General features: G+C 33.1%; 1 protein-coding gene across 1 annotated transcript; it reads right to left on the bottom strand.

Moving 5' to 3' along the window:
* Positions 1 to 37,054: 37,054 nt before the first annotated feature.
* Positions 37,055 to 71,018, bottom strand: TRUB1 (TruB pseudouridine synthase family member 1). Its single transcript, XM_051981494.1, has 8 exons — positions 70,646 to 71,018; positions 65,743 to 65,841; positions 56,681 to 56,736; positions 46,665 to 46,746; positions 42,169 to 42,241; positions 40,463 to 40,602; positions 38,056 to 38,112; positions 37,055 to 37,432 (listed from the first exon to the last, which is right to left on the bottom strand). Exons 1-8 carry the CDS (start codon positions 70,959 to 70,961, stop codon positions 37,173 to 37,175), a joined length of 1,083 nt encoding a protein of 360 aa, XP_051837454.1. The 5' UTR covers positions 70,962 to 71,018; the 3' UTR covers positions 37,055 to 37,172.
* Positions 71,019 to 72,089: the final 1,071 nt, after the last annotated feature.

Genomic DNA, 72,089 nt, shown 5'->3' with positions numbered 1-72,089 from the left:
AGAGACAGACACAGAGAGATAAAGGAGAGAGAGAGGCAGAGGAAAAGACAGAGATAGAAAGGAAGGAACAAAGAAAGTTAGGAGAAGAAACATATAAGATGGAGAGAGACAGAGACAGAGACAGAAAGAATTAGATGGTTGCATGGATAGAGCTAGACAGATTTAAAAAAATGATAAAGCATTTAAATGTCCATTCTATGACTCTGGGGATAAAACAATAAACAAATAAATCAGTCCCTCCCCTCAAAGAACTTAATTTGGCAGATGGTAGGGTTCATGGAAAATAAATATAAAATATTTGAAAAGGTAGATTGAAGTCAGATTGCAGAGAGTTTGAAATGTCAAACTGAAAAGGTTGTATTTTGCTCTGGATGAATAGGATTCACAATGGAAATAGAAAGAGGAAGTTATTTCAGGAGTATATAATAGCATGGAAATATGAATGAGCCAGGGATGACTATAGAACAGGCTGACGTAGCTCCTGCTCTAAGGGTTGCAATTTCTTTGAACAGAGGATATAAAGAAAAAGATACAGCACTGTGTGAGAAACCCCACAGAACATGGAGCCAGGAAGTTTGGATTTAGAATCTGGTTCCAGTACTTGTTAGTTATGTGACCCTAATTCTCAATTTTCTCTACTCTAAAATGAGGATGATAAAATTCCCATTATTTATATGATAAAGTTGTTATTAAGGATGCTTCCTGTAAATTTTAGGAACCATAGAAATTTGAGTAATTAAAACCTGTGAAAAAAGACAGTTTGACATAATAGAAAAAAGGATGAATTTTGAATTAAAAAAACCTGGGTCCAAATCTGATCTAAGACATTTATTGACTGAGTTACCCTTTCTCAGCTCTAGTTTTCACATCTGTGTAAAATGGAGACAACATCCAAAAGAGATAATGCATGTAAAGCACTTTATAAGCCTTATTATATGGATTCAAGTCTTGCACATCCAAACTCTGTGACCATGGATAACTTAACCTCTTAGTGTTCCAGGCAAAGAACAGATTTGCTAATCTAAATTAAGAGAGTTTTCATACCAGTTTCTCTGAACTGCTTAAATAAAAGATCCAGAACAAAACAAAATAAAATCAAAAATGTGAAAAAGGGACAAGACTATATATCAATCAATAAGCATTTATTAAAGATATATTTTGTGCCAGGAAGTCTCAAGTGCTGGGGGGGAGGGGGGGCGGGGAATAGAAGACAAAAGCAAAAACAATCTCTGCCCTCAAGGAGCTTACATTCTGATATAAAATGTAGGAATAATTATAGATAAGATGGTTTATAATTGTAAGATTTAAATGAGATATTCTGTATGGTCTGTGAGATTGGAGATTCTTAGTAAGCTTCATATAGGACCACCTCTTCACAAAACTGAGAATGCCTACCCCCAAATAAACTGAGTAAGACAATGGAAATTGGTCAGCTGTTGTATGAATACAGAGAAAAATCCAGTCTCTCAACAACAACTTGTTATCATCTATCATTTCTGCTTGGAAAAAGCCCAATGATGATTCATACTTGAATGAGCCACCACTAGACACATTGTAGATGTTCATTACCAAAATAAACAAAAGAGTAGAAATCATGATTAGAGAATTTAGGAATTCACTCTCTCCATTGTCACTCCATGGTGTCTGAAATCTACAGGCAGCAAAGGGCTTAATTCTTGTGATCTCCTTCAACTCTATTCTTGATGGGATGTAGGCTCATCCTGAAGCTACAGCTTCTGCCAAAGGTCTGATAGCTAAAATATTAGGGTGCTGGCACCAATACAGTATATAAGAACAAGAGTCATTCCTCAATAAATGAATTGTCAGAGGATATGAACAGGAGAAAAGATAAGCTATTGGCAACCAAAGAAAAACTTCAAATCAGTAGCCATAAAGAGAACTTATGGTGTCCCTGTGTTAGAGAGAGAGAGAGAGAGAGAGAGAGAGAGAGACAAAGAGGGGGGAAAGGGGAAGAGAGGGAGAAAGGAAGGAAAAGACAGAAAGAGACAGAGAGAGAGAAAAGAAAAAGAAGAAGAAAAGATGAAGAAGAAAAGAAAAAGAAGAAAGAAGGAAAAGAAGGTAGAAGAAAGAAGAAAAAGAAGAAAGAAGAAGAAGAAGAGAAAGAAGAAGAAGATCTCATGTGAGATATATATATATATATATATATATATATATATATATATATATATATATATATATATATATTTTAATGTGGGACAGGGACTTAGGAGACCTGAATACAAACCCATCTTTGCCATTAACTAACTGTGTGATCTCAAGTGAAGTCCCTTCTAAGCTTTAATTTCCTTACAGTGAGGGAGATGGATTCATGTCTGTGGGTTCTCTCAGCATAAAAATTCAGTAGTTCCATGATTCTATAAATAGAGAATATGAGTTAAAGGTGAGAGGCACTGACTAGGAATAAGAAAACTGGGATGGCTTCCCAGAACATCATTTTTTTTTCCCACTTCCCCATGTGACCTTGGATAAGTCACTGGTATTCCTCAGATCCATGTGTCTTCATTGATATAATGAGGTTAATAATATCCTCTACCTATCTCCTAGGGATATTGTCAGAATTAATGAGATAATGTCTCCTGCTGCTAGTTCCTCCAAAGGAAGGCACTATTAAATATCAAGTAAAACATGACTGTTCACTGTGTCTTGCTTCTCAGATGCTAATTAGCAAGAAAGATAAAGTAGGTTATCTACTTTACATCCCTATCTTCTATTCTCTCCTCTTTTATCTTGTCCTTTACCTTCATATTTTGTTCTTACTAATTCCAATTATGAACAAGAAAATGAATAGATCTAAGATTTTTCTTTTAAATTATACAGAAGCACACATCCTTCAGGAGTATAATTAGTTATAAGAAAATGAAATTAATTTTTTTCATTCATTTTACAGAGTTCTTACTAGGGGGTCCAATAAAATGCCAACACCTTGAGGGCAAGGACTATTTGGGGTTTTTTAACACTGAATTCCCAGTACTTAGCATGGATAAAATGGCATCTGATCCCAGTAAACCAATAAGTTTTTACTAAGCATCAATTAGATCAGAGGTCCTTGAACTGATTTTGTGTGTGTGTGTGTGTGTGTGTGTGTGTGTCCATATACAGTTATCCTTCCACATCCTGACTTTCCCCATTGTGCTTCTGATATATCATGAGTTGGCATAAGAAAATAAATGGTAATTTTGGGGAGTTTTATAGAAGCAGCAGACAACATGCAAAGGCCAACAAGACCAGGAAGAGACTACAGGATTTGTGGGACCAGAAAAGCATCGGGGTCTTTGGAGAAACAAGTTTCAATAGTGTTAGAGGAGACTGCAAGGGTATGAAAAATAAATGGAATTCAAAGAACAAGAGGCAAGTCAGTGTGGAATACTCCTTAGAGAAATGTGGTCTTGAAAAGGAAAGAACTAAGGGAATAGTTTAGAGGATTACAGGATTCAAAGAAAGTTTCTTAATAGAAGAAACCAGAAAGCATGTTTGAGTACAGAAGAAAGAGTTCATGGAGAGAGAAAGAGTGGACCTTTTTAAAAAAATGATTGTCAAATTAAATGTTCTCAGTGATTAAAGCCACACTTTGTAAAGTTAAGAGACATATTTGATGAAATGTAAACATAAGGTTCATAATTGAACAATTATCAAGGCTGCAGCTTAAGATTTATCATGAAATATGCTTTACCTGAAAAAAATGCTGATGCTTAACCAATTAGTCGTTTGGCAGAAGGCTAAGCAGTGGTTTTTTCAGTGGGTACAGAAAGCAGAAATGTTTATTACATCACAACACTGTTATACCTTAATGCAACATTGGAGGAAAGGGCTGAAAATATTTATCTACTCTATTTTTTAAAAAATAGGCACTGTGGGGAGAGTGATAGGGCACCAACTTCAAATCCATAATGAGCAAAATTTAATACCTCCCCACCTCTGATATATCCTGGCTGTGTGACCCTAGCCCAGTTACTTGACCTCTAAATGCACTTTCTAAGATTTTAAATTGCAAGGATATATATCTCTATTGTTAGAGGATATTTTCTCACCTGTGAGTTTCCTATATCCTAAGTATATCCCCAGGTATTCCCTATACCTAATCATGGGTACAACCTATATATTGCAAGAAAACTGCTAAAATCCCCAGGAGCTGCAGAATATGATTTAAATATTTATCCCTCTTCGTAGGGCTTTATCACTCACAGCCTAACACCTGAGCATTTGGGGGGGAGGTATACAATGAAGAAATCACTGATTGTCTATGAATGAAGAGTTCTTAACTCTTGTGAATTTGTTTTTAGAAGTATTTTGATAACTACATTTCAATATAATTGGTTTTTTTGGTAATGCTACATAGTTTATTTTTTGCATCAAAAACATTGTTCCAAGAAATGTTCCATAGCCTTCAGCAAATTGACAGATGAGTCCAAGACAAAAAACCCCCAAAATGGTTAAAAACACCTGCTTTAAAAGAGAACCTGAATTAAAATCTTATCCCTAGTACTTACTGCCTGTGGGACCTCAGGCCTGACCCTTTACCTCCCTGAGCCTTGGTTTCCTCAACTGTAAAAAGAAGGATTTAGACTACATGGTCTCTTTTCCAGCGCTAATCTATGTACTCATAACCTTTAGAAGCAAGTGACTTTGGTATCAAAAGTACAAATAGATAGTTCTCTAGCTTACCAGATGTTTCCTCATTCTGACATATTATATCAGTGCTGACATATTGTACATTTATGTATTTGTATCAGGATTTGATCATTGCTTTCCTTATTGGGGAACTTAGATTTCAGCATTGCATGGAAAAAATCCAATTTGAAAGTGCTTTGAAGGAAATAAATACAAGTTCGATGCGTTGTTTTCCTAAGATACAACTAGCATTATTTTAGTATGGGAAGAATAGAAGTTATCACTTTAAACAGGTTTGAAGTTGGAAATGTCAACTGAGACATTATCTATCAATCTGCTGATTTCTGATGAATATTGGAAGTTCAAAGACTCCAATTGTGTCACAGACATAAATACCAATCTCCCAGCGACGGCTTCATAGGGCTCTATCTTGAGTGAGAACAAGATTACTGGTTCCTAAATATAAGCAATTGCTCTGTGAACTACTAGGGAACATGAAGATTAAATACAGTATTTGAAAGGAAGTAATTTAAGAGGTCAAATATATTAATTCTTCTTCTGAGATCTGTATCTTTTTTTTCTTGTATAATTCATGAAAAAGAAAATGTTTTTCAAAAAAGCAAAAATGCTTTGGAAAATTGGCCTATTTCTTAACATTTTTTACTGAAATAGTATCATGGATGGCTTCAGCAGGTGTTCTTGAAAGAAGATTTATATAATTTTAGGAATTTTCCCAATGAAAACCACATGAACAATAATGTGTGTGTTTCTGGCACACATAAATCAGACAGTTTTTGTGGATAATTGCAAGTACATAGACTTCAGTACATGAATTGACAAACTTGCCAAATTGAGAATTTAATTTCCTTGATTTGATCAAAATATCCTCTAGATTTTTAAGGGGAAAAGATGAAGCACTTGGAAAATTAAAATTTTCGCAAAGGAAAAATCTATGGCAATTATTAATTGTTGCTTTATGGCAACCCAAAGGTATTATGTCCAAACCAGCCCAATAGATTAACATATAATTAATAAGGAGGCATCAGGAATCACAGAATGGAGAGCTGAAAGGGAGTTCAGGGATCATCCAGATCAGGCACCTAATGGCAGATTAAAATGAAATTGGAAAATGTTTAACAAAACAAATACAATGGAACATATATGTAACACATGCATATGCTAATATATAGTTTTCTAAGTCACTACTTAATAGAGGGAGCCTTATGAATGGTTTGGTACCACCCCATGTTTATTTGAGTTTGAGAGCACTAATCTAGCCCAACCTTCTCATTTCACTGAAGGGGAAGCTGAAGCCCACATAGACAAAGTGACATGACTGAGGTTAGACAATTTTTAAGAGGCAGAAGCAGAATTTGAAACCAAGCCCTCTTACTCTAAATTCACTATCCTATGCCACATCGCATCTGGGAGTATAGATAATAAAGGAGTTTAGAGAAGGTGAAGTCAAAAATCAGCCAGGGTGAGTACATAGAAGAAAGCAGGTTAGATTCAGAGTGATATTCAATCAAAGGCACAAGAATTGTTTGATAAAATAAACAGTATCGATTATATACAATTTTAAAGCTTTTGCATGGACAAAATGAATGCAGCTACAATTAAAAGAAAAGCAGTTAATTGAGGAAAACCACCTTAGTAAATATACTTGACATTTTATTTATATTAGGAATTGATAGAAATGTTTAGGAGTGAGTAATTTCCTACTGAGTAAGTAGACAAAGCATGTATCAATTTTCAAAAGAAGAAATGAAAAATATCAATTACCATGTTAAAAAATATTCCAGATAACTAATAACAAAAGAAATGGAAATTTAGACAACTCAGACCCATTGGATATGCAATGATTAAAAAAGAAAAAGGAAAAAATTTTAAATGTTAGACATCTGTGGAAAGATAGGCACAGTGCTAATATGCTGTGTTAGTAGAGCTGTGACTTGGTCTAACTGCTATAGAAAACTCTTTAGAATTATATTAAAAATGTCATTAAACTGTGTATACTGTTAATCTAGTGATCCCACTGTTAGGCATATATATACCAAAGAGGTAAAAATATTGGGGAAGTTTTCATATATTTTAAAAATATTCATAAGTGCCTTTTATACTATCAAAGAACTAGAAGGAAAGTGAGTGACAATTGAAGGAAAATGGCTGATGGAAACATGATATTTGAATAAAATAAAATATTACTGAACCATAAGAAATGAAGAACTTGAACAATTCAGAGGCAAAGATTTGTATAAAGCAATGCAGTGTGAATATGCCATAACCAGTAGAACAATTTACAAAATGGCCATAATAATATAAAGGAAAATAACGCTGAATGACTTCAAAACTCTGATCAAATTCATGAGCAATCTTCAAACACACTTCAAAGACATTCAAACTAATAGAACTGTTACCTCTCTCTGTGCCCAGCTGCTAGGCATACACAAGGAATAGAAAAGATTGGCCAATAAGAATCTGAGGTTATTTGGGAAAACACATGAATTTGCACTCTTTCTTTTTTATCAGTACTCAAAAAAGGCTTTAAAAATCAAATGAAAAAGATTTGAGAAAAAAACTAAAAGAAAAAGGAGAGGAAGAAGAGGAGAAGAAGGAGGAGAAGAAGAAAGAAAAAGAGGAGGAGGAGGAGGAAGAAGAGGAGGAAGAGGAAGAGAAAGGAAATCAAGAATCTTAAGAAAGAAAATTACACCTTGAAAACTAGAATTGGGCAAGGGGAAGCCAGCAAAATTATGAGACCAAGAAATAAAAAGACAAAATATAAAGAATGAAAAAATGGAAAAGCATAGAAGACATCTCATAAAAATAAAACAACAGATCTGGAGAATAGCCCAAGAAGAGAAAACATAAAAATAATCAGGCTGTCTGAAAGCTACAAACAAAAAAGAATCTTAATACAATAATAAAAGAAATAATTAAAGAAAATTGTCCTGAAATGTTAGAACAAGAGGGGAAAGTAGAAATGGAAAAAAATTCACCAAACATCACCCAAAAGAGATCCTATAACAAAAACCTGAAGAAACATCATAATCAACTTCCACAATCCCCACAGCACAGAAAAAATATTACAAGCAACAAGAAAAGAAAAAATTTAAAATATGGTGGAGTCACACTTTGAATCACATAAGATCTTGGAACACAACATCCCAAAGACCAAAAGAACTAGCATTGTACCTACCTATAAAAGTTAAGCATAAACCTGAATGAAAAAAATAAAAATTCAATAAATTGCCAGGCTTTCAGGATTTTTGTTGCAAAAAAGACCTAAACTTAATAGAAATTTTGACAATAAGACCCAAGAGAAATATAAACATCAAAGACTAATTTCAAGTGACTTAATAAGTACACACTTTATATTTTACATGTGACAATACAAACTATGTACCTGAAATTGTCATTAGTAATTGGGTAATTCAAAAGAAATATTGGGGTAGAGCTTAGTATGATGTGATTCTAAAAAGTAAAATATGAGGAAAAGGGAAAAAGAGTAATTATGTTATATGAATGAGGTATGAGAGGAAGAACTGATACAGATAAATTAGATGAGGAATTAAGGCTAGTAGTTCTGGAATCCTAATCACATTGGAAATGGGTTAAAGAGGAAAAAAATTAAGCATATATAGGTATATGTATACATATTTATAACTATATTCACCACCATATATATGCATGCATATGTATAAAACTCTTCTAAATTTATAAAGAGATAAGAGGGGGTAGACATAGGATGAAGAGGGTTATAGAAAGATGTCTCAATTAATGGGGATGGAATAAGGTGTATAGATTAATAGGAATGAAATAAAGAGGGAGGAAAAGGACTGGTGAAAAAGACAAGCAAGGGATCCATGGCATGGGGTGGGAGAATAGGTTAAGTAATAGCGAGACAAACTAAAGAGTAGAAATAAAGCAGAGCAGTAATCAAGGATAGCAAATAAGAGACACACACAAACATAATAATAATGAACAGAAGTAGAATTTATTAGGAAAAAAAGCTGGGGCAGTAATCATTGATCTCAAAGTCAAAGCTAAAAATAGATTTAATCAAAAGAGAAAATAAGAAAACTACATTATATGTTAGACACATTAATCAATATTGTTTTTAACTATTTAAAATAATTATATAATGTAAGGTTGGAATATTAATGTGGTATAAGAAATGATGAGTTGGTAGATTTAGAAAAATATGGACTTATGAAGGATGATATTATCTACCTTCAGAGAAACAGAGATCAAATAAGCTTAATATGAAGTTAAATAGATATATTTGAATGTATGTATATCATGTCCATTTGAGAGCCTTGGAATTAAATCCTACCTGGAAATTGACCTTATGTGAGGCCATGTATAATCTGTATGATTATAGATATGTATTTATATTCATATATGTATATGTATGTGAATATACACACATATATCCACGCTTAATTGCAGCCTTTTTGGGGAAAATAGGGGAGAAGAAAGGGTGAAAAATAATAAAAGTAAAAAGTATACAGTAGAGAACAAAAGAAAACCTACAAAGAAACAAAGAAAAGAGGAATAGCTCTGAACACAATATCTAATTAGATAGGCTTTCCTGAAATGGAAATTTATTGCTTCATATCTAAAATCTTCTCATGTTCTTTCTATTTAAGTTTTAAATAAATAAATACATTTAAAATTTAAAAAGAAGAATTATGGAAGACACAGACATGCACAGGCATCTATTAAAGGGATATTCTGCCTGCAATGATAGGGTGAAAGGTGAAGGAACTCCAGCTATCAAAAACTCCAAAGGCTAGCTAATTATACTTGTGACATAACGTAACAGAGTACTGATATAGACTAAACGGAGAAAGGAATGAGTCCAGAAAAGGAATTACAGGGTGAAAGGACATTTGGTAAAAATCAAATTTTAAATAATTTCCAAGGAAGAACAATGAATAAGTTTAGAGACATAACCAGTAGACAATATTTAATAGGCTTTGAAAGAAGCCAGAAAAATCACCAGAATACAACCAATTTTTTCAATGATGTTTCCATTTGCTACTCCCTTTGCTAATATAGTAATGCAAGAAGAGAGAAATAGAAGCTTAAAAAATATTTCCAATCTCTGTAACACTAATAAAACATTTCTCAGAGTGGAAAGACACCCTCTGCTATGGGGTTCCCATCTTTGCCTCATATTTTGTAATCATGTGATTGCAGAAATCAATATACTTCTTATCAGCATTGCATAGCATCTCCCTAGAGTATGGTTGGAAAAATTCTTCTAATAAAGTTTTACAAGTTTGTGTGCTGAAAGAGATTTTTAAAAACCTGGAGATAAAAGTAAATAGATTAACAAGAAGAGAAAGAATAAAAAGTATTTTAAATATATCTATATAAAATGTATACTCTACAAGATATGTATTCTTGTTTCATGGAATTGTGTTTCCATTTTCTTTCTCCCTAAAGGATTATATAAGTTATTTTCACATGTTCTCTGGAAAGCATAAGATGAGGTTTTTCATTTAGGTTTTTCTGCCCAACTCTCCAATTTTGGAATACTTCCCCTGTATACAAAATACTTGACTTACAATGAAGAGCCTCGTTTATAAAGTGCTCTAAGGTTTTCGAAATACTTTATTCATAATGGCCAGATGAGGAAGGCAGTAAAAAGTATTATCATTCTCATTTTACAGATGAAGCAACTTTATCTTAGCAAGATTAAATGAGAAGATCACCATCACCAACTAGGAAGTTTCTAACATAGAACTCAAAGCCACACATTCTGATTTCAGTTCAAGTACATTATCCTAGTGCCACATTGCTCCATTATTATAATATAATTTCTAATAATTTCTTGTTGTTTTTCAATCATGTCTAACTCTTTGTGACCCCCATTTGGAGTTTTCTGGGCAGAGAAACTGGAATGGTTTTCCATTTCCTTCTCCAGCTTATTTTACTGATGAAAAAACTGAGGCAAACAGAGTAAAGTGATCTGCTCAGGGGCACACAACTAGTGTTCAAGGCCAGATTTGAACTCAGGAAAATGACAATTTTTCCTGATTCCAAATCTAGTACTCTACCCACTGCACCAAATAGCTACCACTAATTTCTAGTGATGCAAATATTCAATTAAAATTTGTAATAAGTTTCATAGCCTCTATGGATGATGATGAGCTGTCATGGATGATGAGCTGTCAATCCTGTGCCTTAGGCTAGAAATGTCCCTAAAGTTTCTGGAGACGGGTATATCAAAAAGATGAGGAAAAAAAAGCAAAGGACTACAGCAAAAACAATAGAGAGCATGCACAAAGTACCTTGGGGAAGATAGTAGATTTAAAAATGGAAAGGACCTTAGAGTCTACTGAGCCTACTCTCTTCATTTTATATATGAGAAAAAGAAGACTTGGGGAGATGAAATAACTTTTCTAGGATTACATTGTCAATTAATGTATCAGGTAGGATTTGAACACGTCTTCTTAATTTCAAATTCAGTCAAATGTCATGTACCCACTATACAGAGCAACCTCTATGAGAAAGGCAATATGATATCACTACAGAGGACAGTATCACTACTTCTTATTGGTAGTAATGGATGGAACCTTGGACCAAGGGTCAGGAAGACCTGAGTTTAAATCCACTCCTAGCCACTTACTAGTTGTGAGATTCTGGGCAAGTCACTAAATATCTGTTTGCCTCAGTTTCCTCAAATGCAAAATGGAGATAATAACAGAACCTACTTCACAGGGCTGTGTGAGAAAGAGACAATATATGTAAAGTACTTAGCACAGTTCGTGGCACATAACAATTACTATAGAAATAGTTATTCCCTTCCCTTTCCTTATGATCCAGTAACAGTTGCTTTTTTGTTTTTGTTTTTTCTTGAAATGAAATGATGAAATAAACTAGGCTTTGCCTAGCAGTAAAGCCAAAAAAACAGGAAGGATGACCAGAGCTGAAAAGCTAATTTCAGATTACCGATTACCCTTGATCAGAATCCATTTGCAAGCCTTATAGTTAAATCCTACCTGGGAATTGGCCTTATATGAGGCCATATATACTAACAGTATCCATGTAGTCATGCAGCCATAAATTGTTAACTGTAATACTAACTAATAAATAGCTTTGTTAAGACCAACACTAAGCAATACTTAACACCAATATCAAAGCAGGTATTTCTTGCTCTGATAAATAAGTTTAAGTATCTCAGTTGTTTCTGGGACTTCCAGGTTTATATAATATTTAGCTTTATTTCTTTTTTCTTCATTGGTCACAAATAAAGGACTATATACAGTCAAACCACGTTTGTATGGTCAGTTAGCACCATGTTGCCTGGCTCATGTCGGTAGAATCCAATGTAACAAAGGAAAAAGAGACAATTGCTATGGGACTCATTATTTATTGGTAGAAATTGCATGAAGGAAGGGGGAGAGGGAGTGACAGTAGGAGAACCAGCCTTCTTTAGTCTTCTTAGAGAGATCTGTCACTTTGGGTATTCCTGTTTTGAGTTTTGAAAAAGAAGGTGGAAGAAGCTAATCCTACTTCAGGTAGTTGATGGAAAAGACTATTGAAAGATAAAAAAGAAGCATACAGTCTCCATAACAATGCTGTGGCAGGTGTGGGGGGGACAAGGGAGGAAGGGCAACCTCTTAGGTAAGATCCAACCAGATTTCTTGGTTGAGTTGAGTTATCTTGTTCCCAAAAGGAGAGCTCTTTCACTCTCTTATATGGTATATATCTTCCTATGTATACTTTTTCTGATTTCAGTTTAGCTACTATTTGCATAAATTGGATTCCTTGCAACTTTTTATGTATGGAATTGGTATTAGGCAGGAAAGGGGTCAAACCTTGCATATAAAGCTCTGATCCTAAGTTCCTACTCCTTTTCCTAGAAGAAATAAAGTCTTACTTGGAGAAGGACTAGGGAAGAAAAAGCAAAAGATGTATCTATTCTGCCTTCCTTTATAGTTTCATTTTTTAAAAATACATTCTTATTTCTTCCCAGTAGAATTTAAGTCCTTGAAGGCAAGACTGGATAATTTTTAGCCTAACATGATGACACATGTAAGAAACACTCAATAAATACTTGCTGAATTGAAATGTTTATGCAATTAGGCATACGTTTTGGTGCCCTGGAAAAAAGTCCTGATTGTCCTACCCAGGTTACAACTTTGAGTGAAATCCAGGTCTTCTGATTCAAAATTCACTGTATTTTCCACTATATTTACTTGGAGGGGAGAGGTCAGAGAGAGTGGAAAGAAGATTCAATATTTTACCACATTCAAGATCAAAGCATACACATACAAAATGGCAAGACTCTCACTTTCCTGCCCTTTCTGGATTTCCTATCTGAATAACACTGCTGATGCCATAATGGGTATTTCAGAGAAGAAACTAGGTTGAAACAGTAACTGATATAGGGAAAGTGATTTATTGGAAAGGTTAAGACTCTTACTTTGCCTACTTGTTTAAGACAAGATAACCCCAATGTGACTATTATCATTTCCCCCCAGAAGAATGCTTTTGTCCAACTGCCTCAAGACAGATAACTCTGCCAACATCCCCAGATAGATCTCTACACTCGTAAGCTACAAAGCCACCTATATTGCAAGCACTGTGAATAATTGTACTGTCTTGATAGCATTTGCTCTCTCTCCCTTAGTTTAATCAATGTAGTCACAACAAAGGGGAAAGAAACAATTGAAGACGTTTGAACTTTAGAGATGACAGGAAGGAACTGATAACAGTATCAACAGAACCTGACAGGGTTCTAAGTTTAGCTTGCATCAGTACAGTCCTGGAATTTTCCATTGATGGGTTCTAACACAATCACTACTAATGGGTTCAACTACCTTCCTAGAGGGATACATATTATTCTAATACAAGTTCTGTAAAGAACATAGGAGATGAAGTTTTACATATTGGTTTTCTGCCCAACTTTCTAGTTTAATAATTCTAGTTCTCTCTTTGAATGTTCTGCTTACCCCCAACGAGCCCCATTTCCCGTCAGTATTGTAGTATGATTATTTTCCATCAATATTGCACAAAGGTGATTATAATTGCATAGCAGAGTAGGGCAACCTATAAAAGAACATCTTTTCTAAATATTTCAGGAATACCTTTTCTCACAGGGAAGAGAAATGACAGCTAGATTTAAATTCAGAACAAATTACTAGAAAGGACAAGAAAACAGTGGCAGCATCCCATGGCATGCAACAATGGAACCTGACTTTAATAACCGACATCCTTGGTGAATATTTCTGATTCTAGAATCAAAGCCACCAGCATTCCAAATTCCAGCTTTCCCCCAGAGGGTATCGATTTCGGAGTCCTAGAAAAGCTAAATTTAGTTGATTTATTAAGGGAGATGTTTAGCTTAGAGCAAAAATCTACTTCTAGCCACTGTAGGTTTGTTATTAGGTAAGGTTTATGCATATTATGAAGTCTCTATTGCCTTTTTTTCTGTTTCTAATATATCCCTTGATTTTCTACCAATCCTGGCAATTGTGTGCTGCATAATTCATTAGTATTTCTATTACAATGAAACAGAGCTGTGTTAGTACCTTAGAATAACCCCCAACAAAGAAGCTTCATACAAGAGCTACAGTGTATGTAGGAGAGAGCAGCCTTTGATGGTAGAGGTAAGCTTCACAGTTCATCCCCCACCTCATTAATTTCCCCATTTAACCATCATGCTGGTCTTATGGAGACAGTATTTCCATTTCTGTAGCTGGTTCATGCAGTGTACCATGGAATGGATTAAATAAGATAATCACTGATTTGTTATGAGCTTTCCCTATATGGCACACATCACAAAGGGATTTTTAATCCTATGGCCAGCTCTCTAAATGTAATACAAAACAGAGGGAGACCATTCACACAGACAGGACATTACAAGGCTCTGTCTCTATGAAACAATTGTGTTTCCCCACTGGGAAAAGACCTATAGTATAGATAAGAAAAGGAAATGGAATCAAACAATTTAAATAACACGGTTTTTTAAAAAAAGAAAGAAAGAACCAAAGTTAAAGGGCAAGACTCCTTACATTTAATTCAAATCCCACTTAAGTTTCTAAAAGAAAATAAAAATCTAGGTCAACTTTAAAAAATTATGAATCGAACTGCTATTTAGAGGTACATTAAAAACACTAAAAGCAAAGCATGCAGTGTTGGGGGAAAGTATATTAACATCTTCAATGCTGTCTCTAAATAAATTTTCATTCATAGGGGTCAGCAGCAAGAAACATTATGATTCAGAATTTCCTGGAGTGGTTTAAAAATTCAATGAAAATTCAGGACTTTGGGGTTTTAAAGTCATGTTTTCAAAGAAAAAAAATTAGATCTAACATAAAGAAAATCTAAAGGGATACTCCAAAATGGTTGTTTGAGGTTGTACTTTTTAAGCTTCTATACGCTTTAAATAATTCAAATCAGTGATTCTTATAAACCCTTAGCAACGCATAACCCAATGGGGGAAGCAATCTAATACTTTATGCATTTTGAGGATTCTATTAGAATAACGTTTAAGCTGGTTTTGCTTTTATTAATGCAAATGTATTCAAAGAAGACAGATTGGAATCTGTACCATTTAGCAATGATCAAAACTAGCATTTTTTTTAATGGGGACAGATGTCCAGGCTACTTACATTAAGGCATTTTTTACTGATATGTAGAAACTAATCCAAACAGATAAGACAAGCCTACCTTCCAAAAAGTGGGGGGCAAGATGAAAAGTAGCTATAAATAAGCAAGTAGCATAAGACTTTATTTCTTCATAGAATTGTACGAACTTAAAATACGAAGGAATCTTAAGGGTCATCTAGGCCAATATTCACCTGAGGCATACATCTACTCTGGAATATCTCTGCCACATATTTAGTCACCCTCTATTTCAACAAATCTAATAATAGAGAGTTCAATATTTCTTTAACTTCTAAAATTTTCTTCTTTTTTATTATGAGCATAATGAACATGAACATTTCAATGTAAGAAGAGCAGAAATAAGCATATGAAACAGAATTTGTTATGTGTACTTTTTTTAAAAAGAGCATATTAAATTTAACTCAGTAATAATAAAACTGCCCTGTTTTTGTTTCCTTGTCTTAACTGTCTCTTTTCTCTTTATTTTTAATGTCCCAGTGCCCGTCTTTTCTTTCTTTTCTTTTCTTTTTTGTACTACTATTGCTACTTACTCACTTATACTCCTTTATTCTCTTTCCCCAAGTAAAATCCTTCCCTTCTACCAAAAATTATAGTCAAGCAAAACAAATTCCCACATTGGTCATGTAATCTCATTCTATACCTCTAGTCGAGCACCTTTCTACCAAAATCACAAACAGTATTCTTCATTATGAATTTCTTAGAGCAATGACTGATCATTACATGTCCCAGATTTTTGTCTTTAGAACCTGGCTTCCTTTATGTTATTCTAATTTTTGTATAATTTTTTTTCTCCTGGTTCTGCTTACTTCATTGTATCAGATCATACAAGGCCTTCCAGATTTCTCTGAATCTATCCTTTTCATTATTTTATATATAGGTTATTTCCTTCTTTCTTTGACTTGATATGATGTGATCTGTTATCAGATAAATGTTATCTTTCTTTGACTTCTTTGGGATATATGAAAAGTGATACTGTTAAGTCAAAGTGTACACATAGTACCTCATTTTGTAAAGTTGTAAATTATATTCCAAAATAAATGGATCAGTTCATAAATCTGCTACTTTCTAAAACAGGTTGTTCTACTGTTAAGTAGAATTGTGGGAAAGAATATCTTTGATATTCTGATGGGTCTGACTCAGACTAACTGTTTAGCAAATGCTTGTTGATTTAGTGATTGATGACATAATCAACTTCTTTTTCTATTAAATTCTGGTCCATGACCTTATATTGAGTTCGAATTAGCTTTGTAATATCTTTCATCCACAGGTTTCAGATGGAAAAAGTTTTCAAAGTTTGACCTATGTTTATTCTTAGTTGTTTATTATTTCCTAAGAAACAGAATATTTATAGTCATTAAAGTTTCAATTATTCTCCAAATGCCCTTCCTTGGAAATTCAAGACAAGATAAATGTTTAATAAATGGTTACCTATCTTTTAAGATGGTTTAAAAGAAGTCTACTTACAGAATGAAGAATAGTTCAAATAATTTTTTAAAAATTTTATTGACATCTTGTTTTTTGTCTCACCTTCATGTCCATATGTAATATACTATTCCCTTTAGAGATGTTTCTAAGTTAGATTGGCTCAATTCGAAAGAAAAGCAATGGCTGAAGCAGTTACTATCTTACTCACAATTCTGACATAGTTATGACCGAGTTTGAATATTATAAGCACCAGAAGTATCATTTGATTATGGGACAAATATAATTTTTCTGATTACAGATTGAGCCCAGAAAGATAAAAGAGGATGAGGTGGAAGGACAAATTTTAGAACAATATCATCTAAACTAGAAAGTAGATTTGATGGATATTATTCTGGCTTTTGAGGAATAAATCTAGCTGAGCAGAAGAACAGTTTAAAAGTTAGGTTGAGATAGTATGCATTGTTAAGCAGTGAAAATCAGCTCAGCTTAGCAATAGAAGCATCTATTCAATACAGAAATTGCATTTATCAAGGAAATTTTATGGTCAGTTATTGAGCCAAAAAGACAATTTCTAAGTACAATTATGAGACCTTGAGCTTGTGGATTTTTCTCAATTGTGTTTTGTTGTTGTTGTTTGTTTTGCTGAGGCAATTGGGATTAAATGACTTGCCCAGGGTCACACAGCTAGGAAGTATTAAGTATCTGAGGCCAGACTTGAACTCAGGTCCTCCTGACTTCAGGGCTGGTGTTCTATCCACTGCACCACCTAGCTGCCCCTCAATCATGTTCCCTTTGTGTGTTAACAATCCTCAACAGATGCTGAATGAATGCACTGAAGACAGTGTAATCCAGATATATATGTGTGTGTGTGTGTATGTATATATGTACACACACACACATATATATATATGGATTGTGGTAGATTTTATTATTTATGCATTTGTTTTAATATATAGGTACCTGACATTATACTTACTTCTTTTGCTTTATTAATAAGTGATATTTTAAAGACATAAAAGCATTGTTATCATAAATTATATAAATAGAAATGCATCAGTGGGACATATATTCTCTCCCAACAAGGCTATTCTTAGGATTCCAGAGAATTTGAATGTAACCATGTATCACAGAATCCTTGTGAGAACGTAAACCTGCCAAAGTGAGAGTAGGATAAAGTGAATGAACCAGCCTAGAGAGTGAGTAAAGAGAGAAGGTTCCCATATGCCCCTGTGAGAGATGTGAGTTGCTACATAATGGCCATCCATGTATTACATAACATCTATACATCCACACACACATAACGCATGTATCATTGTAGCTGTTTAGTTGTTTCAATTCTTTGTGACCTTATTTGGCATTTCCTGGAACAGTTTGCCATTTCCCAGGAATGCCTGTATATATATAGGAATATGTGTATGTGTATGTGGGTATACATTGATATATAGATATGTCCCTCTTCTTTCTCTTCCCTAGAGAGCCATTCATAATATAACAAAGAAGAAGGAAGAAAAAAGAAAGCCTTTCCAGACTGGAAAGATTTACATAAACTGATATTAAGTGAAATGGGTAGAACCAAGAGAACACTGTATATACAGCAACAACAAGATTATGCGGTAATCAATTTTGATGGGCTTGGCTTTTTTTCAACAATAAAGTGATTCAGGACAATTCCAATAGATTTGTGGTAGAAAGAGCCATCTGTATATATGTATCCAGAGAGAGAACTATGGAAACTGAATGTGGATCAAAGCATAGTATTTTCACCTTTGTTTTTTTTTTCTTTTCATCATCTTTTTTCCCCTTTATATCTGATTTTTCTTGCACAATATGAGAAATATGGAAATATATTTAGAAGAATTGCACATGGCTAAGTTATATTGGATTGTTTGCCGTCTAGGGGAGGGAAAAAGAAGGGAGGAAGGGACTAAAAATTGGATTACAAGGTTTTGCAAAGGTGAATGTTGAAAACTATCTTTTCATGTATTTGGAAAAATAAGAAGTTATTATTTAAAAATTTTGACAATACATTAATTAAGCCTAATGGTGTAAATAGCACTCCACACCCATAGTCCTTCATCTTTGCAAAGAAGGAAGAGTAGACAAGTCCCTGCCACCTCATTTTCTTTGGGATCAAGTTTGATCATTCTAATTATACAGCATTAAGTTTCATTAGTTTTCAATTTATATTGTTGTGGTCATTGTATATACTATTTTCTTAGACCAGATGATATTTAAAGGTCTTCTCTAAGCTTACAAATGTAAACATTATTTTTCAACCTAACTATATAAATGTTCTCAGAGTCCTTATATATTCACCTTGGTCTTAAATATACACACACACAAAAAAAAAAAAAAAAAGAAAACCAAACAAAATGTCATCCAACCCAGCATTAATTGACCAAGGATAAGTTTGTTTTTGTTGTTTTTGTTTTTTTTTAGATAAAGAGCACTTAGACATTTGCTCACTGATCTGCACTATAGCCAGGGATGTGCTGGTAAAAGCTTAACAACTGGCTCTTTGTATATATATGATTCACTTTTTAACTTAATGTATATTATTAATATTTGCTCTGTTACTTTCTTAAGTCTAGACAATCAACAAATCATGACCCGATTTATAGTCTGCCAATTTCTGGGGTATGAATGCTCACACTGAAAATTTAACAATCAGCTTGTTGGCAAGCTAGCTTTCTCATATGTGGCTTCAGCCTACACTTCCCATGAAAAACAAGAAAACAGAATTATATAATTGCTAAATTTCACTAACACTGAATCCTTCTAACAGCATCAAACAAGACATCATGATTTTGGAAAACAATTGTTTCTAGCAGTCCTGCTTCTAAAAAGTTCCTCCTTCTCTATAGCAACCCTCTCATGGTCTTGTCATAATGGGAATTTTCCATGTTTGGCAGATAGTAGGAAGATACTCTGACTGTTCTTTTAGCCTGCTCTTCAAAGGCAAAACAAAGAAACTGAGATAAGGATCCCACTTTACCTTAACTGTCTTTCTTACCTAAATCATTACATGGTTTGTTACAACATACTAGTTTTGTCTAGTAGTCTGAAATGTAATAAGGAATGGGGTTTCCATAGCTTGCTTGGGGCAAGGGGAGGAGTATGAAAGGAAATTAAACTATAATCTAATAGATTTCTTTGTCAGAAAGTTGTTGGGTTTTTTTTTATATACTCAGCTTAAATTTTCATCCTATTACAGCTTATTATACTGCTTTGGACTATGCTGAATAATTAATCTCCCTCTTTAATGTTTACACATTCAAGATATTTGTAGACATTTAGCTTGTCTCTCCTTGGTCTTTGCTTAGCTAAGCTATACATATTTAATTCTTTTAATCTTCCCTTATAAATCAATTCCTTCAGCCTCTTAATCACATTGTTGCTATTCTTTGAACTTCCTCCAGTTGGTTTTTAAAAGCCTAAAAGAGATGTCCAAATCTGGATGCATTTTTCCAAGTACAGTCTCACCCAAATGAAACAGAACAGGAAAAGGTCACCATTTCTTTATCTTACATGTCCCAAACCATATGAGCCTTACTTTCTGCAATGTCATAATAAAAACAAACATCTTGCTTCCACTCTCATTCCTAGCTCTTTATAGGCATTTCAACTTTTGTTACTGCCTCCCACTGAACATCTGTGCTTCTGATCATTTTTTTCCAGATGTAAGATTGCATCTCATTTTTCTGTCTTGCTTATATTTCTAAATTACCCAGCATTCTTTATATAGTTCAGCTGTCCTTAAAAAGTATTTGCAGTACATTCCAATTCTGCTTCAAATACTGATTTCATTAACTTACTCATTAATCTATAGTTTGATTCACTGATAAAGGGAAGTGTGAAATCAAGCCAATCTTCCATTTGATTTCTGTACACAAAGCATACAATTAGATGCATTAATGATTTTCATTCTTAATCCTTTGTTTGTAGTCCATTCAAAGCTTTCCACTTCCTGCTGGATTCTTAGCCAAATATTTTAAATAAAAAAATTAGAAAGTGATAGAGATAGAGACAGAAACAGAGAAAGAAATAGATGGAGAGAGAAGGAGAGAGAGACAGAGACAGAGAGATAGAGAGAGAGATAAAGGGGGAAGAGAGATAAAAGGACGGAGAGGGAGGGAGGGAAGTGGAGAGGGAAAGTAATGATAGAGAGGATCCCATCTTAGAGCATGCACAAAATGTTTGGCCTGGCATCACATAGAAATTTGATGAGTCTGCTTCCTGAAATACAGGAGAATCCCTTTCAGAACACAAACAGGTATTCTCTAACTGCCTCCTTTCAACATACTGTATAGTGATGAAATGCTTTTTAATCGGCTGCTAAAACAGAATTAAATGTACATTTAAAAGGTCTGAACAAATAAAATTTCCTTTTCTTCCTTCTCCCTCTCCCTTTTCCTATTCACCTTATCTTCCCACTCAGCTGAATGAATACATGATACTGCTATTTCAGTTGTGTTCATTCATTCCTGATCATACATAAATGAATGTTGTTAATGAAACAAAGGTTACAACTTTATGAGATTCAAAATACTGGAAAAGCCATCAGATGTTTGGCGATTGAATAAGTCAAGAAAACAATGACAAATATTTACTGATCACTTACTATGTGCTAGACACTGTACTAAGTGTCGGGGATAAAAAATATTTTTTAAAAATTTAAAAAAAAGAACAGTTTCTGTCCTCAAAGAACTTATCTTCTAATAGGGGAAGATAACACATAAAAGAAAGCTACAAAGAAAGGAGAGGGAAGAAGACAGAGAAGATATCTGTACTGGGACAGGATGGTAAAGTCCAGAGAGTCAGAAGTACAATAACTTTACAAGTAGAGGAAGCAACTAAGCTGGTGAGAACTATGATGAGAAGAATGAAAAGTGAAATTAGTTTGACTCAGTCCTGCTGTGAATCAACCCTGTAGCTGAAAGTCTATGTACTTCTTACAAGCAACAGAGTGATGGAACCACTGGTTATACCCAACTAGAAGAGAACTTGGAGGGAATGTTTTCTAGCAACAACTTTGTTTGAATTCATTCTCCCCAGGAACTAAAATGGTAGAGGTGATTGTACTTGAGATGTTGTTATACTGATCTTGCTATACTTTCTCAGTATCATTTTAAAGAAGCTAATTGGTGTTAATTGGGAAGATTCTGACTTCTGTCATCCCATATTATCGTGTTATAGATTCATAAAAATGCCGATCTGAAAAGAGCTAAAAGAAATCACCCTAATGTACTTTTCATTTTCATTCACTTGAATCCTTAAACCATCACCAGAAATGAATCCCTTAGAAGAATTAAAAGGAAGGAAGGAAGGAAGGAAGGAAGGAAGGAAGGAAGGAAGGAAGGAAGGAAGGAAGGAAGGAAGGAAGGAAGGAAGGAAGGAAGGAAGGAAGGAAGAAGGAAGGAAGGAAGGAAGGAAGGAAGGAAGAAGGAAGGAAGGAAGGAAGGAAGGAAGGAAGGAAGAAGAAGGAAGGAAGGAAGGAAGAAGGAAGGAAGGAAGGAAGAAAAGAAGGAAGGAAGGAAGGAGAGAGGGAGGAAAGAGGGAGGGAGGGATTTGAAAAGTCTCTAGCAGCCATCTAGTCTAATATATATTCTAAGTAATCCTTACTGTAAGATACCTTACAAGTAGTCATCTACCTCTGCTTGAAGGCCTCCAATGTAGGGAGATGGAGAGGGAAGGAACCCCACCCCCAACTCTAAAGACAATCCATTCCATTCTGAGGCATCTCTAATTATTAAGAATTTTTTCTTGATTGCAAGCTTACGTTTTCTTCTTTGCAATTTGCACACATTATTCATGGTTTTGCCCTCTGGGGCCAAACAAACTAAATCTAATCCATTTTCCACATAATAGTTCTTCAAGTAATTAATCATAGCTTTCATGGCCCAAACATTCTTCTCCTCTCCAGACCAAATATCCCCAGTTTAAACTACTGAATCATACAATATGAACTCAAAGCCCTTTACCATTCTTATTTGTCTCCTCTGAAAACTTTCAGCAAATCATTGTCCTTGTACCCCAAACTTAAGGAAAGAGCTCCAGATAAGAGCAGAGAATAAAGAAATTATTTCATTCCTGGAAGCAATGTCTATCTTAATACTATCCAAAATCATATTACGGGCCTATCTACATTCTTGATCTGTACTTCGTCTTCTTTCTCAAATCATCCCCTTTACCAGCCCCAATGTCTCATAAGCCTTCAGTGTTTCCATAACTGCTGGCTGTTTCACTTATTGATGTTTATAAACATGTCCATATCTTCCATATCCTTAGGTGGGGAAAAAAAGAAAGCCCTCTCTTGATCCCACCATTTATCCCATATCTGTTTTTTCCTTTTATGGCTAAAATCCTTGAGAATGTCATCTACAATGAGTGCTTTCCCTTCTCTCTTTTAAAGTAACTTTATCATTCTAGCTCCTCTAACCTTATCATTCTGGTAAAACTGCTCTTTCTAAAGTTACGAGTGATTGATCCTATAACTGCCAAATCTAATAATTTTTTCTCAGTTCCCATTCTCTTGACTTCTCTGAAGGCTTTGGCAATCCTAAATATCTTATCTTTCTGGAATTTTGTGATTCTTTTCTCCTCTTCCTCTTCTTCCTCCTGTCTGCTCCTTTTCTTGTTCCCTTGCTAGACCTTTATCTAGCACACTTCTCCTAAATGTGGGTATTCTTTAAAGGCTTTTTCTGAATCCTCTCCTTTTTTTCCCCCATATCATCTTTTTTGTTGACCTCATTGCTCCATGCATTCAGTCACCATCTCTATGCAGATGCATCCCAGATCTACATATCCAGACCAAACTTCTTTCCTGAACTCCAATCTTGCATCTCCAGCTGCCTCTTGTACATTTTAAATGGGATGTGCTGGAAACATTTTAAGCCCAAAATTACATTCGAATAAGAGTCAACACAAATAGAAAAATAGCAGCCAGTTTGGAAATTAAGTTAAATTGACTCGGGAGGAAGGAGCTTAGCAATCCCTTTCAAGGAGCAATGACATTATTGATTTGAATGTGGTTCTAGAACTGAGGAACAAGGGGAGCTGGCAGATAGAAAAGAAAAGGGGACTAGTTTGGGGTGGAAAGTATGAGGCAAGGCAATTGCAAAAAAACAGTCAGGAAAGAAAGTGTAGGTTGGTTGGGAACAGCCTAGATATAGGATAAATATCAGATCAGCTGAGACACCAGTTAGGACAATGAAAATAGGAGTTCAAACATTCAGTACTCCGGGATATGGTCTCGTCTAGGCAGTAAAACAATGACTGGTGAGTCAAGCCCAGTAGTAGTTACATCTTGGGCTCCCCTGGGGTACTTGGCCCTTCCTCTTCCCCTACTTAATTGACTTTGACCACAGTGCTAGAATTTCTAGATACATCTCAGAAAAAGCCTTTTCTCCCCTCCCTTCAGATTTCTTCTAGAACTTTGTTTTCTACTCTCCAGTAAACTTCTTGGGTCATTTTTTCCTTTTCTTTTTTTAAAAAAAAAATATTTATTTAAAACTAAAGACAAAATAAGAAAAAAAATAGAAAAAGACAAAAAAGGGGAACAAAACCCCAGAACATTGTCGCGTACCCAGCAAAACATCCAGGAGAATTCAAAATATGTAACAATGAATTTCCCTTTCAAGAAAGCATATTTAATAATAGAAGAAATTATGTTCATAACTGCTTATCTTTTCTTTGCTTTTTTGTAGGTTTTTCTTTTGTTCTCTGCTGTGCACTCTTTATTCTTTTTTTTCCTTTCATTTCTCCCCTCACCTCCCCCAAGCAGGCTACAATTAAGCACAGACATACAGACACACACACATGTATATTCATACATACTTACACACATGCATATTATCTATATACATACCTACATGCATACATACACATGTATATATACACAAAAGACATTTGCATATATGTAAACATGCATCTAAAACAAAAAATATGGATAATATATAATGTAAGATTTCTCTCTTGAATTGAATCTTTGACTTCACTTGAGATCAATTATTTTTAAAATTTCTAATAAATTATACCCTGGAACCTTGTTTCAGTGTTTGTCTATCTCTTATGTCCTATCCCTGCTGACTTTTCTACTTTAATTCTATTCTTTAATTTGTCTTGTTATCACTTAATCACCCCCACTCATGGATCCCTCCCTTATCTTCTCTCTCTATCCTTTTCTTCCTTCTTTATCCCATTCCCATTCATCTATCCCTTTATCCCACTTTAAATATCTAAACACCCTTCTATATTCACCTTATCCTTTATTCCTTTCCCATTAATCTACATGCACTATCCCACTGTCATAAATCTACATCCCATCTTATCATATTCCCTTCCTCCTTATTTTGGAGGGTGCTATACTCTTCCTGTGCATGTGTGTGTGTGCTTTTATATATACATACATACATATATACATGTGTGTATACATACACATATATGTACATATACATACACACATATGTACATATATGTACATGTATTGGATTCCCTAGGTTTTCAGAACTACCAGCCCCAATGCTCTATGTCTCTTCTTTTTTTGCACCTCATTCATATGATATAATTACTATTTTTACCTTTTCCTAGACAGTTTTGTTTTTTAGACTCAGACCATAGTCAGACCCAATTATTGATGCCAATGTTAAACATATGGTACACATTTCCATGCAAAAAAATATAAAGAATTTGTCCATGTTGAGACTCTGGAAATTACTCTCTGATGTTGGCTCTTATATGTTGAATTTTCTATTAAGTTCAGATTGGATTGAGACAAAGTCATGAAAATTTGCAATTTCATCGAATATCCATTTTTTCCATTCAATATTATAGTTAGTTTTGCAGGATATATTTTTGGCCACAGGCCTAATTCTTTTGATCGCCCATATATATTATTTCAGGATATGCAGTCTTTTATTGTAGCTGTTGATAAACCCTATTCAGTTGTATAAGATTTTGTAACTCCAGAATATTTGAACTGGGTTTTTGTTTCTTTCTTTCTTGCAAAATTTTCTCTTGGATTTGGGGGTTTTGAAATTAGCCAATAATATTTCTCTATGTTTTTCCACATAGAATCACTTTGAGGTTGTGATTGATGAATTTTTTCTATTTCTATCATGTAATTTCTTTTTAATAGATGTTGTACTTGTCATCCCCCCTACTAGGCAGGATATTATGTCTTTCCTAAACTTTTACTAGTGCTTAGTGCAGTGCCATGAATAGAATAAGAATCTAATAAATGTTGGTTGATGTATTGTGTTATAGAGTGCACCTAAGGGATCTAACCATTGGAGATCAGAAGGAAACTGTTCTGCTTTTTTGAGAAAGCCATCCATTCAAACCAGGGATACTGAGCCAAGTAGTCTTCTTTTCTGACACTTTGTGTGTGTGTGTGTTTCAGGGAAGCTAACCCTGAACAGGGTTTAATAGCTAACATTCCACAAGAAATTGGCTAATTACAATATTACCCTAGCATAACACTAAAATTTTAAGTCTTCTAATTGTAGGTTACCACTGTATCAGTACTATTTGGCTGATTCATGGTATATTAATAAGACCTAAATTTGAGCTCTGACCTAAATACTTAGCTCCCTAAAAAAAACTTGAACAAGTACTTTTTAAACAGCTCTGAAACTCAATTTCCTAGCTGAAATAATAACAATTGGATTTTAACAGTGGAAAAAAATGGCTGTAGAGGCAAAGTCACTGGATTTGAATTCTCATTTTGCTCTTTATTACCTATATGATGTGGGTAAATCATATGGCTCCTTTGACCTCAGTTTTTCAAATCTGTAAGGGGGGGTAAACCAGAAAAAGTGTTGGATTTACGATCAAAGGACCTGATTCACAATCCATGTGACCTTAGGCTATTCAATTAACCTGTCTGACATCAATATTCTCACTGGTAACATAATCTCTAAGGTCCTTTCTAACACTAACTTTGTAGGTATCACTCTCAGGATTGTTCCACCTTTTCGCCAGGAACCTTATCCTTGCAAGAAAGTGCATCTTTTCCTTCTCCCTCTTTTTTATGTTTTGTCTTCATCTAGTAGAATGTAAGTTTCTTGAGGATAGGAATCATTCTGTTTTATTTTATTTGCATCCCCAGTGCTTAGCACAATGTCTAGAACTTAGTAAGTGTTTAATAAATGCTTTATTTATTTAAATCTGATGGTGCATAATGACATAATCTCTAAACTTCCTTTAGCTCTAAATTTTTTAAAAATTGATTATTGCAAATTATGACTTAATCTTCATTACTTTTAATTATAATTATTAATACTCTGAATCTTCCCTTTCCCTGGCCCTCTCAGATCATGTAAGTCACTACATTGTTAATTCTTCTTTAGAAAAGTTTCTTTTACTTTTCTCTTTCCATTGCTAGCCATATTCTTCTATTTTAGGGTCTCATCACCTCATGCAAAGACTATTTCCATTAATCTCCTGCATCTAGACACTCCTTACATCAATCTATCTGACATATAACTTCCAGATTATACTTTCTAAAAGATCACTATCCATCATTTTGCTTTTTGTTATTTAGTCATTTCATTTACGTCCAATTCTTCATGACCCCATTTAGGATTTTCTTGGCAAAAATATTGGAGTGGTTTGCCATTTTCTTCTCCAGCTTTCCCACTCACCTACCCACAGTTGAAGAATTAAGGCAGAGTTAAATGTCTTGCTCAGGCTCACACAACTAGTGTCTAAGCTCAGATTTGAATTCAGGAAAGGAAGTTTTCCTGACTCCAGGTCCATCACTATTTACCACAGCACCTAGCTGCCCTAATTATAGTGTGTAGGTATATAGAAGTCCCCAACTATATTGTAAGCAATTTGAAATCAGGACCCATTTAATTTTACTAGACCTAGAATGATTGGTACTTTGTAGGTATTTAATAACCATTTGATTGCAATTTCTGAACTTGAATTGCCATATCATAATCTGAATCTGAATATCTGAAGAAAACAACTATTTGTGCTATTCTCATGAGCTGTGAGAATTAGAAGATTTTCTGGGATCCAATCTTAACTCTACTATTATTTGCTCAGAAATTTTCTATTCTTGAATTTTCTTATCTAAAAACTGAATTTTTAAAAATAAGTTCTACATTAGCTTAGCAGCAGCATTTTCTTAGCCTGAAAAACTAAATATACTTGAATAATTCAACTGTACCAATTGTGTTTATCTACTATAACTATGCTTTTTAAATAAAATAGCCTTTACAAAAGGAGTTTTAGTTAGAAGATGGTAAGAGGCAGCTAGATGGTGCAGAAAATAGAGTTCAGAAATTAGAATTCAGAAGATCTGAGTGAATTTTCCATCAGACATTTGCTAGCTGTGTGATCCTGGGGTTGAATGCTCGGTTTTTCACTGTAAGTTTGGGATAATGATAACTCATACTTCACAGCAATGAGTAGATCAAGTGAATATATAGAAAGCTCTTTGCAAACCTTAAAATGATATATAAATGGTAACTTATTTTGACATTTGAATACTTGTTTTATATCCGTGAATGGTGTTTTCCAGTGGAATGCTTTTGATACAACTTTTTGTCAGGATACTTGGCACTTAGTGTAGACAAAGAGGGAGACAGAAAGGAAGAGTCGAATATGGCCGTGAACATGTGCTTTCCATTTCTGGGGCCATGGTGCAATTGGCAGGGATCTCTCCACTACTGCAAGGTATGACATTCAGGCAGAGCTTCATTCTCATCCTGCTGAGCCAGAGCAATCAATGATCAGTGCAGCATGAGGAGCCAGCAGACCCCAGGAGCTGTTGCCAGCTTCCCTAGCCACTTCTGGGAGAGACTGGGCTATTATTCCCTTTTCTTGCTGCAGTGGCAGACAAGCAAGTTTATAAGGAGGTGATAGAATTGCCTGCTCTCCACTCGCATGGATGCATATAACAGAGGTAGGGGGAGATCAGATTCTAGCCTAAGGGTGGATGAGATCATATTCGATTGAAATGAAAACATTATTGTTTGATACTTTTTGATATTACCACACTTTCCCTAATCTAATTAAACTGTGTCATTTTGTTATGAGATTTAAGATTATTTCAAAAGCTGAATCTAATCAGTTTCCAGTGAGTGGGTACTGAACCAAGAGAACCAACGCACAAATACATACCAATTACACAACCTCCTATATTAAAAAATCTTGAACTTGAAGAAAAAATAAAATGTCAACTTCAGCTATTTCAAATGGATATCTATAAGTTATTTGTTTTCAAATAATTTAACTCAGAAAATTAAAATGTGGTTTTCCAAATAGTTAGCAAGGCAAACTAAATCTGATAAAAATGACATCACTTTTTAAAAAGTAACTTCAGGGTTGAGCTATCCTCTTTATAATCATCTCAATGCATACATTATGTGATAACTTTGATAGACTTTGTTCTTCTAAGCAATACAATGACCTAAGACACTTCCAAAAAACTTATTATGGAAAATGTTAACTACATCTAGAGAAAGAACTTTGGAGTCTAAATGCAGATCAAAGCATAATATTTTCACTTTTTCTTTTTTGTGATTTTTTCCTTTTGTTCTGATTCTTCTTTCATAACATGTCTAATGTAGAAATGTTTATATGATTGTACTATATAACCTGTATCAGATTGCTTGCCATCTTGGAGAAGGAGGGAGAGAGGGAAGGAGAGGAAAAAATTTGGAACTCAAAATCTTATATAAGTGAATGTTGAAAACTATCTTTACATGCAACTGGAAAAAATAAAATAAAAAGTAGAAAAGAATAATTTCAGCACATAAAACACTTAACTAACTGTAATGTTCTTCTGAAATAGTTGTTCAGTTGTATCTGATTCTTCATGATTCCATATGGCACTTTCTTGACAAAGTTACTGCAATGATTTGTCATTTCCTTCCCCAGCACATTTTACAAATACAGAAACTGAGACAGAGTTAAATAATTTGCCCAGGGTCTCACAGCTAGTATCTTAGGCCAGATTTGAAGGGAAAGAAGAGTCCTCCTGACTGGCCTGGCACTCTTATCCACTGCACCATCTAACTGCCCTGTTAACGACTACAAAACAAAACAAGAGGCACAGTATGCCTGAAATAAAGTACTTTCTGCTTTGCAGTTACTCATTTGTTATTATTGCTCCCTCTGGCTCAAAAGGCATGCTTATCTGAATAGAAAATTCAAAACTAGACACTAAATTTTCACTAATTCAGACAAACAAGAGTAATATGAATCAGTGAAAAAAATCTAAATTGGAAAACAAATGTTAAAGAAATAAGTGTATTGATTTATGCAGATTAACTAAAACTGGGTGAACAAACCATTGTCCAGGACAAAATCCTTAGAAACTAGCTAATAGGTCAGAATGATTTGTCATTGACAAAATAGTATATAAATGGGTTTTTCTTTAGTTTTTAACAAGGGTTACTCCCTTAGGCATTTTAAATACTCTCCCTCCAAGTCTCATGGCACAGATATCTATATATGTGCACAAGCAAATTTTTGATTCTGGGATCATAGATCTAAAGACATTACTCAGGGAGGAATAGTTGTCTTTAAATATTTGAAAACTATCCCGAGAGAATGATTAGACGTGGCCTCAGAATGCAGAACATTGAGCTGAGGTTGCAAGAAACAAACTTAGGCTTGATGTCAAGAAAAGATTTCTAACAATTAAAGCTTCCCAAAGATGGAATGGGATGCTTCAAGAGGTGGTAGGTGCTCCATTGTAGTTACAGCAGCATTGTGTAGTGACCAACTAAGAATGCCTTAGCTCTTTTCAGAAATATAAAGATCCAAGACCTTCCAAAGAATGCAAGATGGAAAATGCTATCCATATCCAGAGAGAGAATTCATGGAATCTGGAGATCAAAGCATTGTATATTGTTTTGTTTTATTTTGTTTTTAATGATTTTTCTTTTACATGACTAATATGGAAATGACTTACATAATTGAACATATATCTTTTAATAAATTGTTTACTGTTTTAGGGAAGGGGATGGATGAGAGAGGAAGAAAATTTTGGACCTCAAAACTTTTTTTTAAGTGAATGTTAACTATCTTTACATGTAACTGAAAAATGTTTTAAAACTTTAAAAAATTTTAATTTTAAATTTACATTTAACTTTAATATTAGTTTAAATAAAATTTTAAATTTTTTAAATTTATATTTAATTTTAATATTAGTTTAAATAAAATTTTAATTTTTTTTTAAAAGGTGATGAGTCCATTTAGTCTTCATGAAGAGTCTATATATTTTGTATGGGGGCTGGGGTTCTTTTTATGTGTGGCTAAATTGTGGGTAAATTGGATGGCTGCTCTGATCTTTTCTATGTAATTCTGATTTCACCTATATTTAAATGCTTTCTTATAAATATATACAGCAAGATATGGCTATAGATAAATCAAGGAAAAATTTTCACATTAGTAATTAATGACTATTGATTATCAGTCAATGACATCAACTTAGAATATAAATAAAAGCTTCATCAAACGGTGCATACCCTTTAATCCAAGGGGTGTTAATACTGGGCTTATATCCCAAAGAGATTTTAAAGAAGGGAAAGGGACCTGTATGTGCAAGAATGTTTGTGGCAACCCTCTTTGTAGTGGCCAGAAACTGGAAACTGAGTAGATGCCCATCAATTGGAAAATGGCTGAATAAATTGTGGTATATGAATGTTATGGAATATTAATGCTCTGTAAATGTGATGACCGCATTATTATCCTGGATACTTTAGAATCAGCCGGAGTCAGGATAAGCAAAAGTCCTTGATTTTTATTCTTTATCGAAGGGGAGAAGAGAGCTGGTGGACACAGGAATCTCCTCTTTCTTCTCCCACCCAGAGCTACTTCGCTAGTCCTACTCCACTCTCTAAATCTTTCACTCAATCTCTCCATATGCCAACAGATGAAGCTGCACAGAGTAGTGGGCAGGGCCATTCTTTCTCCAAGCATATACCAATATTGTCCAATTGGTAATTAGCCTTAAGTACTCAGACCTCAGTGCATCAACTCAGTTTCAGCTCTTACATATAAGAAATGACCAGCAGGATGATTTCAGAAAGGACTGGAGAGACTTTCATGAACTGATGCTGAGTGAAATGAGCAGGACCAGGAGATTATTATATACTTCAACAACAATACTATATGATGATCAATTCTGATGGACCTGGCTATCTGCAGCAATGAGATGAAACAAATCATTTCCAATAGAGCAGTAACGAACTGAACCAGCTACACCCAGGGAAAGAACTCTGGGAGATGACTATGAACCACTACATAGAATTCCCAATCCCTGTTTTTGTCTGCCTGCATCTTTTATTTCCTTCACAGACTAATTGTACACTATTTCAAAGTCCGACTCTTTTTATCCAGCAAAATAACCATTTGGACATGTATACATATATTGTATTTAACTTATGCCTTAACATATTTAACATGTATTGGTCAACCTGCCATCTGGGGGAAGGAGGGAAAAAGTTGGAACAAAAGGATTTGCAACTGTCAATGCTGAAAAATTACCTATGCATATATCTTGTAAATAAAAAGGTTAATTTAAAAAAAGGCAATATGAAAACTAAATAAATAAAAGCTTCATTTATTAAATTGGCTCCAGTGAAACAAGGTCACATAGGATAGTGAGTTCCCTAAGAAACAACCAATAGATGTTTGAATTTGGTCAAAATTTACTCTATATAAATTTTAAATGTCTTTATAAAATGCTGAAAATATAATCATAAATTGGGCTGGGCTATGCTAATTAGTGAAAAGGACATTCAAGTTAAGAAAATCTTTATCCTAAATAAACCCAAAGCTATTGCCCACAGATGAGGAAAGTACATAGATATGCAAAGGCGTGGGGTGAAAGAAAACTATTTCATGCAATGCGTATAAGAATTACTTATTAGATCTGGAATTTAGGAGTTCCAAAGCCAAATTTCCTTAACTTTTCCTTATGTTCAATTCAACAAGTATTCATCGAGCATCTCATATGTTTAAGGCATTATGGTAGGTACCAGAAATGTAAAAACAAAATGAAAACCAACTATAGGAGGGAATTCAACAGGCAATGACTGGGCATTTTTTTCCATTCTTTTCCTTCATCTTGAGAAGTAGTTTAGGTGGATTAATGAACTTGGTGCCTTTCTAGGAGATTTTTATAATAGATAAGGACAAGACTGATGTAAATTATCCATTTGATATAAAATACTAACCATCTATCAATTCTGATGGACATGGCTTTCTTCAAGATTTAGATGATTCGGACCAGTGTCACTTGTGAAACTCTCTATTATTTGCTTGCATTTTGTTTTTTCTCAGTTTTTCGTTTCCTTCCTTCTTGATCCGATTTTTCTTGTTCAACTTGATGGCTGCCTATGTGAATATGTATACACATAGTGGATCTGGCATATATTTTGGCATATTTGGCATGTATTGAACAGCCTCCCCGTGGGGGAGATGAGAGGAGGGGGAAAATTTGCCATGGAGGGTTATGCAGGAGTCAGTATTAATATTATAAATTACCCATGCATACGCTTTGTGAATAAAATCTTTAGTAAATTATATATATGTGTGTGTGTATATATATATATATATATACATATTATATATATATATATAAACCATCTTTCTGTGAATCTTTAGTAAATTATATATATATATATATATTAACCATCTTTCTGTGATATTCAATAACCCAAATGGAGACACACTTAACTTGATCTTGTTATAAAAACTTTGCCTAGTTTGGATATAATCAGTAACAGTAAAACTTTAACCAGCTTTCTCTTAAAATAATTTTATGTATTCTCTAATGAGGGTTAAAGGCAAGGACAATTACATTTTTGTTTCTCTATCCCCAGCATTTTACATATAGCGGATATTAAATGTTAAATTAAGTTTTAAATCAGGAGAGTGCAAATTATTAAAGTTTTACTGTACAATCAATATGAAACATCCTAAGTAGAAATTCTTTGGCATCATTTTTGATAATTTTCAAAACAAGATGAAACAAACTCTTTAGGAAGAACAAAAATGAAAAATGCAAAATAAAATGATAGATTTTTTCCTTAAGGAACATATTTTGAAAAACCTTGTATTAGAAATATTTTTGTTGGCCACAGAGATCCTAAGACAATGTCCTTTTAAGACTTCAGAATCTCCTCAATGGTTGGAAAAAGAAGAAAAAACCCCTTTGAAAAGTCTATCAGTTCTATGCACAATATGAAAATACATGGAATGAAAATCATAAGTGGATTTAGTACCTGGTTGAGTGGACCCAAAAGTGAATCTATATAAATTCAGAAGATTTCTAGTAGTATTCACCTTTAACAGTACCTTTAGACAAAGGCAAGCATAGGGTGCTTATCAAATATGTGGATAGCATAAAGCTGGAAGAATATTTAACAATTCAAATTTGGGATCCCCAAACACTGACAAGCTGGGACATTAATCCAAACCTATTCCTAAAATGAAATTTAGTTGGGAGAAAGACTTGGTTAAAAAAAAAAAAATAATGTCTAATTTGTGAAAAAGGAGTGGAATGCTTTGGTGGACTATAAACTCAATATGAACCAACTGTAATTTGGAAACCAGAAAAGCTAAAACTACCATTTTCCAGATATGAACACAAGAACCCAGATCGCTTTAACTATGTGGTTATGGACTATAGATTAGTTTAAGGATATCAAAAAAATATAGCAACAAAAAAGATAAAGAAAGACTTTAAGATTTGAAATTGCATTGATTTAAGGAACTGAGAATATAGTGACAATCTGGAGAAGATTGGTAATAGGAAAGACAAAATGTAGAAGTAGATACATAATAGTTGTCTTCAAGTATTTGAAGGACTTTAATTTTAAAGCAGACTTCAGTTTATATAATAATGAATGGATAGAGTTGCAGGAGGAGATTAAGTTAATTAATTTAGAAAAACCTTCTTAGTAAAAAAAGTTGTCTAAAAACGGAATGCTGAATGGCCAAGCAAGTGAATGTCCAGAATGTAGTCCTACTCACAACATGGTGACTAACTTCTGATACACTTTTCCAACTTTAAGAGTTTATGGATTTAAGATAAATATAGGGCGGGATTTAAGATAAATACTGGTGCAGTGAATAGAGCACCAGCCCTGAAGTCAGTTCAAACTGACACTTAACACTTCCTAGCAAGTCATTGGATCCCAAATGCCTCAGAAAAAAAAAAAAAAAAAAAAGGAAAATACAAAAAGACTCCTCTCCCATATTTGCTCAGTATAAATTTAAAATCTTTTCTTAAAAGCAAAGGAGAAGATTGGAAAGAATGTAGATGAACACACATAATTGAAATACATACATGAGACTCTGGAACTACTGAGTTAGTTTGTTGACTTTGGCAAATTGGCCAAATAAAACAATTGTCACTTTGTACATTGGAATTTGTAAAACAGAAATGCCCAATTACCCATTACCTCAATATTAGGGAAACAAAATTTGAACTGTTAGTCACTACATGAATTGATACTATAATGTTAATATATACTACTAGTTTTCACAAGTTGTAGGCTATTAAATTTGGTTTAAATTCAAATTACAAATTTTTAATTTGAAGTTCAAAAATTATTTTGCTATTACAATTAAAACATCATTAAAAACCATTCTTTATCATCCCGGTTGTGACAATAAGAGGTATAAAGACTTCTCATTAACTCTGTTCCATGCAATGATTAATCAAGATTCCAGAGAACCAATAAGGAATGCTATCCACTTCCTGACAAAAAGGAATTAAGACAAAATATGTAGAATGAAACACATTTTTTAACACAGCCAACATAAGAATTTTCTTTGAATATGCATACTTGTTAAAAAGAATATGTTTGTTTCCCCAGTAGACAGTGGGGAGAGAAAAGAATGCTTTATTGGAAAAAATTTTTGAAAACCTAAGTAAACATGTGTTCATTTTTTAACTCTTATATATGCCGATACAGCCTACCAAAACATTAATGCCTATTTTATAGTAGATATTAGATTAACTATAATTTGTTTCATATTTTTTAATGTGGAATCATATTTTAAAGGATAAAACAACTTAAAATAATTATTTCAAGAAATTTTTAATGGTCTTGCTTTTGAACTATAAGAATGTGAAGAAAGATTATATTAAAGGCAGAATAATACATTGTTTTCCTATAAAGTAAAACATGAAGCCTCTAGCACCTATAAACTTGAATGTTTGTTAGTGACTATACTTTCTAAATTATGCAATTGAAATGGTACAGAGTTGGAGATTTTCAACACCCTAACAAAACAAAGCAAACCCAACCAAAAAAAAAGAAGGCACAAAATAATCAAGGCTTATTATTTAGAATAAAATCTACCTAGAAATGTAATGAAGCATTTTGGTCAAAATCAATAAATAACACTTGAGACAATCATTGAAGTAAACAAGTTTAAAAAAAAAAAAGCCACAGGTAAAGATAAAGTGGCTTTTTTAAAGAAAAAGATGAATAGCAATAAATAAACAATAAATAATCTTCCCTACTCCTGCCCCCAATTAAAGGAAAATATGACAGTCATGTCACATTAGGTAACATTAAGTCAAAAGTCTATTGTATCATTGATCCAACTACTAACACAAAAGTTCCTTTGCTGCCTACCAATTAATAAGCTTTAATTGCTTTATCCTTTATTTTCATGGAATAATCATCTGAGTTGATAAATATAAAAAGTAGATTATTGATTTTAATCCTATTAATATGGGCAGTAGGTAATTATCATTAGAGCCCATTTATAGATATTTATTGCATCTGGTTGGTCCCTAGCCTGAAAATAAAAAATATATGCTTATTGGTAGATTATAAATCTTATCCAAACAATATTTCTTTATAATGATTAATTTCCCAAAATTACTTTCAGAAGAAGCAAATGAATTACACAAAAGACCATTTTCAAGCTCTGTTTAAAAAAAAAACTTGGCATGATATTGTCTTCAGCGAATTATCAACAAAATTTCTCTGGGTGGTCCAATAAATAAAATTATATACAGTTTCGAATTTCTGAATTTCAGAAAATAAAGTACAATACCAATTTTGTTCTCATTAGATTAGAAAATGCATTTAACTTATTTACTGACGTAGATAACTGATGAGTGACTAAATTCAGAAAATTAAGTTTTCTGAAATTTTGATTTAAAGTTTTTATTGCCAATATGGTAACACAAAAACAGATACAGAAAACAATTTAGATTACTGACAAACCCATTTATAATGCAATGTATCAGATGAAGAGCATGTTGTAGAAATAAGAAATTATGGACTTTTTCTCCATGCAGAGAGAGAAAGAGAGAGAGAGAGAGAGAGAGAGAGAGAGAGAGAGAGAGAGAGAGAGAGAGAAGAGAGAAAAAGAGAGAGAGCGCAGAGAATTTTCTTTCTTTTTTTTTAAACAATGCAGCTTGTCATTTTGCACATAAAAGATTATAAATTCAACCAGGAAAACATAACAATCCCAGTCCAATCTTAGGATGTTCCAATCACTCCATCTTTTTCCTTAACCTGACTTATTGTTTTGTCTTCAGAGCTCACAGCTTGTACTTTGGAATCTTCAGTTTTTAATTTTTTAACAGAAGGTTCTACTGAGAGAAGAGGCATGCAATGCTCTAGGGATTGTGCTATTCCATCAATTGTCCATTTGTCTTCACGAAGGGCATGTTCCTCTAGTGTAAATGGCCCCTGTTTAGTTCGGGTCAGTTCTTGCACAGTGGCACAGGAAGAGAGTTCTACAGCAGGAAAAAAGAGGGAAAACAATCCATAAGACAGGTTTCTTATTTCACATTTTATATTGTTTTATATAAGATCAAGATTTAAGTCTCATTTATACATATCTCATTTAAAAATAAAAAATGAATAATCCAGAAGAATAAATTGCAACAAAATCACTTGGGATTAAAAAATAAATAACATTTTCTTTTTTTTTCCTTCCTTACTAGAGAAAGCCAGAATATAAATATTATTTCTGCTTGTCCAAGAGATTTATTTTCAACCTTTTTAAAATGGAACAAATTTTAAAGGAAATATATATGGATAGGTTTTTTTCCTCTTGAATCCTAACAGTAGTCAGGTATACTTACTTCATACTTTAAAAAAAAAAAAACTGCCCTTATATTTTCCATTTCCTTCTTTACTTTTCCATCCATTTTTTTTATCTTTTCCTTATCTTATCACAAACATTTCATCACTGCCTCTGATGTTCAGAAATTGCAGACCATAAACGTAATAGTACTGTGATGGAAGCGAGTAAGGGAGTCCAGAACATAGGGTGGTACTCAGATGTAGAAAAACAAAATGGTAAATATATATAATATAATTGCCCAAATAGTAATTTTTTTTCACCCATCCTTACCTTTGCCAATGTCACTGACCAAGCTTCTGATATAAAAACCTCCTCCACATTCAACATCTGGAATGTTAACAGTGACATGGTAAATTGCAAACTCCCCATGAAATCTACTTTACATAGAAATGATGCCTCTAAACAAATGTAAAAATGCACTATGCAAACAATCAAGTGATGAAATATTTATGGGATACAAGATAAATTATTCATTCTGAAGCATATGTGTGTGAGAGATTGCAAAGTCAGAGTACTGAAAAAGCAAACAGAAGCAACCCAATGAACACATTTTAAATTAACTAGCAAAACATGGCATTTCAATAAATATTGCAGCCTAATTCATTTCAAAGGTTTCAAAGGTTAAATATCTCACTTTGCAATGCTGAAAAGTAGACATTTTTAATGTAAATATTTTCAGACTTATAGACTCCAAAAAGGTCAAGTCTTTCTCCAAATGAACACAGTTGTGTTCTGTACAACACATTATATAGCTAAAGATATGATATTTTAAGTTTCTTCTGGTGATTGGTTGATAACTAACAAGTAATCATAAAATAACCAGGGAGACCATGCAAATCAAGCATATGCCAAAACTTTTTTTTTCTTAACTCCAAGGGCTTCATAAGTTGAAAAGAAGGTTATAGATCAATCTGTACCTCAATATAGAGTTCACAAATTATCCTTACAAACTTCATCTATCAAAAGAATAAATCTTGTAAGTAGTCCCTACATTTCAAATAGAAAAGATTATTTTTTTCCCTCTAGTTTTACCTTACAATATTTCAGTCATGTGGAAGTAAATCAAAACAAAGTGATGTTAATATTTTTATTTTATAACAAATTGATAGTATGTTTTGAAGGCATAAAGGGTCATTTATTTCCATATAATCATTAACCTGTATTATTATTATTATTATATTAATATAATATTATTATATTAAACAAGCCTAGGATCAAAAATGATTCTCAAGACCAAAGAAAGGAAATAGAATTCTAATATACATTTGTACTCAGTATGGTTATATCCTTTATACTATAAAAATCTTTAAAATCTAAGTACAAATTTTCTTATGTTCAAAAATCAGTAATTCTCAAAGATAACATGTCTTTCTTCAGCCAAACAGCTATTACTTTTCTATGGAATAATTAAAAAAAAAAAAAAAAGAAAGAAAGAAAGGTTCATCTTTGTGTTTCTTATCTATTTATTAAATAAGTTAAGATCAGAGCTTCTTGAACTCAGGTCCTCCCGACTCCAAGGATGGTACTCTATCTACTATGCCATCTGGCTGCCCCTAGGATCCAAGCTTCTTAAAGATAAAAGAAATTTCTAATTGTTAAATACAATACCCTGTAGGCCCACAAATTATATAATAATGCTAACAGGAAAAGAAAATAACATTTAGAAACAAAAGTCAGTTGGGAGAATATTTTTAAGGCACCTTCTCTAATATGCCCTGTGAACCAACTTAATAAAAATTAAAGAGGTCCTTGAGACTAACTAAATCCCTGTCTCTTTGAAAATCAAATATGTTTCAAGTTTCATACATCAATCTCACAGTAAACAGGAAGATTATGAAATGTGCATAAATTTCTCTGAAAAAAGATAAACATTATCCATCCTCTTTCCACAAAATCTAAGGTTTAGATTATGTAAATTTTATAAATTATTATTTTTCAGGGAGAGGCAAACATGGTAAGGAAAAACTAAAAAAAAATTTCATAAGCTAAATATAAATCTGTTTATGTTTCTAAGGAGACATACTCCTTTCTATTTATTTTCAGACTACCAAGAATCTTCAATTATTTTAGGACACAACAGAAAAAGAAATTATCTTCATTCTGATGATTCACCACATTGAATCTTAAATTCAGAACAGTAAAAAAGATGTTCAAGGTCAATTAATCCAATCCTCTTATTTCCCTGATGAGAAAATTCAGCCCAGAGAGGTGGCCATAGTCACATGGGCAGAATATGGCAGAGTCAGGATTTAAACCCAGTTTTTCAGACTCCAAAACCAGCAAAAATACCATACTGTTCTCAGAAAGCCCTTTTCACCAAAATTATGTCAAACCAATTAATTCTAATACCATATAGAGCTAAATGGGTACCAACAGAAAGAAAAGGTTATAAAATAAAAAATATTATTATTTAAAAACAAGATCATGACCAATAATTCCAACTTTATACATTTAGGTACAATTTAGAAAAATACTTGTAAGTTTCTACATAATTGTGGCTTCCTCTTAAACTATATCAAGAGAGCAAAGAAATTAGAAAATTTCTGCCTAGTAAAAACCTGTCTAATGATACACAAAGATCTTCATTGTTATTTCATGGTCATTCTGAATTACATCTAAAGAATATAATAAAATGCATGAAAACTGAATCACTAGCATTTTAAACGTCCTTCCTTACCTAATGTAAATAAAGGTGGCTGGAATTTTTGAAGGGAGAGGCTATATACTGTGACTGGTCTGGCAGGTTTTGCCTCTACTACTTCACCTTTCTTCATCAAAGTTGAAAGTCTCTGTCCATCTTTCTTTAAAGCAGAATAGCTAGCAAAGGTTGAAAAAAATCTCATCAAACATTAATGTAGTACACAAATAACCATTGCCCTGAATTAAATCCATCATTAAATGAAGCAATTCATTCTACCCTGCCAAACTTAGATTTCACTTTTGATAAAATGGATTAATATTTTTTACGTCACAATGGTATTCAGAGATCAATGAGATTTCCTTAAATATCTTTGAATCTAATATATCTTATACTGGTATTTAGTGAGCAATGGTGCTACTTCCAATTTTCAGTTAATTCCTGGTGGATTCGGTTCAGTTCTCTGCAGTCCCTGGAATCACTACCCCAAACTTCAGAATTCTGCAGAATGAAATGAAGGAGAATGGGGTGGACTAGAGTGAAAGATCGAGGTAAAATTTTCAGGGAACCATGACCAAATGCTACTAAAATAATGATGTGATTATTTATGATTTCTCATTTTAATTTTCGTATGAAAGACGTTTTCATGTTTTAAAAGCTCTGGCTGAATGTTACTAAAAAACAATAAATGGCCCATTTGGGAAATCTCTGTGAAGAAGCTTTATGATCAGAACAGGAAAGTCTTGAAGCAACTACTATAAAGAAAATATTAAAGGCAGCCTTATGTAAATTTTTAAAAATAAATATTTAATTCTAAATTAGGGCCCCAAGTATAATCTATGCTGTCTGTTAAAGCCATTTATATTTCAGCCAATTTTAACTGTTTTAAGTCAAACTGTGGCTCCAAATATTATAAGATGTTATAGTTTTCTTTCCCTTCAAATAAGAGAAATTAATTTACTTTCTGCTCATTTTAGGAATAAACCCTGTTTGGGTACATTTTTATTTTGTTACTTATGAACATCTTTGAATGGACCAAATGAAATAAAATACTGTAAGTTATAAGTGAATTTAATATTTAAAAGCCATTTAAAATACTTTTCACAGGGATTCAATTGTCATCCTGAACTTTAGCCAATACAAAAATGAGTAATAAACAGAAATGTTTGTAAACATAATTAATCAATTCATTGTCCCCATACTTAGAGGCTATATTTAACAAATATGGCAATATATATCCTAGTCTTTTTTGTTTTAGCAATATGTGAGAATGCAAGCTGCTAGATCTGGAAAGCATATTCCATAATCTGTTATTCAGTCACTCTAGGGAACATCAGGCTCTCAAATGCCTCCAATACATATTCCTGCATCAGTCCAGATTAGACAAGATAGCAACCTCTAGGGCAGTTGTTGCTGAATAAATGATCTAATATTTTAAAAAAGGCTTAGGTGATGGTAAATAATGTAAATATAATTTCAAAGCTTAATATTTGTTCACATAACATACTACTGTAGATACCTGGGCCTGGATAACAGACCATTTCCTGTAGTCTCTATGACATGATAGCATTTCTTAGAGATTATCAGAATGTTCACAGCAGCCCATCTAAATTAATATAGTATGTATCGGATCATTTACTGTGATATTTAATGTATGCTTTGCTGATACTATGTTACAGTACAAAACAAGTGATTTTTTTATTATGGAAAGCTTGAAAAGTTTAGTATTATTAATATTAACTTACAGAGGGGGTACTTGCATTATATTTCCTGTAAATTTCTGGAGAATACCTTCAATATCTTCTTGTTTTATCTGATCTGCCAAATGTGAAAGAAAACAATTATTTATATTCTATACATGACAAAAAGAAATGTCATTTTAATAACACTGATACAACTCTAAAAATGCATTCACTTTAAAATTAAAGCTGCACCAAGATGTACACTTTACTAATATCTTAATTCTATAAATATGAAACAGCAAAATAAATCTTGCTGTGAGAAATAGGAAGAAAAAGGTACATCTTTTTTTTAAAAAGAGAAAAAGACTAAAATTTTTTTAACGGATCAAATTTCTCTTGTCCTTTCCATGAAAAAAAAAAAATGGGTTAATGACCTTCTATGTATTTAGTCAATATTTACGAAAGAGTTTAGAAGATATGGAAAAAAAAATCCTACAATTTGTCCTTCAGTGATTAGTATCTCGGAAAACATGGCATCAAAAACTGTTAAGGGCTATTTGTTACCTGTCAGATTCAGAAAATTATTAAAATGGCATAAATTTTTTTTGTTAGATTTAGTTTTCTTTAAATGAACAAGTAGCTTTGGTCTTCCTTCATCCTAATTTTTACCTCACCACCTCCAAACTGACTTAAACAAAAAATATCCGGTAGGCAACCAAGAAGAGAAATATTTTTGACATTGAAAAAAAGAACATATAATTTCTAAAATCTTTGATATATTTGTTTTTAGTTCTTTTAAGTTCTATTCTTTTCCAAATAAATACTACACACATTATATTTCTGTAACTAAAGAGCTACAAAGTTAAGATTTCATAACTGCTGAGATTGGGGATTTTGAATTAGTTCCCAAATGTTGATTAGCAATCTAAATCATAGAAATACTATGTAATTTGTAGGCACAATCAGCACCATTATGTTTATAATACTTCCACTAGTCTCCTTTCCTTCTTTTCTTTTACCTTTTGGGGAATAATTTTTATTCCAGTATAGATTTGTGCTAAGAGATTTTATATGGCAAATAACAAAGAAAAGTCCTATGATTTATTTCTATTTAAGTTATACATAACCTTTTATCATACCAAGGACTTTCCAGACTGATAAAATCAAAAATGGAAAAAGAAAAACAAGATATCCCATGCTCAAACTTTTAATATTAATATAATAAGTCTTTAAGAGGGGGAGGTGGTAAAGGGAGAGAGGAAGAAAAATTTGAACACAAAGTTTAATAAAAATGAATGTTGAAAACTATCTTTACATATATTTGAAAACAAAATACTGAAAAATAAAATGTTTAAAAAGATGAAAAAAAATTAACATAGCAAGAAAAAGATTAATCTTAATTTGACCTCATCATTGAAAACTTGATAAGACTGGGTAATTAAAGTCTACTGAATTCAAAAAGGAACAGGAAAAACGCAAAGTATAGAATCTATGAAGATCAAGTACTTAAATGCTTCAGAAAAGTTCTATGTCTATAATACCTACTACTGGAGAAGACCAAGAATGATAGATCACTTGAATTTGGGAGTTCTGAATTGTAGTAGACCTAAAACCAATTGGGTGTGCACACTAAGTCTAGACCAATTATCCTGGGATAATAAAGCCATCAGGCTACCTGGGATAATAAAGCCATCAGGCTACCTAGGCTGGGCAAACCAAGCAAACTTCTAAAACTAGAACAGGTTAAATCTTCCATATTGATCAGTATCTGTACTGAACTCATAAGTGGCCACTGTACTTCCAGCCTAAGCAAGATAGGGTGACCCAATCTCTAAATAATTAAAATTTTAAAAGACGATATTTTTGAGTGGAAGCCCATCACTTGAGAAATGGCTCAATAAGTTATGGTGTATGAATGTAATGGAATATTACTGTTCTATAAGAAATGATCAGCAGGGTGATTTCAGAAAGGTCGGAAGAACCTTACATGAACTATTGCTAAGTAAAATGAGAATAAGAGAACACAGTACACAGCAACAGGAAGATTTTATGATGATCAACTGTGATGGATGTGGCTGTTTACAAGAATGAGGTGATATAGGACAATTCCAATAAGCTTGTGATGGAGAGATCCATCTGCATCCAGAACTATGGGTACTGAATGTGTAACATAATAGAATGTTCACCTTTTTTGTTGTTTGCTTGTTTGCTTTTACTTTCTCACTTTTTTCCTTTTTGTCTGATTTTTCTTGTGCAGGCAGCATGATAAATGTGGAAATATGTTTTAAAAACTGCACGTTTAACCTATATTGGATTATATGCTATCTAGATAAAAGGGGGTAGGGGGAAGGAGAGAGAGGAAAACTTGGGACACTAGGTTTTGCAAGGGTGAATGTCTAAAAATATTTTTGCATGTATTTTGAAAATAAAAAGCTATTATTAAAAAAATTACAAAAAAAGGAATAGTTTATTATCATCATAAAATGACAACTTTTACTCAAAATAAACTTTTATTTAGCAGCCTTTATTCTGAATTTTTTAAGTGTTTTCTCTTCATTCCAATTCTTCTGACTCTCATGAGAATTTATTCCATGACGAAATTTCATCGCCATTGCAACATCAAATCATAATTACTATTGCTACCTTAGTTACACCAAGTAAATATTTCTAAAACAGATAACAAATGCTTACCAAAATATCCAGCACCTATTTAAAGTAGTATCATTAATATGATAATGCTACAATGATTGATAGAGCAGTCAAGACCACAAGGAAAAAAATGTATGTTGGAGGTCGGTATGGCAAAACCTTTACATGTGAAACATAAAATTGTAAAATAATCCAATTAAAGGGAGCTCTGAAGTACCTTATTATATCAGAAATCTTTTGATAAGTTCAGAAACCTTCAATGTTGCATTAATCCCCATATTATTGGGCTTGTATTCAAAGTCTTGCATGCCCCACTACCATTTAATAGAGACTATGTTACATAAATACAAATTACAGTAAAGAAAAAAATAATTTTGCAGATAGGGACAGGTGAATTAAAAATTCTTGTTAACCAAGAGTTAATTTTAAAACAAAATCTTTTCTGTCTGAATCCTTGGGAAAATCTTTTGAATAAATATCAGTGTTATTACAGCCAAAGAAAAGCATAGTAGTGGCTATAGTGCTTTAGGATTATATTAATGAATATTTGCATACCAACTCTCACTACAGTACTACAGATGTATATGAAAGAGATGAGCTAAATATATTTACACAGCATTCATTCCTCCTACTTTAAAAAAAATTTTTTTAATTGGATTTCAATTATTCAGAACATTAGCATATTTTCAAAATATATGTATAAAAATAACTTTTTAAATACTTAAATTGCAATATAATTCAAAAGCTTTGCTTTAAAAGTCAGTCTAAGAAGATATAAGTACATTGTAATGTATGATCAAACTGATCATACAGAACAAAACTACAGAGCTTAAGTTCTAATAGCTAAAAAGGCAAATGAGTTCAAGCAGTTACCTAAATTCTCTCCTATTGGGACAATGGTATAACTCAACACAAGAACACAGTTAAGATAGATAAGCATTCAACTCCTGCAATTGAGTCAACTGGGAAAAATATCAACCACTGGCAAGAGTTTAAAAAAAAAAAAAAAAAAAAAAACCCGAAACCCTACAAATAATTCACACTTTGTGACAGGATAATGGGGGTGAACTTACTGTATAAACCTACTGTTGTTATAAATAGAATGAGCACTGTGAAGGTTGCTAGGAGACCATTTCATTTATCTTTTTTTAAAGAATAATGAAAAAAAGGATGGTAGATAAATTAAGATGGGCCCCAATTTGTTCTGTTTTACTTCCAAATGAAATTATTCTTTCTCTGCCATGTTTACATGTTCAAAAAACAGGGATAAGAATTTGTTTTAAAACAATGACCTTACATACAAAAACTAATGGGCTCTCTTATTTAAGTAGTACAAAGTGGTCTACAAAGGAGAGATTGTAAGGTGGACCAAAAAAACTCTTAAATGTTCAAAATTGTAACTACAAAAGGATTTGGGCAGGAAGTTGGAATGAAGGAAGAAAGGAAATTAGGGGAGTAATTTGGAAATGATCTCCCTCAGGATTTGTTTCAAATGAAGCAATTTCAGTGAAAAATGTTAATGAATGTAATCCAAAACATGTGTTCATTCACAAAATTATTAAGGGCATAAATTTATTACTAAGAATAGCTGAAGTTTACATTAGTACAAGGTTTACAAAGATCTTTAGGTGCTATTTCATTTAATTATTGAATACAAAGCACTGAGTTAAGCATTAAAAAAAATAAAAATACATGTTTCTCTATTCAAGAAACTAGCAATCTAATATGTAACATCCACAAATCTACTAATTTTGAACTTTTTTAGTTTATGTAAATTGTTTGGAAAATTGAAATCATCTGTTAAGACTGATTTAAAATTAAAACAGAGCTTAGTCTCCCTTTGTCTTCTATCTGTTAAAATTAAAACAATTTACTTTAATTTTGTAAGTAAAATATAGTTTACTTCTTACCGTAAGGTTTTTCTTCTGTAATTTTCCCTGTTGAATCCAATGTATCAGTAGCTTTCCCCAATTCTCCAGTAGCAATATACTTCTAGAGAAAGAAGAAATAAGCAAACCATAAAAGGACAAGTACTGATGAACATATGTCAAAGTTCACACAAAATTTTATTTCAGTTTAAACTAATAGGACTGACCTGGTACAAAATCAAGGGAATAATGTCCACATAATTGTTTTTTTGAGAAATAACAGTATTGTCAATAAAAAGCTATAGTAATAAAAATTAAATTAAAAATAAAGTAGATGGGGGGGGAATAACAGTATCTAGAAATATTTCTGAAAATTTTCTGATCCTTAACACTATAAAAGCTGAGTACTTTTAAAATTAAGATCTAAAAATGCACAAAGAAATATAGAATGCAAAAATAATATAATAACTTTTAAAATCATTTTCTGATGTTTACTTATGGCAAGGAGCCAGCCTTGAACTGTATTCTTGTATATTCTTGAACACTATATACCAAGAAAATGCATTATAATTAATTAAGCATTTAATAATTGCAAAACCCTATGTCAGGCATAAAAACAAAACTGGCCCTGTCTCTAAAGAATTCACTAACCTTTCTAAGGAGAAATCACATGTACATCGTTAAGTAAAGATAAATTTTTAGGGGGAAGGTCTGGATCTGTAATTTCAATAGTCTAGGTAAGTCCTAGTGTAAAAAAACAAGCATATTGGTCTCTCTCTTTAAATTGTAGTGTTGTCAAGTTGACTGGGGAAACTGAAAGGTTAACTTGCCCATAACACCACAGTTAATCTCTCACAAGCAAGCTTTGAATGAACCTCAGCCTTTCTTACTTGAAGGTCAACCGTCTGGCTCTACTCTGCCAAGCTTCCTCTTGAATGAAAACTATATGCAGAGTAATTTGAGGAATGAGATTGAGGGGAAAAAAAGTAACAACTGGAGTGAATAGGATAAAATCTTTTATAGCAAGTGGCATAAAAAACAGAAAGATCCTACTCAGCAGGAAAAACTTTTTTGAGTATAGTTCTAATGACAAACTAATATACAGCTTTCATATAAAAATCTAGTTATCTTAACAGGGACTAGAGAGTGATATCTATCACGTGATACACCTTTTTTACCATGATAATTCATTAAATTATTTACAATGTGTGAGTTAGCATCTTCATTGATGAGGAAATGCCCACAGTGACAGTCATGGATAATTTGCAGTATTGTAGAATTTTTTTAAAATATTCCAAAAACTAATTCACTAATCCTAGTGGGAGGTATTAAAAGACTTAGCTGAAAACATGAATAAAAAACTAAAACTACACAGAAAAGCAATTTTAATTCATGAACTTTATAGATGATGTGGTTGTTCAGTCATTTTCAGTCACTTCTGACTCACTGTGACTCCACATGAATTTTTTTTAGAGACATGGAATGGCTTGCCATTTCCTTCCCCAGTTCATTTTACAGATGAGGAAACTGAGACAAATCAGATTAAATGACTTGTCCAACATCACACAGCTGGTGATATAAGTCTGGAGTCAGATATGAATTCAGGAAAGTGAGTCTTCCTAATTCCAGGCCTAGCACTCTATCCACTGCTATATATTCTTTTTAAAAAAAGCATATTTTCAGATTTTGAAGAGCTGAGTCTGTGCTCCAACTCTACTAAATTTCATTTTTATCAGAATAACTATGTTACTGTCAATGAAAAATTAGCTTATTCTTAGTCCATTACTAACCAAAGATACTGCTTATCATTCCAGAATAACCATGAAAATTTTTTCATTCATTCTTTTACTTGCATCTATCTGAAACAGGTTTTGTTTAGTTCACTGAAAGCAATTTAAAAAAAAAGCCTAATGAAAATAGTTTTATTTTTAAAAAGGAAGAATTGTATTTCTCAAAAATACCTCATTAATATCACTATGATAGCAAATGTATACCAACAGAAGACAATGAAAAAATGAAAAGAAAATTCCTGTGTGTGTGTATGTATGCACGCATGTGCCCTTGATCTTCAGATATAATTTCATCCAAATCTTTGAGATAATGAAACCAAGTTTCCTGAAAATTTTTTCCCAAAGTCACTCATATAGTAAATATACAAGCTGAGATTTGAGCCCTGGTATTCTGACTCCAAGTTCAGTAATTATTCTGTTGGAATAAAAATGTCTACTCTTTATATAAGAAAATGTTTGCCCCTTTTGACAGTGTCACTAATTTCATCTAATTTAATTAAAATTCATCAAATAATACTACATATGCAAGGCACTTTGTTTGCAGAGTACACATTACAGAATAGCTCAAGATTTTCTTTTGTGCACACCATGCAGAAAGATTTAATTAATGGTGTAATTTTTAAAAGGCAATGCCAGTAACAAAAGTAAGCTGTGAGTAACTTTCCTTATTCATGTCCATTTTCTGCTATGATTATGTTATATTATCTCCTATTATATAGACTACCAATTCAAAGAACATGTACAACAAAATTATTTCTATATTATATATGTCTCAAGTTAACAGTTATCAGAATGGTTGCTTTGATTAGAATGAATGGCTAAGAACAAAAGCTTCCATATCTTATCTCTCCTTACTAGAGCTACATGAAAACAAGGAGCATGTCTGATTCATCTATCTTTCCCCCACTTAGTGTTAAACAGTCTCACATATGGTAAACAATGAATGGACAAATGTAAAAATAAGTCCATGCTGAGTAGGTCCTAACTTGGTAACAATTTCTTTAAGTATATAAGATAAATAACAATATGACTTCTTTTATTCTCCCTGTAATTAGCCAGAGACATTTTACTTAGCAAATCTCAATACTTTTTAGAGGGAAAAAATTCATCAGCATCTGACTTACTGTAGACTCTCATCTCATTTTCCCTGTTGCCTATCATCCATTTGACAATTATATGGTATTATTTATTACTATCTATTTTAGTTGTACTAGCACTACCTTTGGAATAAAAAAACCTGGATTCAAAGCCTATTACTTCCTATCTGTGTGACCTTAAGCAACTCAACTAACCTAACCTCAGTTTCTTAATATGCAAGATGAAGGGGATGAATTTGAATTAGATACAAAGTGTTTAACAGTCTACATAAAATTAGAGGCATGATAAAAGGTTCTAATTTATAATGGAAATTCAGCCTCCTGTGATGAAGGACAAAGTTACAAAGACAATTTTCTAGACTAGCCATATTTCTATATAATAGTTGATATTTATATAGACTTGGAGGTTTGCAATAATTATATTTATTTATACATGTATAGATCTCACATATATACAAACATATGTATATATGTATCTCATTTGATCTTCATAATAATATTCCAAAGTATACTATTAATAAACCCAAATTATAGATGAAGAAACTAAGACTTAGGTTAAGCAATTTGTGTGGGATTCACAAAATTAAATGTCTAAGGTAGTATTTGAACTCTAGTTTTCCTGCTTCTAAGTCCAATACTACCTATTGTTGTTCTACTTCTCCATATTTAAATCACAATGATCATCAGTTGATCAGATATCAAATTTAATTGTTTTATATTTATTGAATGTGGAGATAAAAAATGAGTCTCAGAAGGGTTAGAAGAAACTTCAGTGGCCATATAATCCAACCCATAACTGAAAAAGAATAGGTACTGTAACATACCAATAATTATTCAGTCACCCTCTGTCTGAATTGTGGTGACACAACTAACCTTCAAAGGCAGTCCACTCCACTTTTGAATACTTTTAACTCTTAGGAAAATATTCTGACATTAAATCTAAATTTTTATTTTTTTTTTATGTCTACCCACTGCTGCTACTTCTGCCTTGCAGAGCAGTCCTCCTGTTGCCCCCACCCCAAAAAAAAGAGTAATTCTTTTTCTAACAGATAGTTCTCTAACAATACCTGAAGACAGCTATCAAGTCCCATCCTGATTTCTCCTTAATTCCCAAGTCTTTTCTTCTCAAGCTGAACATTCCTAGTTACTTCAATTACTTCTCATATGGCCAGACTACAGACCCTTTTGGCAATCTGGTACCTTCCTCTGGAGGCACTCCATCCCAATAATGACTTCCCTAAAAACTACTACCCAGAACTGAGCACAATATCTAGACCAGACCCGAGTACAGACAAGCTAATAAGATCTTTATTACCTCTCAAAACAAAGTGCAATCTTCTTCTGGATAAGTCACATCATTAGGTCATTTCCCCCTATATCTATCTTAAATCTGCCTCTTGGCAACTTTTACTTACTGAACCCAGTTCTTCCTTCAGAAATTAGTCAGAACAATTCCAACCTCTCTTTCACATGACAACCTTTCAAATATTTGAATTCAGTTATATCCTCCTAAGTTTTTTCTTCTCAAAATTAAATATTCTGTTCCTTCAACCAAAACACTTGATCATCCTGGTTATCCTCCTTTAGTTGCTTCCCAATTTGACAATTTATGGAGAGAAAATGTTTATTCTCCAAGTCCTAGAAATGGGAATATGAATTTAATTAATGTTTTAATTATAACAAAAACCCACCCTAATAAACTAATCTGGAGGATTTGTTATAACAGAATTTTTAACTAGTACAATGTTGAAACTTTCTACTTTGACATTTATGGCAATAAGAACCTCCACTTGAATCATTCAAATGTTCTCTTAATTCCACTGTATATATTAAGAAAACATTATTGTCAAAAAATATCCTCATGTTTTCAACAGGAAAAAAAAAGTGAAATATATTACAGAAAAGAGGCACAATCATTCCTTTTCCCCTTGGCTGACAGTGAGAACCTCCTCTTGAACCATTCAAATGTTCTCTGAATCCCATTGCAAATATTAAGAAAACAGAATTGTCAAAAATTATCCTCATGTCTTCAGGAAAAAAAAAAAGAAATGAAATATACTACAGAAAAGAGGTACAATCGTGTGTCCTCCACCTCCTCCCATAGACATTCTTTCCAAAAAAAGAAAATGTAGTAAATTCCCAGTTGATAAACAAAGAATATGAACAGGTAATTTTCAAAGAAAAGATATTCAAGCTATCAACAGCCATGCGAAAAAATCCTTCCAATCATTAATAACTGATAGGAGTCATTTAAATTTTAATTAATTAATTGACAGCATTTATCTATTATCTACAAATTAAAACAACACTGAGATTTAACATCATTTCCATCACATTGTCAAAAATGACCAAAAAAGGAAATGATAAATGTTACCGAGACTTTGATTGATGTAGTATGTTGAAATTCTTGGTCCAACATTGGTCTGGCCATTTGGAAAAGCAATTTGGAATTAAAGAGTGCCAAAGTCATTAAACTCTGCATTCTCTTTGACCCAGTCGTTCTAGCACTAGGTCTGAGATTAAAAAAAGAAAAGAATCCTTATGCAGAAATTTATAGCAGCTTTTTGTAGAATCAAAAAGATAAACATTAAGGGGATGGTGGTCAACAACTAGGAAATGGCTGAACTAATTATGACATATAATAATAATGCAATATTATCATACGATAAGAAAAAGACAGTTTCAGAGAAGACGTATAAATCATTAAAGCTAATTTTCTAGAACCAGCATATATATATATATACATATATATATATATATATGCTGGGGAATGATGGTTCCCTTTGAAAAGAAACTAGTTTTTAAAGGACTTTTGCTATTTAAGATACATTTGTAGAATTTCTTAGACTAGTAGAAAAACTCTAAATTTCAATAATCATTAAGCCCTTAATATGTGCAAGGTACTATGCTAGGAACTGGGAATACACAGCAATCCATGACCTCAAGGAGAGTATATTAGGATGGAAGCAGAGTAGAAATGGTAGGAATATAGATATAAAATAAAATACATAAAAATACATACATACATAAAAAGAAATTTCAAGAGTGAATGAGGTCTCAAAATTTGGAGGAAGAGAGATGATCAATGAAGTCATGTAGATGGCAGCTGGACTATGCTTTAGGCAGAGGACAGGAGGGGGGGGTATACTACATACTGCTCTATTATCTTTTTGAATTAGGAATACAAAGAAGAAAAGCATCTTCTCTTACCCTGAAAATATTTAAAACTGAATGGGGGCTGAAGGGAATGTAAAAAGCAGGCAAATAATTATGATCCTCACAAAAATATTTCAAGGAAGGGTAAATGGCCAAGAAATTTAAAGTGCTGAATGAGACTATAAGTCGAGAAGGCAGGAAGAAATGTTGAAGAAAATATTTCAATCTGAAACACAAAGCTATGCAATTTTGTCAAATTATCCATGCATGTGTTTTGAAAATAAAAAGAAAGAAAATATTTCATAGAGAAGGAAATGTTTAAACTGAGACAAATAAAGAGTATTATAAAGAGGGCTAATTGTTGTCAACGACAGTTTATAGTAACGTATACAGCTATTTATCACTGTGTTCTTTATCTCTATTAGCTTCAGGTTGTTCTGTTACTCTTACAATTTCCATTTCCTGAAGCTAAGACAGAAGGGACAACAAAGGGCAGCAAATTTTTCTCACCTTATCTAGGATTGGCACTCCTAAATGTCATGCATGTTTTTATGGGCTTTTTTTTTTTTTGTTATAATATATAATTTTATGTAGGTGAAGAATTCCCAATGGGGATCAAAATCTCCCTCCAAAGCAGTGATAATCAGAGTACTCTTCACTTTCAGAACTACTCAGGGAACTGAGAAATTAAGGACAGGTCTTGAATTAAGGTTTCCTGACCCCCAATGCTGATCTTCTAGTCACTATACCACTAAGTCTTTAACAGAACTTTTTGTGACATAAAAAGTAATGCCACATGAAGAGAAGAGGCTGGAGGTCTTACACCAGAATTATATACTATATAATTCTTCATTATGACTCTTAATCCCAAAACCTATAGAGACAGCCTATCTTCTAGTCCTAAAACTCATGAATTAAAACTCTAAGAATCCTGTCCCAGGTCAAGACCCACATCTAAATTCAGTGTAGTGTTTTAGCACCATTAACAATACCAAATAATTTAACATCTATATTAGGCAAATAAGGTTTAGAGTTTAAAAAAAAAAATCTACTACTCTAAAATTCAATTTCATTAACTAGTCATTTGTCACTTTTACCTAGAATTGTTTTAATTTTTTTTAAATTGTATTTGCTAACCAGGGGTCCTCAAACTTTTTAAATAGGGGGCCAGTTCACTGTCCCTCAGACTGTTGGAGGGTCGGACTATAGTAAAAATAAACACTTTGTTTTGTGGGCCTTTAAATAAAGAAACTTCATAGCCCTGGGTGAGGGGGATAATCATCCTCAGCTGCCGTATCTGGCCCGTGGGCCGTAGTTTGAGGACCCCTATACTAAACAAACACAAAATTACCCAGAAATAGTTAAATCACGTGCCTAGCGTAGTTCTTAATGTTTGTTGGATACCAGAAGAATGACTTTATTAATCCAAATGATTCATGCCCATTTATTGAGGACAGATAACCCAATTACCAATTTTTCATTTGCCTTTACTTTGTGTTATTATACAGAAGTAATGTTCTGAATTCTTAGGAACCCTCAACAAATTAGAGATCTCTCATAGTAGAAAACTTTAAATCTCTCTCTAATATAATGTAAGTTTGTTGAAGTTTTATGGCAGATGCTTTATAAATGCTTGTTGAATTGAAGTAAATATGGCTCCTTCTAAAATTTTCATTTATATTCAAGAAATACAAACTTGGGAAAAATATTAATAAATACTTTTAGTTCACAGCATAGCTAAATTGTCCTTTGTCCTTTATTTGGTTGCATATATTACAAGTGTATTTTACACATACTTCTGGCAAAACCTAGAGGTCTGCACATTTGAGGCTTATTTCTAATTCTTTCAAGTCAATCTTAGACTAGGTCAAAATATAAGGGTACTTATTTTGGAAAGTCTGCATTTATGAAATTATTCTCTTTAAGTAAATTCAGGAGATATATATTATATGTGTATAACCACTGACAAAAAAGTGATATCCAAGTAAAAAGCTAAAAGAAAACAAAAAACACCACCAACAACAAAACCAACTTTTAAAAAATTTCTTTGGAGAGAGAAGTAAAAGATTAAACTTAACTGATTTTTAATTTAACAAAAACAATGGCAAATATTTAATGAACATCTACTTGGTGGAGTGAGAGACAAAGCTAAAATAAACCAATTTTTATCTTTTTGGAGATTATGGTTTCCAAATACAATAAAATAACAAAGACAATAAAATACAACAAAATAACAAAAACAATAAAACAACAAATCTACAAATTGCTTTAAAGTTTAAAAGTAAATATTATAGTAAACATATAAGTAGACAACATTATATGAAAAGTGCACAGAGAATTGCAAAACAAGTGTTATATAAGATCTGAGGTGAGGAGGAAACAATGTGTAATAAGGGTCCTTACTGATCAGAAGGATGAGGCTAAGTTTCCTGGACAAGTTGGCATGTGAGGTAGGCTTTAAAGGATGGAGAGAAATTCAACAGCCTAAAATGGAAAGGGAGTATATTTCAAATATAAGAAAGAGAATGAACAAAGGAGGTGGTATGGTATGAAAACACAGATGCAGAGCTTGGTTAAACAGTACATTGAGAGAAGTACTAAGAGAAAAAAAGAAAATTACAAAAAGTGTAGATTGTTGAAGAAGAAAAAATTATATTTAATAAATACAACTAATATTTTTTTAATATATAAATTGAATATTTTCAATTTGAAATGGCAAATTAAAGAGAGAGGGCATGGAAGAAAGGGAAAGAAGAGACAAATATACATATAACCCCACAAGGAAGAAAAGAAAATGCTACATTATACAAAAGCAGAAAGAGAATAAAGCAATGGATTCTGAGCTTTTAGCAATATATTATTATTCATTTAGTTGACTTAAAAGTATTATCACCTCTTATGTTTATTCTTTGAAAATGTTAATCATGTGTTAGCATTAACACCATTAAGAGCTCCATTGGTCCTGAACTTCCAAACTTTAGGTCCCCTTCTCCTTTTCCTCTGTCCCTGTCCCTTTTCATCCTTCCCCAACTACCAATGACCAACAAAGAACTCAAGATGAGAGCCAAGTATTCATGGATGCTGTTCTACTAGTCTATTTTAATTTGTATGTCATATATATTATTCTATAAAATTAGATAGCTGGACCATAAGAGGTTCCTAACTTTTTTCCTCTTTGTGACTAATCTTTTGACAGTTTCATGGACCCCCTTCTTTGAATAATATTTTTAAATGTATAAAATAAAACATAAAGGATTAAAAAAAAAAGAAAATCATACTGAAATTTTTTAAAATTCACAGACCCCAGTTAATCATAACTGAACTAAAGAATTTAAAACTGAAAATAACAGATTTATTAAAAAATGAAACTATTATCCAACCAAGTTCTAATAGTTTTCAACCACTACTGATGAAATCTATCTTTATATATTTAAAAACAAGTTTCAAAAAACATTTCACCAAATTCTAGTGAAACAATTTAATTATCAGAGATAAAGTTCTATTTTATAATGCTAATTTGAAATATTAGCCCTTTTTGAACTATATAGATTTCTTTAACTGGTTATGGCTGTGCTTTTCTATATATACTATTCATATGTGAGGAACAGTACCTTACCATCAGTCCTCCCACACCACCCTCCAGACTACCTGCCCTGTACACCATACTTTAAGGACTCCCTCCTTGCAACTGTCTTGCACAGCACCTTAAGTACCACAGGACTTTTCCTTGCAGTAAACCCTCTTAAACTGTTGTCTTCTATTATTAGAATGAGAACATTTTAGGAACAAGGTCTGGGGAAAAGGTATGAGAGAAACATGGGAAACCAACACTTTTTAAAAGCCGGGTTTTTTTTTTACATCAAAAAATTTTTTTGGAAAACAGCAAGGTTTTTTCTGCACTTTTCTATTATTATCCTTCAATATGATCCAAGAATCTTGGCATATTCTTAATCAAAAATTACCAATACAAATCAGGAAAGGGTAGTTAAAAGCTAATAAAATTCATCGTTCTTACCTTGGAACCTGATAACATACTGGTCAACATTTTTGTTCCTTTTCCAATTCCAACCACTGCAAGTCAAAAAAAGATATAATATTCTCTTATGACAATTCAATTTAAAAATCTGCACATTTGTTAATGTCTTTTTTCATTTACTATACTAAGCTAAAAAAAAAAAAAGCACTATTTCATTCAATTTTTGGTTTAACTTCTTTTATCAGTTAAACTTGTCATTCAACAAAAAGAGAAAGGAACTATTTTCAGAAAATGTACACAATTTTTTTTCATCTTTATGTATGTTAAAATGCAGGAGGCTTAAATTTTGACAATTATATTTTACAAAAATAAAAATTTTAATGAAAATCTTCTAAGATTTGCTAGAATTTCTTATGAATATCAAAGAAAACTACATAGACTAAATAAGCCTGTGGTGTAGTTTGTAAAAGACAGAATTCATTATTAAGCATGCAAAATCATCATGGTTAATGCACCATTTAAAAATTGTTAAGTTCCAGAAGTACTTCATTAAGAAAAAAGACAACATTCTGAGGAATCAACATTACACAGAGAAAAATACAACAGAAACTATATGGTAAATCATCATCTGTCAAATTTTTTTTTTGCCTCAGAATCTTTTTACATTCTAAAATATGATGTGTATCTATCAACATTTATTTGGTTTGACAGTAAAACAAATAAATGTTTTAGAAATTAATTCACTTGGGGCAGCTAGGTGGAAGTGAATAGAGCACCAGCCCTGAAATCAGGAGGACCCAAGTTCAAATCTGACCTCACTTCCTAGCTGTGTGATCCTGGGCAAGTCACTTACCCCCAAGTGCTTCAGCAAAAAAAATAAATAAATAAAATTCAACTCAATTAGAAATAACAAAAATAAACCCACATATGAAAATAGTTTTAGCTATTCTACTTATTTAGCTATTTTCAAGCTATTTTCCAAAACAAAAAAACTTATGTGAGAGGAGTAGCACTATTTTATAAATTTTTCCAAATTTTTTTAATGTATAGCTTAATTCTAATATTTGCTTCTGTATTCAATCTATTACAATATGTTCTTTTGATTCAGGTATGTATCTGAAGAAAATCTGTCCTCATGCTGACACATAGTTGGAAAGGGGAAGAATATTTTAACAGACAAAAAAAAAATTCTTAGTATTATTATGAAGAGTTCTGATCTCTTGGACACTCCCCTGTAAGGGGTCTTAGGAATGAATCCTTGGGATTCACAGGCTATATTTTTGCGAACGACTGCGCTAAATAATAGCAATAATAAGGATTTCTAGCATTTACGTAGCATTTTAAAGTGCGCAAAGTCCTTTTCAAATATTATTTCATTTGATTTTATATATAATGTTACATATAACATATAATGTTTATATATAATGCTAGTAAGCCTCTGAAGCCAAATTTAAACTCAGGTCTTCCTGATTCCAGGACTGGAACACTATTCACTGCATCATCTAGGAAATAAACCACATATAAAATTATGCTAGAGTTCTTTTGGCTCCTCAACTTGAAGCAACAGCTCATTTTATGTCAGCACATTTCACTAATCATTAGGTAGAATAAGAAAAGGAACTCTGGTAATTTCTACACTTAATAACCAAAGTTTTTTTTTTAATTAACTGAACAAAATTAATGTTTTGGGAATGGGTATGACTATTATGTAAGAATAAAAAAAGAATAGAAGGGAATATAAGCAAGCAGTATACAAAAGAATTATGAGAAACATAAGGAGAAACAAGTGCAATGAGAAAAGAGTTTTGCAATTTTTTTACATGCAAGATTCAAACTATATATATATATAGTGCTTTGAGCTTTTTCCAAGAATGTTGTTCAATTCTTTTTCCTTGTTGCTAGAAAATTTATCACGTCATCAGGAAGACACAATGTTTAAATGGTATTGTAAGAAAATAAATCTGATAACAGTGTATAAAAGAGAATCCAAAACTGTGGCCAGTTTATATTCTCTCTCCAATCTAGGAAATAATTTTGAGGGTAAAAGTATTCATTTCAACCTTACTCAACATCAAATATAACAACTACTTCTCCCTCCCTTTAATCAACTTAATTACACAGAATTTCCAAATGTGGTCCTTTACATTCAAAAATCTTTCATTGTCTCTTCCATTTTTCTATTCCAAAGTTATATGTTTAAAAAATAAATTGATTAATAAAATGTCAACTGAAGACTAGCAAGTAGTTTCAGTATCTCATTGGTTATTTTGGGGCCACTATTATTATCACTGGGAGAAAAAAATTAAATAGGAAATCTATTTCTTTTAAAATTTAATTAAAATTTTGTTTCTTTGAAAATGAGAATTTTTTGTGATCTGAGACTTCAAAATTAAATCAGGATTCAGAATCATCATCATCATAAACACTTATCTCAATTTTAACAGTATCTTTGCTTTTGACCCTATTAAAACAATTCAGCAAAAGTAATCCTTAAATGTTTTAACATGAAATTTCCATTGCCCTATATACATATTCAACACACTCTTCCACCAAAAAAAAAATTTAATTCAAACATCAGATTTTTTTCTTTTGTTGTAATACTCTCTCTTGAACTATAAAATACCAAACTTAAAAATCAATAGTTATGCTTATAGTGAATACCATCACTTTAGTTTAATGACTAACCTTCAATTGTAATAATAGGCACTAGAAAAATGATTGATATATTATCATACTAAATCACTTAAAAATAACTGATCTCATTTACAGATCAATTTTTATTTTTTCTCTACCAAGTGTAAATGCTTTTCACACTAGATTGCAAAGAATTTTTAAAAGATTTAATAGTGGTGTGTTGTTATCATCGACATTAGATATATAGCCTTTCCCTAAAGACACTTAAATTTTGTCAAAGACAAGCCTTAATCAAATACAAATAATTAAGCATCTACAGTGCTGTGCAAATCAACTAAGGCAAAGTAAATAATTGAATTTAACAGAATAAACTTTACAACTTTATTTACTTTAAAAAATTCAATATGCAAGATGTCTCCTCTTTGCAGCAATCACTTGCTTTTTACATATTTGGCACTGAATTCACAAGATCTTGACAAATATGCTTTAATTGTTCATCATGAGACCTAATTTTTATCATATTGTATATTAAATTTTTGACGAAGTCCATTTTTCCTAATCAACCCTTGAATATAGTTCACAAGTTTCCTATCAGGTTTAAATCAGGCAAGTTACCAGACCACTGAAGCATGTTCCTTTCTATCTCTTAGATAAATTCTTAAAACTTTTTTGACATTACTTGATGCATCTCTGTATTGCAGTCCATTGGTCTAAGCATTTATTAAGCATCTATTATGTCCCAGAAACTGTGCTAAGCACTGGGGATACAAAACAAAACAAACAAAAAAAAGTCTTTGATCTCAAGGAACTCAGCCTAATGGGGGAGAAATCAAGCAAATTATGTATGAAAAAGCTATACCAAGGATGAAAAAAAGAGAAAGAGAAAACATTAGCATTAAAAAGATTTAAGAAAGATTTCTTGAAGCTTGGATTTTAGCTACTACATGAAAAAAGCCAGGGAAACCAAGAAATAGGAGGAGGGAGAGAATTCCAGAGAGAGAATCAGTCAGAAAAAAGCGCAAGTTAGGGAATGAAGTGTTTTATGGGAGGAACAATAAGGAGGGTAGTGTCATTGGATCATGGAACCCAGACTTGGGGGTAAGGTAAAAGACTGGAGAGGTAGAAGACCTAAATAAGAAGGGTTTAAAACATCAGATAATTTTATATTTCATTCTGGTGATGATTAGGAACCACTAGAGATGACTCAAAGTGGGAGTGGGGGGTTGACATAGTCAGATCTGCTGTTTAGTAATAAGATTAATTTGACAGATGGAGGTAAACTGGAAAGGGGAAGACACTTGAGGCAGAGAAGCCAACCAAAAGGCTACTGCAATATCCAGGTATGATGAAGAAAATCCTTTAACTTTAAATTCATTCTTCTCTGATTATCAATATATTTACCAGAGTTCATTCTCTCCTTGGGTACAAGACTACCAAGGTTCCCATTTGGAGGAATGGGGATGGGGTGGGTATTTTAGAATTTGATATAGCTATCCAGAACTCACAGATTTACCTAAATTTCTTCTAACAATGGTTTTGGCATAGGTTTGGGGAAAAAAAAATGTCATCAGTAAAAATTCACCTTTTTCCAATCTTCAGTACTGCAGCCTTTGAATTATCTTGCCCATTAAAAACTTTTTTTTTAAATCATAGCAATAGTAAGCAGCTATTATTTTAGTGGTCTTCACATTGTTCTTCCAGTTTCAGAAACTTCGTCCTGCAAAAGAGAGGAATCAGTAGCAATCCTCCCTGTTGCCTGAAGGTCTTTGCTTGTTTTCTGAGAAAACTGAGACATAAGAAAGGTTCTATGATATACCCAGAATCACAAAATTTGAATTCAGATCTTTCTGAATCCAAATTCCCCAATCTCTTTACCATGCCAACAAAGATACCTGTTGATTGTGGAATAGCTATCCAAATTATTGTACATAAATGAAATGGAATATAACTATGCAGTAATACATGCTGCGTATGATGAATACAAAGAAACAAAGAAGAATTTACACAAACTAAGGCAAAGTTAGCAGAGCCAGTAAACAATGTACAAAATGACTGCAACAACGTAAAAGCAAAAACCAACAACAGCACAAACCAGCAAAATACAAAGAATAAGCTGAGGTCCATTACCTCCTTGTCTCCCCTTCGACCTTTAAGATCAGAGTCTACAGGAGTAAAGCACTGCATATAATGCCAAATATTTTCAAATTCTTGATCCATTTTACGGGATTTTTCTTTTCTTCAACTTTTTTTTTTTTAAATCTTTGCTGCTAGATGTGATGGTGCATCCCCTTAATCTCAGCTGCTAGGAAGGCATAGTGTCCTACACTGAATAGGAAGCAATAAATAATAGGGCCACTTGATGATATTAAAAAATTCAAACCAACTCAGGAGAAAATGGAGTATGTCAAAGGTCTTCTGCTGGGATCAGCCTAATGGCCATTGCATTTCCAGTTGGACAAGATAAAGACATTTAGTCAAAAAAAATTATGATAATAAAATAAAATTTTTAAATAAATTTTTGTTTTAAGAAATGATTCTGGAAGGGGGAAAGGGAATGGATATCAGGGGAGAATCTAGGCAATGTAAAACAAAAGATCAATTTTAAAAATTTTTTGAAAAAAAGAAAATTAGGTATTAAAGGGAACTTGCAATGCTCAATATTAAAAAAAAAGAAAAAAGGAAAATGGATGTGGCCAAAAAAAGTCAATACCATCTAAAGCTACAAATACAAAAATCTAGAACAAAAAAGTTTAGTCATGCTATGCTAAACCCAAGTCTAGTCACTAGGCTGTAAAATCCATGAGAACAGACCTTTTATAGTTAAACACTTTAGTTCCACACAGAACAAGTACTAATTAAACTTATTGAATTAAGCTACATCAGATTTACAATACTCCTTTCTGGAAACCATATTTTTTTTTTGGGAAACACTAACAATTTTCACAGAAACTTTACTTTGATGATTTATCATCAAGGTTTTAGGACGTTGAAAGGCTTCAGTAAGCTTTTAGAAATAAACCACTGTCTAATCAAATACAAAGGAGTTTATCTCTAATAGGTTGACCATCAAATGATAAATTCTGGGCACTATGCATCTGGGGATAAAGCTTACTCTTCTATTTGTTTTATATACATACATACACACGTATTCTAAATGTCTTTCATATTAACATAAATAATTAGGAATATGCCACATCTACAGAGTAGTAGTTGACAATGTGCAGCAGGTTTAGTTTAGAAGAAACTTAGAGGAATATATATAGAGATCTGGGAGTAATCTGTATGGAAATGATTGTTTAACCCATGAGAACACCAACAAAGTGAGGAAAGAGAAAGAAGAGAGCTCAGAATGCAGTTTTAGAGACATCCAAACTTTATGGGCAAAAGAAGGATAATGGACCAAGTAAGGAGATGGAGAAGTAATTAGATGGGAGGAAAATCCAGAAGAGCAGTGTCACAAATTAGATGAGAAAGTCTCCAGAAGAAGAGGATAGCTGGCAGTGTCAAAATACAAGGGAAGTCCAGAAGGAATGGATCAGGAATAAGAAGCAGAAACTCAGCAAGCAAGAATTTTGTTGATTATTCCAAAAGGATATATGACCTACATATAAAAGGTCACATCATAAATATATGGATAGGAAAAGAGTTCATAACAAAATAAAGGACAGAAGGAATCACTGGAACAATTTTCATTACATAAAATTTTTAAATTCTTACAACAAATCCAATGCAGCTAAAATTAGAAAGTTAACTGTTAAATGAGAAAAAAAAAAATCTTGCACCAAGTTTCTCTGATAAAAGTGTTATTTCCAAAATATTCAGGGAACTGACTCAAAAATAAGAACCATCCCTCAATTGATAAATTTTGGTCAAAGAATATAAATAAATAGGCAGTTTCCAAGGAAGAAATAGATATTTATGGTCATTTTTTTTTAAGCACAAAATTGTGAATAGAGAAATGGAAAGTGAAGCAACTCAGATTCTATCTCATGCACTTTAGATTGGCAATGCTGACCAAAAAAATGAAAATGATAAAACGTTGGAAGGACTTTGGAAAACTAGAATCAATAATGCATTGCTGCTGAACCTGTAAATAAATATAGTCATTCTGGAAAGTAATTTTTACCGAGGCTCAAAAAACTATTAAAACTGTGCATAATCTTTGACCTCCTATGAGGTCTATAACTTACAAGATGAAAGAAAGAAGAAAATGACTCATATGTACAAAAATATTTACTGCTCCTCTTTTTGTGGTTGCAAAGTACCAGATGTTAACAAAGTGCCCATCAATTGAGGAATGGCTGAACAAATTATGATATGTGAATGCAACAGCTACATGTTGCTAGAAGATAGAGGAGACAGTTAAAGGGGAATTTAGGAATACTTGATGAACTAATGCAGAGAAGTGAGCAAAATGAAAGATTCATTTATACTATAACAATACTGCAATAATTAATAATTTTAAAATTCTTAAGAATTCTGATCAACACAGAATAAACTAGCATTCCAGAGGCTCAAAGATGAATGTTACCCACATCCTGACAGAGTTAGGAGATGAAGTAATAACAAGACAGACACACTTTTAACAGAGCTAATATGGAAATTTTATTTGCTTAATTATGCACATTTGTTACATGGGCTTTTCCCCTTTTTCTTCTGTCAGTAAAGGTAGGAGTAGGAATAGGAAAAAATATAAATTGAAAAAAAAAATTAAAAGTTTGTGGATCATTTGTTTTCGAGAAGGAAATGACAAATCATTTCAGTATCTTTGCCAAGAAAACCCCAAATGGATCATAAAGAATTAGGCTCTAGTGAACAAAAGAAGGATAACTTGTTGGAAATGCAATAAAGAAAATTTCTCCTCAGGTATGAGTTAGACTACATGATATCTGAACTTCCTTCCAACTCTTTTAAGATTCTATAGCTCAAAAATGGTTTATAAAGGACAATTATTTTAAAGAAATTTCCTATCACACCTATAATCTTTGGCCAGATGTATTCCATGTATTCCTATTGCTACAAGATTAATTTCTCAGCTTTCACTCTTTATATGCTTTGGGACTGATTCTGTCTTTCTTTGTACCCCTATCACTAAGAACAGATCCTGCCACATAGTAAAAGCTTAATAAATGCTTTTTTAATAAATGCTGAAATAAATTGAATCACATTTTCCTATATGAGAGAAGGTACTATAAGCAGAAATAATTTATCTAAGCTGAAACAGGTGTATTCATCCACTGACATCTTTTAACTTGGATAGTACAACATAATAGTATGATTTTTTAAAAAATGATTTTTTTAACTTGTGAAAATATATCTACCAAGACTTCCTAATTAAAATTTTCACCTTTCCTAAATTATTTTTCATAAGATTTGTAAAGATCCAAAAAAAGTATGATTCTAATTCACTTTCCTTTTTAATTGCCATCTTAGCAATCCTCTCATGGGACTGATTAGTAAATTATTTTAATAAACAGAATTACATTTAAAATACATATATAATCTGAAAAGTAAACTTTGAAGTGAAAGGAAAACTGAAAATAACTGACTAATGTAGAAAGGTTAATTTGTTTAAAATGAGAACAAAATTTTCTATTTCTTTCTTTTCTTTTTTTTTTTTTTTGCTGAGGCAACTGGGGTTAAGTGACTTGCCCAGGGTCACACAGCTAAGAAATGTTAAGCATCTGAGGCCAGATTTGAACTCAAGTCCTCCTGACTTCAGGACTGGTGCTCTATCCACTGCACCACCTAGTTGCCCCTAAAAATTTTCTATTTCAATGAAAAGTTTTTCCCACCATATCTACAGTTTTGTTTTTAAAACTTTAAAAAGTAAGTTTTTATCACTGACTTTTTTTTTTTTTTTTACTGAAGTATATATGTGCTTTATTTCCTATGTTATCTTCATTTTGTGATGAAATTAAAGAGTTGGAGGTTTTTGGGGGCTTTAATTGCTATAGTATACATACATTTCAAGCCCAGATATGCACTGCAAAGCCTAACAAATGCCAATAAACAAAACAGGAAATAAAAGCATTAATGTTTTCCCCTTTACAATCAATTCTATAGACTTCTCTAAACAATAATGTTCTCTATGGGAGCATATCTGTAAAAGAAACTTTTCTTTAGAAACTCAAGCAGTTCTTGCTACAGAATGAGAACTAATTGAAGAAAAAAAAATTTTTTTAAACTGGACATAGATAGGAAAAAAAGGCCACATTATTCTTTAAAGGCCTATTTGTGCAAACAAGCGGCTAGTTTTTATTTTTTTCATTCTATTTTATTTTGTTTTTAAGCTAAGATGGCAACATGTATCCCATGTAACAAAAAAGTTGTGAAAGATTCTAAAATAAAACTATAAATTAATCTATATTATATCTTAAATGAAACTAAACAACTTCCTCTCTTCCCAACCTAGGAAAGCCATTGTAAAAATGAAATTATATTAAAATGCTGCTTATATCTATTACCCAGAACTCCTGTGGCAGCACTGTCCAAAGTTCCTCCATGACCAATTTTTAATGCCTGTTTCTTCCTTTTGTTGCCATCTTGAGGAGGCATACCAGCTTCTATTAAAGAAAAATGAATTAAAAAAGTATTCATCCACTATATTTTCAAATAAAGTCAGATAGTCCCCCCCAATTAATACAATTTATTTAAAACACACAACACACACACACACACACACACACACACACACACACACACACACACACACTAATTATATCCCAAAAGTTCCAACTGTAAAATCAGTTGTTTGAGCTGGGAACACATTTTTTCTAAAAATAACCAATGCTGTAAAGCGTTTTCCAGATTACTCTATAAGTTCATTTTACAGATGATACAACTACAAGTTGAATTTTGTTGTTTTCTGAAATAACATGGTTAACATATCACAACATAAGGCCCAAAAGACATATCATCACTGGCACAATAGCCAATTTATAAGTGCCCCTGTTAAGTGAATTGCCTATTACATTACCAATTAAGAATGACAAACTAAGTCTGACAAGTTTGACAGGTTCTACTAGAACTAGCTGAGCTTGGAATTCTGAGAGTAGGGGGTCTTCATAAACCAAAGGGAAAAGTTTTTGCCAGTTCTAGGAGAAAATCTAAGTTTGTCTTTAATAGCCTCCAATTACTTAGTATCCTTACACAGACTTCCAAGTGCCTAATATTTTTTCATACAGACTTAAGTCCTCAATCTATTTCTCCTCTAAGCCCCAAATATTCCAGACTCTCATAGTATTTGCTTCCCTTCCCCAAGTAATAAATTAATCTCAGTACAAAGGATTCAGCTACAAGTTAGAATAAAAATTGTACTGGTCTAAATCACATTAGCATGTGAATGATAACCTTTTTAACACCATGTTTTCTTAAATGTGTGTCTTCAGATATGTTGCCTTCAAGGTAAAACACAATGTTATGGGCAAGTAATATATCTTGCCTTTGTATCCCCAATACTTATCAAGTGCCAGGCATATAGCTTAATTAATACTGATTGTTCGGCCATTCCCCAACTGAGAAGCATCTATTTTGTTTCACAAAATCCTGCTACAAATATTTTTGGCATATATGGGATCTTTCTGCTTTCTGCCTCCATAAAGTATAAATGCTGAAGTGGGACATCTAGATTAAACTATGTGAACAGTTTGGTGATTTTTCTTAAGACTAGATGACTTATGAAGTTCCTTCCTGCTCTAGATCAATAACTTCATTAATTGGATCCAGGAGAATAAATATAGATAATCTAAAACTAATAAGTATCTATAAGAACTTGAAAAAAAAGTCACTGGTGGGAGAATTCTTAACCAAACGTAACTAGACAAGTTCCTCGGGACAGAGATAACAATTTTAACTTCATAAAATTAAAGCAGAAGCATTGTAGATAGCAAACAAGGCTTAAAATCAGCAAGATGGGTTCAGTTCCACCTCTGACATTTGAGACTCTTAAGTCATTTCCAAGAAGAATTCAGTAGACTGAAAGATTTGGGGTTATAAGAGGCTATAAACAAGGGATGGAGAAAGTGCAGGGGGGAAAAAAAACACTAGCCTGGGAATCAGAATACCTGGGATCTTTCTAGTACTCTGAATTCACTCTTTTTACTGCTCCAAATTCTTTAACTGTTTTCTCAAATCTGACCTCAGACTCTGTGTCCCTGTGTGCCACTACGCAATCACTTAACCCTGTATGCCTTAGTTATATCATCTGTACGATGAGATAGAGAAGAAAATGATAGACCACGCTCATATCTGTCAAGAAAACCTCAAATGGAGTTATGAAGAGCTGGACATAACTGAAATGACTACTTTTTCAACATTTTCCTTTCCCTACTAAAAATATATTTATATAGCTCTTTAAAAAGTTTACAAATTGTGGCCATCTTCAGCAATGAGATGAACCAAATCAGTTCCAATAGAGAAGTAATAAAGTGAACCAGCTACACCCAGCAAAAGAACTCTGGGAGATGACTATGAACCACTACATAGAATTCCTTATCCCTCTATTTTTGTCCACCTGCATTTTTGATTTCCTTCACAGACTAATTGTGCACTATTTCAAAGTCCAATTCTTTTTGCATAACAAAATAACTGTTTGGAAATGTATACTTTAACATATTTAACATGTATTAATCAACCTGCCATCTGGGGGAGAAAGTAGGAGAACAAGGGGAAAAAGTGGAACAAAAAGTTTGGCAATTGTCAATGCTGTAAAATTATCCATGCATATAACTTGTAAATAAAAAGCTATAATTTAAAAAAAAAAAGTTTATAAATTACTTTCCTCAGCACATAAGATAGTGATGCTCCATAAGTAGCACAAGTATTTACTCCCATTTTTTAGAGGAGGAAGCTAAGGATCGATGAAGTCTAGTAATTTGCCTAAAATCATACATACCAGGGGTAGCTAGGTGATGCAGTGTATAGAGCACCAGCCCTGAAGTTGGAAGGACCTAAGTTCAAATGTGGCCTCAGACACTTAATACTTCCTAGCTGTGTGATCCTGAGCAAGTCAATTAACCCCAAGTGCCTCAGGCAAAAAAAAAAAAAAAAAACATACATCCTTATTAAAGGTTGGAGTCAGACTACCACATCAGATTTTCTAACTCTTTCCACTGCATCCTCCTACATCTAGCCCACTACCTTCTCTAGTTCAAACCAAATGCTTTCCAAATTCTTTGACAACCTTCTTCATATTATCTCCCGGGTCTGGAATGCTCTATTCTCCCTTTCTTTTAATTATAATCATAGCCATCCTTCAAGATTCAGCTTAAAAGAACTACCCAAGTTCACTCTACTTGTTCCACTTACATTCTAAGACAAGCCACTTAATCTTTGTTCCTTAGCTTCCTCATGTGTAAAATCAAAGGGTTAGACTAGATGATCTCCAAGATCCTTTCCGATTATAAATTTAGGATCTTAAGAAGTATCTTCTCTTCCATAAAATTTTCCCTGACTCTTTTACTAAAACAAAACTTCTCCCTCTGAACTTTTTTTTTTTTTTAACCTTTCATAAATTCACATTCTATTTTGTTTTGATCTGGACTTGTGCATTCAAATTTGTGGGATTTCCACAATTTCTAGTATTGAAACTCTCATCACAGATGTGGATTGTCAAACTCATCTATAACAGTTTTAGATCACTGAGTGCAGCACTCACAGAGCTAATCTATAACAGAGGCAGAATTTGAAAACAGGTTTTTCAGATTCCAAAGCTGAGCTGCTAGTCACACTGAAATGCCCTACTTTCTGAAGTAAGTCCATAAACAACTGAATACATACTATGTACATGGCACTGTGTTAAGTGCTGAAGAGCATGAATATTAATAACATTTCTGAATCTCAAAAAACTTACTACCTTAAAAGAGGAAAAAATTCTTTAGTAGACATTGAGTCCCATTGTACTAGAAAGCGTCCCATTTGTCAGGAATACTGGAGAGAGATTCCTGGTCAGATGTGGTTTGAATTAAAGTGGCCTCTTAAGTATTTCCATTCAAAGATTCTATAATTCTGATTCTGAAACTCATATAAATAAATCACAAAGCACATTGCAAAAGTGTATAAAACATTAAAAGTGCTAAGATACCATCTATGACATCTCCATTCTAGCTTATAAAAACCCTGAGGTCAAAAATTGCCTTTAATTTCTTGAAATTCTCGCCTTATTTGCACACAGAAATATACTAAGTTATTATCGACTTATCTTTAATAAAACTAAAATGGTAAAGGATCTCACATTTAGACAAAAGCTATTAAATGTTGTACAAGGTAATAGAAGGAAATTTAAGGATTAGAAAAAATTCACTACTGATAAATTCATAATAAGCTATTAAAGGGGATGGAATGTATGTAGAATACTAACTGCCTTTGAAAAGAATACTGGGGTCTAGAGTCAGGGAAACATAAGTCCAAATCTCACTTTACTATCTGCATGTATCTGAGCAGGTCATAGTAACCTCTCTTGGATTCAAATTCCTTACCTATAAAATAGGGATCCGTGGGTCTCAATTAAATGAGATAGATATATATATATATATGATTTGAAGACCATCAGGCACCATACAAACGTCAGCTCTTATTGGAGTAATCAAGAAAAAAATTACTATCATCTTCCAAAGTGCTTTGTAGAGGAACTATATGAGCAGATGGCCAATGACTATATTGTGCAACAGGGAATCGTGAGTTTGATCTATTACAGTATTTATGGAGTTTTTATGCTGTTTGTGTGACTAGGGGAAAACAATAAGATTCTATGAAAAATAATGGCAGATGCACAGATATATATACGCTATTTTAACATTGTACAACACGGGTCCATAAGTTTGACCCACTATGACAAATTTTTATAGTGTTTAATGCCAGGAAAAGAAAAAAGTTCTGTGAACAATACCAGCTGCACAAGACTCACTCTTATATCTGTTAGAAATACCTACAACCTAAGCTAAGAAAGCAAACTTAACCGGAACTAGGTCCTTTAGGTTTGTTTTTTCCGAGCACGTGGCAATACCAAAGGCCACAGGCTCCACAGGGCTAGATTATTTAAAAACAAAGTGAGGAGGTAGTGAACAGGTGGTTGAGCTCAGCGAGTAGTCTAGCATACAAAGGAGGACTCCCCGAGAGGGGTTCCCCTCCCTGCCTGAAGGCCCTCGTCTTCCATTTCCATTCATTGCGAGACCCTTCTCCTTTCACGGTTTTTTTCCCTTTGTCTTGGTGCCAGGGCCGTCAAGGGGTTGGCCGCGACAGCGGCCCCCCGAGGCGCGCTTGCAGAAAAGGTTAGCCTAGAAAAGCCCGGTTCCCACCTCCGCCTTGCCCACACGCCGCCGCCGCCGCCGCTACCTCGCCTCGTCTCGCCCGAACCCCGGCTTGCGCTACCTGCCAGGAGTTTCTCCTTCAGCTGGTTCAGCAGCTCGGCCGAAGTGGGGCCTTTGGGCTTGTACACGGCGAAAACGCCACTCAGAGACAGCAGCTTGGCGGCCGCTGCCGACCGGGAGGCCCCCGCTACTCCCGCCATAGCCGTTGTGGTGGCCCCCGTCTCCGTCTTCCCCACAGCTGACTGTACCGCGGCCTTGGCGGAGGCCGCCGCCGACGCAGCAGTCCCCGTGGTGGCTGCTTTTGCTGCCTCTTCGGACCTTTCTGTCGCTGTAGCCACTGTTGCCGAGACTGCCACCGCCTTGCAGGCGGCCATCATGCTCCAACCGAAACCTCTTCCTCAAGCGAGAAACGCAGGCTGATGACGCGATCCAGGGAGCGCCACAACCACCGCCAACTGAATTGCTAGGGCTTCCACAAAAATGTAGTCCTTCGCCTTTCCCAGGAGGACCGACGGCGCAAAGGCTGCTGGAAGTTGTAGTCCGTGAATCCCCGAGAACTCGCGGCTTGCTTCCTGGGATGGCTCAGGTGGGCCACCATGAACGCCGGGGTTTACTGGGAATTGCAGTTTCTTCCTTGGCATCTGATGCTCTCTTCTCCACCTGGCTCTACTGAGCAGGAAAATGCACCAGCTACCTGTAGAAAAACCTTCCTTCACCTTTGCCTTTAAAATGAGCTTCTTTTTTTTTAAATTCAAATATGCTTCACGCTTGTCAATCCATTCATTATTCCTGCTTACACTACTAGACTTTTGTCAAAGACTACAACAATCACAATGATAAATGAACTAATAATAATATAACTTAATACTCACTACTCATAAAATAAAAATAACTGTCTCTCCAAAACAAATGAAATTGGCATATCTATTGGATTTTTTTTAATTGTCTAATTTTTGGCGGTTTTAAGTTTTGACTGAAATGATTTCAAAGTATAGTTGATATATCACTAGCCTTCTCAGTGGGTGTGGGAGGGGGCTGGAAGAAGACAAGGAATTTAGAACTCAAAATGTTTAAGAGTGTTGAAAATAGTTATTTTTAGCTCAAAAAATAAAATTTGACTCAAAATGTAAAGACTGGAGCAGCAAAGATAACATGCTATATATTTTGGGGCCCAACAGTCCCCCAAAATTCTATGTACTCTTACGATTTTGTGCATTTTTGTTATAAAGATCTTGGGGCAGTTTTCTTTTATAAACACTAATTAAATATGCAGGCTCTTCATGAAGACACACCTAGGAATAACAGAGAAAGGGAAAACTTAGTTTAATGGGTATGGCAACAATCAATCAATAAACATTTATCAGTCACTATGGCAGGGCAATGTTATTAGAGTTGGAAATATTGAAGAGGCAAAAGAAAATCCCTGTGTTTGAGTATCTTACGATCAAATGGGGGAGATATTGGGCAAACTATGCTGTACAAACTATAAACAGGATAAATTGAAA

This window comes from Antechinus flavipes, chromosome 2 (genome assembly GCF_016432865.1).
Source record: "Antechinus flavipes isolate AdamAnt ecotype Samford, QLD, Australia chromosome 2, AdamAnt_v2, whole genome shotgun sequence".
Taxonomy (NCBI): Eukaryota; Metazoa; Chordata; class Mammalia; order Dasyuromorphia; family Dasyuridae; genus Antechinus; species Antechinus flavipes.
This window is presented reverse-complemented; position numbering and strand designations above follow the sequence as displayed.

Bases quoted from the DNA above. Each gene is read 5' to 3' on its own strand.
- TRUB1 (XM_051981494.1), bottom strand. From the start codon at position 70,961: ATGATGGCCGCCTGCAAGGCGGTGGCAGTCTCGGCAACAGTGGCTACA. The intron at 46,747-56,680 runs GTAAGAACGATG...TTCTTTCTCTAG, and splicing joins GTATGTTATCAGGTTCCAAG to AAGTATATTGCTACTGGAGA. The intron at 40,603-42,168 runs GTAAGTTAATAT...AACCTTTGCTAG, and splicing joins ATAATGCAAGTACCCCCTCT to CTATTCTGCTTTAAAGAAAG.